Raw genomic sequence first — 72,089 nt, forward strand, 5'->3', positions numbered from 1 at the left:
GGAAGGGGCCCAATTAATTCCCAATATGGCTGCTGTGCATAGAGGCTATTCCCCTGGCCCACGGCTCTTCTCCACACTGTACTTAGGTGGGCTTTTCTCTTTAGCTCAGTGAAACGGAGTTACTTTGCAGATTTAGATTATTATCACAGAACATACACTAACCACTTCATCCCTATATACTTTGGCTTTTTGAAATGTACTATATACTTAGGCTATTTGAAAATAACGTGTCGCAAAGCAATACGTTGTGAGCTTGTAGATCTGCTATTTTCAAAATATGTTTATACATTTTGAACACTTGTGAAATGGGACATACTGCATGATGGAGTACTTTAAGTATATCTTGATGCCAATACTTTAGTACTTTTACTCAAGTACATTTTTTTATACCGGACTTTTATTTATTATTTCTACATTGTGGAATTGATACTTTTACTTAAAGGGCAAGACCACTTTGGTAGAGGTTTGGGTTGTGTAGTTACCTTGCCATGATGTAACTCCAAAGGTGGGCAAGAAATAAAAAATAATTGCTCTATTGATTAGAAATTGATAATTCAAAATATGCTCCTCATTGACTTACATTGTACGGTAAAACTGCTCTCAAAGTCACTCTTTTACCACATAAACGAACACAAACAAAGTTGATTCAGACAATATAGAACATCACCAAACCCAGTACTGTTTTTTTTTTTTATAAAAATGTCAACTTCCTGTTGATTTTGCCATTTTTAATAAGTAGAAAACCTGGACTGGATCTGCGGATCCGGATCCAGATCTTCAAATAGTAAAATCAACAGGAAGTTGACATTTTTATTAAAAAAACAAACAGTACTGGGTTTGGTGATGTTCTATATTGTCTGAATCAGCTATGTTTGGGTTCATTTATGTGCTAAAAGAGTGACTTTGAGAGACGTTTCAGTGTACAATGTAAGTCAATGAGGAGCATATTTTGAATAATCAATGGAGCAATTATTTTTGATTTCTTGCCCACCTTTGGGGTTACATCATGGCAAGGTAACTACACAACCCAAACCTCTACCAAAGTGGTCTTACCCTTTAAGTAAAACATTTGAGTAGTTTTTCCACCACTGGTAAGTATACAGTATCGTAAGTCGGCATACAGTGATCTTCCCAAAATAAATGGTAGACAACACTGTCTGTGTTTATTCATTCGTGTACCTTGTTTTCTTTTATTACTATTTTCGTCCAGTTTTTAGTTTTTGTGTCTAACCTTGAATCAATGATCCAGAGGTGTTTATTTGTCACTCATACAGCTAACTGTTGGCAAAGACCGTGTTAACACGATATAACAACATAATACTGTAAGCATAATAGAAAATTAATAATTAATTAATAATTAATTACAGATTAAATAAAAAATAACGTTAAAGGTACAGGCAAAACGGCAGGTATAAAAAAAAACTCTTAACCACTTAAACCCTATATGGTTGACCGGAGTCCCTCTGGGCTCTATACTTGTGTATTTTCTGTTTAGTTTTTTGTTTCTGTTTTGAAATTGGTTACTGATCTGTATGTGTGCTTCTCGAGTCATCTAACTTGACCTTGGTCTTTGACACCTGTAAATGAGAGCTTTACTCTCATTCCTTTGAAGGATAGCATATACACAGTGGACAATTAGCCAGCAGATGGTGCTGCGGATTCTATCCTTTATGGCCAACATTAAGAAAACAGGATTCATGGCCTGGTCATAGATCAAAGAGATGGATGTCAAATGAAACCATTCATGTGTCCTGAAATGAGCAGTTTGATTATTGTATTATTGTGAGTAATCTCTTGTTTTTGCAGAAAAGTAAAACAGTAGAGATTCCAAGAAAGAGAAAGACCGAGGTCAAATTAGACTACTTTAGAAGCACACATCCAGATCAGTAACCACTTTCAACCCTTGCATCCGTATTTGGGGCATTTTAATGTTATGTGGTCATTTTCAAGCCTTTTGATAAAGACAGTGGAGACAGGAAATGGTAGAAGAGAGAGATGGTGAAGGATTTGCAGCACAGGGCCTCGGGTCGGAATCGAACCCCGGCCGGCTGCGCAAGGACTGAGCCTTTATGGTATGTGCTTTACCTGGTGTTCCACCGGGGCGTCCCAATTCATATACCAACATTTTTAGATAAATTCCAAAATAGTACATCTACAGGCTCTACACATTGTGGGCAATTTTGGGCATGGTTTTCTGTAGGCCTATTGACAGGGAAGAAAATCTTGATACTATGTAGTGGTGTAAAGTACATTTACTCAAGTACTGTACAATTTTGAGTTTTTTTTTTTACTTTACTGGAGTATTTACAATTTTCAGTACTCTTACTTCTACTCCACTACATCTCAGAGGCAAATACTGTACCTTTTACTCGACTACGATTATTTGAAAACTCATGTTACTAGTTACTTTGTAGATTTTGATTATTATCATAAAACATACATTAACCACTTCAGCCCTATACATTTCGGCCATTTGAAAATAGCCGATCTACAAGCTCACAATGTGTCGCATTGTGAGCTTGTAGACACTGCTATGTACTGCTATTTTCAAAAGATTTTTCAATATTTTATAAATTTAAAAACTTTTTTTTAACTGGACATTCTGCAAACTGGACATTGAGTGCTTTCTACTTTTGGTACCTTAAAGGACGACTTCACCACTTTTCAACATATCTTCATATAATAGGTCCTCACTAATGCTAATGATAAAATTATACCATTTTTTTCTACTTGGTCTGTGTCTCATAGGAGGGCTGTGGACAGTCCAGAAACCCGTCTACCAGTGACATCATCGTTAGGCAGGATTTTTTTTCCAAAAAGATTACAATTTCTTTATTCAGATTTTTATTAAGGCGAGAACAATGGGATATATTATTGCATTGCAACTTTCCGGGAATACAAAGCCTGCAGTTTCTATTAGCTTGGATTCCCCATCGATGATGTCACTGGTAGACGGGTTTCTGAACTGTCTACAGCCCTCCTCTGAGACACAGAAAAAAATTGTACCATTTTATCATGAGCATTAGTGAAGACCTATTATATGAAGATATGTTGAAAAGTGGTGAAGTCGTCCTTTAAGCACATTTTGATACCAATACTTTTGTACTTTTACTCAAGTACATTTTGAATTCTGGACTTTTACTTGTAACAGTTATTAAAGGACGACTTCACCACTTTTCAACATATCTTCATATAATAGGCCCTCACTAATGCTCATGATAAAATTATACATTTTTTTCCTACTTGGTCTGTGTCTCATAGGAGGGCTGTGGACAGTCCAGAAACCCGTCTACCAGTGACATCATCGTTAGGCAGGATTTTTTTTCCCAAAAAGATTACATTTTTTTTATTCCGATTTTTATTAAGGCGAGAACAATGGGATCTATTATTGCATTGCAACTTTCCACGAATACAAAGCCTGCAGTTTCTATTAGCTTGGATTCCCCATCAATGATGTCACTGGTAGACGGGTTTCTGAACTGTCTACAGCCCTCCTGTGAGACACAGACTGATTAGAAAAAAATTGTAAAATGTTATCATGAGCATTAGTGAGGACCTATTATATGAAGATATGTTGAAAAGTGGTGAAGTCGTCCTTTAAGCATTGAGTATTGCTTAAGTAAAAAAAGTACTTTTTCCATCGCTGGGAACAAGTCATGTGAATGAGCTCAGAGATCAGTGAATAGTTGTGGGATTCTGACACACATACAGTAGACTGCACTGGGTTAGTGGGGAGTTGTGTGTTGGTGCATGTGAGTGAGGGGCTAGTCGGGGTGCTGACAGTCATATGACTGAAGATGTGAAGAAATCAATGTATATGCACTACAGATACTGTAGAACTGAAATGCCTTGCACTCTATGAATAAACGCAGTGGTGTAAAGTAAATAAGTACAGTAGGCTACTGTACTTATATTTTTTACTGGAGTACTTCCAAATTTCAAGACTTTTACTTCTACTCCACTACATCTAAGAGACAAATATTGTACTTTTACTTTACTTTGACTTTATTACAAAACATACATTAACTACTTCAGCACTGTATTATACTTTGGCTATTTGAAAATAGCCGTAGAGGCTCACAACGCGTCACAATGCAACACGTTGTGAGCTTGTAGATCTGCTATTTTCAAAAGATTTTCAAGATGACGTCCACGATGGCTGCTGGGAGCTTACTATGTCATTCATTACTCAACCTAGAAAGGTGTTTTTTATGTCTAAACCCTTTAGGGCTCAAGGAATGTGACTGAATCAGTAAAATTACCATCAGTTAATTATGAATTGCCAAATCCACAATCTTTGTGATTTCTTTCTTCTGCTATTTTCGGCAAATGTTCCCCTAATAGGGATGCTTGGGTTCAAGTGGTTAATGGGGTAAAAAAAAAACGTTCCTATCACACAAAGATTTGTTGGCCCCCCTGTAGGACCCCCTAGGGGTCCCGGGCCCCTTGTTGAACACCCCTGCTCTAGCTCTAGAGATGATATCAGGAGGTTAGGGATGACAAATGTTTAAGAGACCAACTAAGATCATTGTGTTTTAATTTCTCATCTTCTGCAGACATTTTGAACTTACTGTCTCTAGAGAGAGAAGTGATCTGAAATGACAAAATACAGTACGTGTTATTTTAATAATAATATGTTATTTGTAAGTAACGCACTTTATATTTGACACAAATCTCAAAATGCTACATTGCATTAAAGTCAAGAAAAAAATATTTCAAATCTTGTTTTTCTCACCTCAGTCCACACACATTGTAGTTGTTAACTACATGTTATTATTCAGTGTTATTTAGTATTAACACTGAAACATTGAGACTGCATGCAGGCAGTGAGTGGACTTGCAGCAGAACATACCACAAGCACAACACATAATGTACACAATTCTCCATTTGAAACCCCGCTCATTTGCGTGATAATACCCCAAAGTGTCACCTGGGATTTACTCGCTGACAAGACAAACTGATAAAAAAGATCATTCGAATACAATAGTTTAAAAATGGACAGCAAATAAACGAGCCCCTCCCCCCGTGACAACAGAATGGACCCTTCCAAGACGTTAGTCACGTGACTTTTTCCATTTCGCCATTTTCCTCTACTGCTGCACCGGCGTTCTTGTTGAAGAGGTTGTAATACACTGTCTGTCCTACTGTCCTCTGCTCTGTGTGGATCACCATTAAACCAACCATCTGCAGCTCGAACCAGACCAGACCAGACCAGACCAAAGCCCTTCCTCCTCCCACACACACAGCAGGGAAAGAAAGAAACACACCGTGCTAGAATGTCTTCATCCGAGAGCCCCGAATATGCCCCGTTCTTCGCCGTGATGGGAGCCTCTGCGGCCATGGTGTTCAGCGGTAATTATAACCAACCGTTAATTCATGGTGTTCAGCGGTAATTATTACCAACCGTTAATTCATGGTGTTCAGCGGTAATTATAACCAACCGTTCATTTCCCTTCTATTTCCGGCCTTCATCATCACGCTACATGGATGTGTTTTTGTAAAAAATAATAATATATATATATATATTTAGATATAGATATATATATAGAGATATAGATATAGATAGTATATACGTGTCAGGAAAGGTATGTTGTAAATAATATGTTGTTGAGAATGATTAGTGATTCGTGAGAGCAGGTTTGGGGGGGGGGGGGGGGGGGGGGTGATGATGATGATGAGGATGATGATGGTGTGAGGTAAGCAGCTCACACACCTGTCAGTGAGCTAGACTAGAGCGGTGGTTCCCAACCCGGGGCTGCGACACCCCGAGGGGTCGCCAAATAATTTGGGCGGGTCGCCAGGTGATTTTCTTAATATTATGCTAAAAGAAGAAAATCTTAAAAATGTAATTATGATTATACAAATTAAAACAATCTGTTTTCTCAGTTTAAGTTTAAGCAGTATACTTACTGCACAATGCATTAAATTTAATTAACAGGCAAAAATGTGTAGAGGAGACGAGAGAGAAAGTGTGATATGGGTGGGCATGACGACACTGCCATTGACGTCACGTCCATCAAACGAGGCTGTCGCTTGTCAAAAAGAGCTGATCTACAAGCTCATGTCTCTCAGCTCTGGTTGGCAAGCGACACCACCGTGCTAGCTAGGCACGTCTGCTAATACCTAATGGCTAAGCAAAGCCTGAAGTAACAGCAGGCTGGGAGGAGCTGTGTGTGTGTGTGTGTGTGTGTGTGTGTGTGTGTGTGTGTGTGTGTGTGTGTGTGTGTGTGTGTGTGTGTGTGTGTTTGTGTTTGTGTGTGTGTTCATCTGAACAAATGTCAGATCTTGATCGGCATGTTTCATTATGTTGTTTACACCAGTGGTTCTCGAACCGTTTAAGTTGAAGGACCCCCAGGTTGTTATGAATTAAACCATGGACCCCTATAAAGTGTACAAAGTATGTGTCTATAACTGAGTTACAGACTTGTAAGGGTCCATTTGGTTCATAACCATCAATCATTTAGCTGGGGACCCCCTGAAACCCTCTTGAGGACCCCTGGGGGTCCCCAGACCCCACTTTGAGAACCACTGGTTTACACCCAGGCTGGCTTATTAAACAGGCAGCATTTGATTTGTCTAAACGGGACACTCCCGCTGCCCAAATGCGTTCGATTTCTAACCTTGGCTGCATGGCAATTGGTAACGCTAGAGTTGGATACTTTTCCAGGTAACGTTAACCTTTGTGAAGCACAAGCCTAGGTCACCTCTTCAGTCAAGCACCTAGTCATTTTGGACTTAGAGGTACAAGAAACCTGCTTGTTCAAAGTGAACATTGTTTTCCATTGTGCTGCCGATGCCACTATCACCATAATGATAAACAGTTGTACATGGGTGGCTCTTTATTTGCTACTAATGTCAACATTTCACCAGTTATCTGCTCAGTGATATGGGACCTTATGTTTAGCCTGTTGCCTCATTATCGATATGAGGTTTGGGAAAGCAGGCGGACAAGCAAGTTGGTAGCACTCAAAGTCACAACTGTTTTGGTCCAGTTAACTGGTCATTAGGGATGCACAATTCATTGCTCATATTGGTATCGGCCGATATTTACTTTGAAATGCAATATCTGTAAAATTGGTATTAGCAAAATGATCACTATTTTTTGCCAATATTATATTTGATCATTTTTATGTTTGAACGTGAACCTGAGAGAAGCTTTTGTGATGATTGTGATCAGTAGTCTGGGGAAGCTTTCCAAAAAAGTCTTTACAAATAAAAGCAAAACTCAATAGCAACAGAACAAGATTGCCATAAGTGGCATTCACAAAAGGGTTTCTTTCAACCTATGTTACACCAAGGCCTTGTTTCAAATTATATTTTATTTCAGGTCTATCAGGTAGAGGTTTCTTTCGATTTTCAAACTGTTATCTACTGTTGGGGTAGAATCAGATCAGTTGGCCCTGAATACACTGCCTATAGCAGGGATAGACATTAAGGGAAATTTGTCACGGGCCCTCTGGGATTTTCAAGGTCACTGGCCCCACCATTATAACCACTGGCCCAGGACATTCGTCAGGTATTGATCATTGATAGAGATCCCTACTTTTCCCCTAAAATAAACAAGCAAAAACCTCACTTCTGCTCCCTATTCCATATCATGTTTAAATAATTTTATTTTATAACTACTACAACTAGCTACTACTACATTTCTATATAGCAAATGTTCATTATTAGATTATTATTAGAATAATTGTATGATAATCATTCTAAAAGTACCCCATTCAGATTAGGGAAATATCTAGATTCATAATATTACATCTATGAGCATCTTTCTCCAGATGAAAAACTATTAGGGCAAATACATTTTTGCACACTTTTTTAGCTCTATAAAAGACCTCCCATGTGGGGTGTCTACCTCCTTCTCAGAGGAGGTCCATGGTTGTATGGTTATACATTAACTAATCATACATCATTTCTAATGAAATATTTACATCAGGGGATGGTTAGATCTCTGTCTAATTATACAAATTGAATGGTGAAATTAGAAAAAATATATTAATTACACAAAATGTACAATTTTCTTAAATAAATAAGACATACTCCTGACTTGGGCTTGATGTTCTTTTCCTTGACATATTCTGTACTAACACGATAAAAGAAAGGTGTTAATTAATATGAAAGGAATTAAGCTGCTTCTTATGGGCTGTATCAATATGTTATGTTTATTGAGGCCATCATTATAATTTGCACACATGATAAGTTGTGTGCCTATTTATCCATTATTCTGTTGTAATAATTATGATCAGTATCACCTGAACACAGCACTCTGTATGTCCCTGAATGTTCTGTCACGAGAGACGGTGCAGAACAAGCCCGGTTTATACCAGAGCCGCGCGGTTAACTTAGGTGATCGACAGGACCACAACGCGGATGCAACGCGTTGAGGGCTTGTGGATCGGCTCCGTTGCCGCACGACTGTGGTACGACGAAGCAAACATCTGGCAATAGCTTTTAGTAAACGAGACTGCGTCCAAACCATACTGTGTTGGGATGCCACACAAAATAACAAGACGATGTCTTGAAATATACAGGTAGTATTGCAGAGCAAGCATGACAAAAGTTAAAACATGTTTTGGATAATTTTGTGGTAAGTAAAACCAGTCTGGCCACACTGGGGTCTGTGTTTCAAGGGATGTCACGGCAGACAGTCAAATATCTACCATGGCGTAGTTAGATTAAATTAACTCACTGCCCATAGCGTATGGAGGCGCAGGGCGACCAGAAAGAGACGGTTTGGGGGCACGGTGGCGCAGTCGGTAGCACTGTCGCCTCACAGCTAGAAGGTCCTGGGTTCGATTCCTCGCCGGGGACGGTGTGGGCGCTGGGGGGCGTGTCTTCTCCGCGTCATCAGCGCCCATACCCTAGGTGGGGTTGGCGAAAGGGCCTACTCTGTGTGGAGTTTGCATGTTCTCCCTGTGTCTCCTAGGGTAGTTAATACCCTCACAAAAACATGTTGTAATCCTGGTCGCTATACCGCCTCCCCCATGACAGCCGGGGAGCCTGATGGAGGGGAAGGGAACTGGTTAGAATAACGTGTTCCTTCCACGCGCTACGTCCAACCGGGGAAACTTCCCCCCTGTCAGGTGACAAGAAGGTCAGTTGGCTCTCATGCATTGAAGGAGGCATGAGCTCGGCCCTGGGCTCCCTAGACTGGTGGGTGGAGTGTAGCGCCCAGGATCACTTAGAAAATTGGCGTCATCGGGTGAAAAAAAGGTTTACAAGGGTTCGTGGGATAAAAAAAAAAGAAGAAAGAGACGGTTTACCAGAAAGGAGAAACACTTAACAACATAACCAAATTGTATTGTTTTAAAAACATTTTGAAGATTAATGAAAAGGATGACAGGAAAATGTCTTCTGAGAGCCTGCTGGAGTAGCCTACATGAACGTGCGCGTTCATGTACGAGGGATCGAGCGAGTGAACGAGCACTGAACTGCTTGCAGCCATGTGGGGCAGAGCGCTACACAATGCACACTGACAGCACACAGCTCTGTATTTGATATCGGGCTCACGTAACACTATGTTTTATCGGTAATTACCGAGACGATTTAACTGAAATCATTACAAAACACAGTATTACAGGGAAATTATGTAAAATCATTAGATGTTTTTATTTTATTTTCAAGCCATTCTTTTCACTGGCCCCATCGGGCAAATGTCTGGTACGTTCTGCTGGCCCTGACGGTTTAAAAAGTACATCCGGGCAACCGGGCCATTTATAATGTTGTATTGCCTAATTGGATTCATTGAACTTGCTCACTGCTCTGAATTCGTATCTTGACCTCTTTCCCATATAAATCTGGAATGAAATGTGGAATTTGTGATATACATGTACATGCAAACACAAACCACAAATGGCCCCTCTCTCTTCTCTGCATTACCTTTACTATTTTCTATTGTGAAAATTGACATTAAAAAAAACTTTTGGCTGATGAAAGTAATTGACACGGCAAGTGATTTAGAGTAAAGGGCACATTCAGAGTTATAATGGAATCAATCGAGTTCATGGCCCTTGCAGACAGTCTCATGTGTTTTTCGTATTGGTCAATTAGACTGGTTTCGATTGCAAAAAAATACACAGCCAACGCAATTTCAGAGTAGCATGTGTTCGTTTAAAACTTCCTCACATGACCTCACATGATATCAAAGCCATGCTTTGGAGCCTTGGCATTGTGAACTTGGTAACGAGACTTGGAAATATTATAAAATGTAAGTAGAGCATAAACCCCTTGTTTTCAAGGGGGCACTCAAACACAAAACTTGCAATAGAAACATTTAAAATGAGGAAAAAAAAGAAAGCACAGTGGTAGATAGAAGATCAGTGGTTCTCAAAGTGGGGTCTGGGGATCCTTCAAAGGATTCCAGGGGGTCTCAGCAAAAAAAGCATTACAATCAGTTTAACCACCATAACCCTGTTTTATACTTTGGCTATTAAAAAATAGCCCGATCTACAAGCTCACAACGTGTCGCGAGCTTGTAGATCTCTTATATTTTTGAAAAATCTCAACGCTTTTGAATGATAAAAAAAGAAATAACACCACAAATCTCTTATGGGGGGAGGGGGGTCCCTGGCACAAAATATTTTCAAATGGGGGTCTGTGACCAAAATAGATATAAATTTGGGGTCCTTGAAAACCACTGCGATAGATGAGTGGATACTGCATTGAGCACATGGTCGCAACATACCTGGTTTGATTCTGGCTGGAGACGTGGTGGATGATGTCTTCCCTCCTCTCTACTATCTCTCTCTGCTATAAATATACCAATAACGTCCCATAGATAGGCCTGTCACAATTATTACATAACCGCCTAATTGCAATTACTTAGCTATTTCCCCCCCAAAAAATAAGTATAAAATTATTAAATATATCAGTAATTTCTTTATATATTTAAGTGCAATTTTTGATTACGAAGCCTAAAAGGCAAACGGAAATTACATTCTTATTCATATGTTCAATGCCCTAAAACAACAATTACATCGTTAATCGCAATTATCTGTATGACAATTAATTTGTCAACTTAAATGTTGTAATCGTGACAGCCTTACCCATAGATGATACAAATCAACACGGGTGTTGGCCCACATGTTTAAAGTGTTGAAACTCTTTGACTTGATTCTTTTCAAATGACATTCTCTACACATTCTTGTGTTCACAGCATTAGGGGCAGCATACGGGACGGCCAAGAGTGGCACGGGTATTGCTGCCATGTCTGTGATGCGGCCAGAACTCATCATGAAGTCCATCATCCCTGTGGTCATGGCTGGTATCATAGCCATTTACGGGCTGGTGGTGGCCGTGCTCATAGCAAACAGCATCTCAGAAAGACTCACCCTCTACAAGTAAGACCTCCGATATACTGCTTTGTTGTGTACACAGTCTTGTGGAAGCAGCCGTTAAACGGGAAAGGAAATAGATGTATTTTTTGTTTTTAGTAGTATTTCCCATCTGTTGTGACAATATCTTACTCACCGGCTTCAATATAGCAGTTTTGGACAGGGCGACGACTAGACGTCTATTTTGACCAGCAAACACAAGCCTCAAATTTTGGTTCTATTTCAAAAGACTCGTCAACATCTTTGTTATACTGTAGCCGCTTGAATAATCAGACATTGCAAATGGCTGATTATCTCTTATCTCTAATTGTCGTATCTATTATCTCTTGGGCAATAATGGCCAATCTAAAAAGTTAACGTGGCAACAAGTGGTATTTTCCTTTCATTCAGGTTATGTTATTGATCTGAAATCACTTGCATGATGACTGAGTGCATGTGTCTTGATTGTCAATTAGAAAATAAATGAAGTAAAAAATGTATCTAAACTGAAAGTGTCTGACCAACCATTGTTTACAAACAACAGACACGTGACAGACACGCTTGTCTGTCGTGAGAGACACGATAGTGTAAGAGTAACTATACATAAGGAAAATGGTAAATAACATGTTGCAATGTTGTACGCGATGATGCTGTATAACTTGTAGGGATAAAAGATATATTTAATTTACACATAGAGCTCCCCCTCTAGCCCTCAGCTAGAGCGCTTTTGAGTCATATTAGAAGATACTTGTAATGTAATTGTAGGGATGGGAATTTGGGCTTTTAAAAATGTTTTATGTTATTTTGGTTAAACGTTGCATGAGGTCATATTTGTACAAATTAACATTCCTGCAGAGCTTATCACAAGCCTTGGACACATATTTGTATATAGGACAGCTGACGTCAGTAGCCTACTTGAACGCAGCAAAACCAGCCGTCTCAGTACAGACAGCCCACAAGATGAACAGCGTCCAATGAAAGTGAAATAGTCTGTCTGGAAATGTTTTCTAGATGTCTCTTTATCAGCTATGGTTTCAGATCAAAGCCTTTAAACAAAAATGGAACTTAACTGGAGTTCATATGCAGAATACAAAGCCTTAACGTGCTACTTGTTTTGATGTTACTATAGACCTAGTTGGATAAATCAAACAGGATTGACGTTCATATACCGTTGCTGCTGAAAAGGCAGTTCAGCTGCCACTACTAACAGCGCACATCAGCACCTCAAAGAAGTGCGTGTCCCACATTAGAATGAATTAACTATTGTTAATGTGTTAAATCCAGTCTAAGAACTGCCAATGATCACTTTCAAAGAGAGAACGAGCATGTAACACTCCAAGAGTCTTGTATGAGTTACTGTTATATACGATATTAAACGCCCCTCCCTAGTTCATTGATCTAGAGAGGTCAGCATTATAATCCGGTGCAATACAAAAATGTAAAGTACAGTAGAGCCTCATTTATACAAACCTGTGGGATGACGGTCGTTCGGGAAATCAGAATGTGCATGGGAAAGAAATGATGCATGAAAATATCTAAGTCGTTAGAATCGTTTTTCTTTTTGGTGACAGAACAATCCTGTCACAATTATTATATAATCGCCTAATCGCAATTATTTTAGATAACCATTCAAACATTTTCCAAAAATAGCAAAATTAGCAAATTATTAAATGTCAGTAATTTATTATTTGTCATATCAATTTGTGATTATGAAGCCTAAAAACCAAACATAAATTAAAATTATATTCATATGTTACAATGTTCAATGCCACAAAACACGATGAAATCGTTAATCGTAATAATGTGTGTGACAATTAATGGTCAACTTAAATTTGTAATGGTGACAGCCCTAGACAGAACTTGCTTGGATGGATGGGCCACTTGCTCACCGTGGGACAGCATTTTTGCTGTGTGTTGACGAATAAGCTACTTTGTTTTCCCAACAGGAGTTTCCTCCACCTCGGAGCTGGTTTGAGCGTGGGCCTCAGCGGTCTGGCAGCTGGATTCGCCATCGGCATCGTGGGCGACGCTGGTGTGAGGGGCACGGCCCAGCAGCCCCGGTTGTTCGTGGGTATGATCCTGATCCTCATCTTCGCCGAAGTCCTGGGGCTGTACGGCCTCATCGTGGCCCTCATCCTGTCCACCAAATAAGCGCCCCGCGATTCAGCCATCTCATCCATTCCACCTCAAAAAGCGGCAAGAACAAAATAGGAGACTTTTCACCTAATTCCGTGACACCTGCACTTCTGACAGGAGAGGATGGCCATAATGGTATGGTTGTTAAGTCAGCTCCTGATTTTTCAACAGATATGGTCTTCCATATTGTTTAAAGCCATCCCTTTTTGTCAGGTGTTGTGTATGCAGAGGAGCGGGTGTGTGTGGAGATGTGTTACATGGGTTGTTTTGGGATGAAGTGTGGAACCGTCTTCATGATTGTTGTGTGATCTTAACCTGTACAGTGGTCCAGAGTTCCTTCCCCTTGTATATGTAGTAACCCGTCTGTGCTGTAGGTGTGAATATCAGCATTTACCCCTCCTGTCCACCTTTTTCCCCTCCCTATGTTTTTGTTGGTCATTTCAGGTTAATACTGTCAATGTCAGTAAGAAACTGACAAAATGCACATTTTTATTTATTTCTTTTATTAGGTGGGGAGGGGGGCATTTTCAAAACATAATGGTGAGGAACTGTTAAGGCATAACTTGTTTTCTTTTTTTTTTTTTTTTTCACTATTTATGAAACCTGAAGTTTTTGAATTGTTATTGAAACTGTTTAAATGGAATATGGTTTACTGAATTCCCTATATACATACATAATATAAATATATATAAATATATATAAATGATCTGTGTATAGTTAGATGAATTGCACTGTGGGTTATTGTTCAAAGTGCTTGGAGTTCCTCTGGATGTCACGTGTGGTATTTACAGGAGGGTGTCGCTGACATCCAGATGTTGACATAGGGTTTAATTGCATTTGTGTGTGTGTGTGTGTGTGTGTGTGTGTGTTTGACCTGAGAGTGTACAATGCGTGCAAGTGAATACGTGTTTAATATGACATTCTCCAAAACACTAAGTAGCGTTTACCTGTAGTGCTGCCGTCTTGATTTCGTTTTAAGTTGAGAGCTCACTGTTCAGCCATGCCTGTCAGATTTCCAAATAAATCTCAACCTCCTCCAGAAGCTCAACGTTCTTAAGTATTTATTTTAATTTAATGTGTAAACAAATCCATTCCTGACAGTGAGTTGGTGTGATGTACGCAACAGATGCTTGTGTATGTTGTGTTGCACCTAGACTGATGCAACACATAAAGACTTTTAGCTTCAATGTGTGTGGACTTAAATCACAAATGTGATATCAATGTTTTCTGTAGTAAAAATAATAATTAGGTCAATGTAGGACTGTCACAATTATTACATAATTGCCTAATCGCAATTATTTGAGATAATCGCAATTCATTTTGCTTAATCGTTTCCATGTTGAAAAACATTTTCAGAAATGGTGGAAATGGCAGATCTACATCACAACATATTGTATTGTAAAATATTAAATATGGTGTATTTTGACCATAATACGAGGCATTATAGATTTTTCATACATCATTGATTTGGAATATTGATCATTGTCATTTCTTTGTGTATTTAAGTTTTTGTCATATCTGCCCTAAAAACCGCACAATTAAATCATTAAAGGGCAAGACCACATTGGTAGAGGTTTGGATTGTGTAGTTACCTTGTCATGACGTAACTCTAAAGGTGGACAAGAAATAAAAAATAATTGCTCCATTGATTAGAAATTGATAATTCAAAATATGCTCCTCATTGACTTGCATTGTACGGTGAAAAGGCTAGTTAACATTTAAAAAAGAACTACTGGGTTTGGTGATGTTCTATATTGTCTGAATCAACTTATTGTTAGTTTACATGCTAAAAGAGTGACTTTGACCGTACAATGCAAGTCAATGAGGAGCATAGTTTGAATTATCAATTTCTAATCACTGGAGCAATTATTTTTGATTTCCTGTCCACCTTTGGAGTTACATCATGGCAAGGTAACGACACAACCCAAACCTCTACCAAAGTGGTCTAGCCCTTTAATCGGAATTATTTGTATGACAATTAATCGTCAAGTAAAATGTCATAATCGTGACAGCCCTAGGTCAATGTGCTGTATTGTCACGTGCTGTACACAGCTCCAGATTGTTCCTGCTGATTAATTGATTTGAAATAGAACTTACGGTTACAAATCTGTTGCTGTTTTACTGACATCAATACTGCCTAAAAGTATACTTAAAGTAAATGTGAAGAAAGAATAAATTGACTTGTTACCACAACAAAACTTGTTTCCTCATGACGACTTGCAAGTGGCCTATACTGTGCCTACTAGGCTGCTATCCATGGTGCTGAAACAGTGGTCTCCATTGTTGACTCGGTCTCTCACTGCACTTCGGTCAACCGATTAAATACGGTAAGTTGACGTGGCCAAGCTATTGGCAGCACCAAATTAAATGATATTACACCAGAGTTTCATTTTCACCTGACAAAATAAATACTATTAGTTCTTGCTTGGAGGCCTATTTACATAATATCTGTAGCATATTCCAAAACTGAACTGGTGTAGCCCAACTGAAATTCACAAATTGGCTTTGAAATATAGTCAACATTTAAAAAAAAAGATGGATGTGGGTGGATGTATTGAAGGTAAGTAATTGTTTAGAATCAAATCAAGTTGATGACTTAATGAATTTTCAACATTTCATACTTTCATAAGATTGAATTGTTTTATTTTATTTGTGGCATACTCATACAGGTATGTGCAGTGAAAAATTGGTGTGACATGCTCCACAGACTGCCAACAGTAAATTTAAAAAACGCTATTGACATGGTATAAATTAAAAAGAAAGTAAACAAGTAGGATTTTAGCAGCAATAGAATATACAGAAATGAAATAATGGGAGAAGAATTTACAACCAGGATATATAATATACATAAATGCAGCAGTGCATATACACGTGCAAAGTACAATATAGATTATGCAGGAGATTTGACCAAAGCAAAAAGTAACCCACTCATCATCACTGGGTTGATGTGAATGCCTTGATTCCTGATATCTCTTGATAATTTTGAGTAGCTATTCTATTCTAAGAGGTAACCGGTAAGTATTAACAAGGATGATTTTGCTGGGCCTGTCACACATTATACTCTTAATATTTTCTTAATAAAAGAAAAATGCAAACAAGGCATTTACTTCTTTTTATAATAATTCGTTTTTCTGTCTTTTTCTTCTTCTGTGCAGTTTTTGTGTTTTTATTGCACTGCTGGTTCGCTTGTAAGCTTGTATTATTTTATATTGTCCTTATTGAACTTTTATTGTATGCTATTTAATGACCCAGGATTCCAAATAAGCCTATGTATTGTTTCTATTGTATATAATATTACAATGTGCTAATCAAATCAAATAGGGTGTTGGATTTCAAGTGGTAAAATTACTCACTCACATAAGAGATCCATATATGAAATCACTCACAACACAAGTGTAGGAATGTAATAATTTATTTGACGAAAGAGGGCAGTGTAAAAAAGAACAGGTCACAACACACTTATTATAACATAACTGCATAGAGTGCTTTGGATGTGGGGGGTTGAATTTGCTGTGCTCATTGAATAGTCATTAGTCTCTCTCCCTGGCTGTTTAAAAAGAAAGTCAAACACTTAATTAATAACTGATTTGTTCAATTCTATTTGTTTTATTTGTTGTTGTGTTGCCTTATAATACCTGTGGGTGTCCTTAATTTATTTTTTCCTAAAATTTTAGTTTGACGATAATTCTATTTTCACAGAATGAAAAAAGGTATTTTTAAATGGCGAATCTATTTCAGACATGCAATCTAATAATATTTTTTTTAAATGATGATTCAAACAGGATCAACATTGTTTTTATGTGTCATATACCTTATGGCAGGGGTCTTCAACAGGGGGTTATCAGAGTCACTATACTACAGGAGGCCCGCCAAATCTTTGTGTGATAGGATATATTTGTTTTACATTAACCACCTTAGCATCCCTATTCTGAGGAGAACCAAGTATGGAGCCAAAGGTCAAGTTTACTAAGTATTGAGGGTTTAAGTGGTTAATTGTCTGAAATAAACAAAAAACATTTACACAACATTGATTATCAATGAAGCTATCTATGAAAAGTTTAATCTGCAACACAATTTTATACAATATGTAGTGGGGGTCCCTGCTTCATCTCTTTCTCAGCTAAGGGGTCCTTGGGCTGAAGAACGTTGAAGACCCCTGCCTCATGGTCAATGAATGTTCCTGTCTTTAGGTGCTTTCCATTGCATATAGTCCCGGCTCGCCATGCCACGCCACGGCTCTACCCTCCTTTTTTGCTTTTCCATTAGGTCTCTTTTTACAGTGTGTGCTGCCAAAGGGGCCATCCATCCAGATAACAGGGTTCTTCTGTATCTCTATGTCTATGTATCGCTGTATGTATCTCTGTCCCCACAAACGTAATGGCAGGATGTGCAGGCGTAATACAACAATTAATTGGTTAGCTGTCACTCTGTCTTGTTTTTCTTCTGTTTTTGTTTTCCTTCAGTACTTTTTTGTATTTTCTCCTCTTATAATAATTTCTAACGAATAATAATAATTACTATTATTCCCTTATTGTTGTTGCAGGTGTATTCCTCCTCTGCATTTGCCCATCATCATATTAGGATCAGTGGTCGACTATGTTTTACTGCGCCTGGGGAGCAATTTATAGCGGTTAAGCAAGTCTTGCTCAGGGCATATATATTTTGTTATGTTGCATGTGATGTCAACTGCTATTACAACAGCAAGGAAATATTTATGATAGAACATAGGAGTGTCACGTAGCCTACAGTGACTGTGACAAAAAAAAACACCCCAAGGAGGAGTGGGAGTGCAATCATAGCACAAAAATAATAAGATGCTACTACTGTAACTATAAGGTGTTACTTATGCTGTTATTTTTGTTTTGTTTTTTAACAAGTATTAAAATAACACGGATATTAATGTAACTTCTGTCATCGTTGAGTTTACACCCGTCTGTTATTGTTTACAAAGATTTGACTGAAATGTGGGTCAGCCAGGAAGAAACAAAAATAATCTCGCGGGATCTGGCAATGCGAGATTTGTGAAAAGTGAAGCTTTTTTTTTTCTTCTTCTAAATAATATTATGGATTCATTTCTGCTTCGTCGTAAGACGGTGCCACGTGCCGACAAAAATAGCCGACCTACAAGCTCACAGCGCGTCGCGCGCGCTACGCGCTGTGAGCTGGTAGGTCGGCTATTTTTTTTTCAGGCACGCAGCACCGTCGTACGACGAATTATCTGGCGTGTAGCTATAGCTTTTTTTGCTAGCAGCAAGTCGACTTGTCGTGCGGTGGAGTTTATTGGCAGCACTTGTGACACCAAGTCCGGGGTTCAAAAGGAGCACACCTTCCTAACGCCACATTATCGATTGGTTGAACAACAGGCACGTAAACCTAAAGCTAATGCTAACGGCGACACCGTCCGAGGTAGCGAGCTACTAGTTAGCTTAGCTAGCTGGCTAGGCTAGCTTGTGCAGCTAACTAGACTTGAAGAAGACGGTAGCGATAGCGAAGTGACTCCACTTCCGGTTAGCTATCGTCAGTGTTGCCATGTCGGCTTATTATAAGCGATTTTGGGCTTCTTTTTCTGTAAAGTTGCTGGTAAATATTGGCAGTTGTGGGTTGCGGTTTTTTGGGGCTTGTTTCTAAAGTGTAGTTGCTTATTTGGGCCCAGTGGTTCTCAACTATGTTCATGAATGTTTTGTGCCCAGGGGAGCATTTGTGTTGTTAGAACGTATCAAAAAATATTCCAAATATTCCACATTTTATTTCAAGAGGTTTTGATAATAGCAGATCTACAAGCTCGTAGATTGGCTATTTTCAACTAGCTTACGCATATAGGTTTCAAGTACTCTTGTGGCCTAAAAGTTGCTTCTTTTGGTCTTGTTTTCCTATACCTGTTTGCTTATGTATCTCACAAAACATGGCAACCCTGGCTGTCGTTCGTTGATCTTTATAGCTATCCTACGGCTAACGTATAGTAACGTTACTGGGGTTGATAGAATAACCCGTTTGTCACTGAGGAGTGTGATGCTGCTCATTTTATCCAGGGCTAAAATAGCGTTTGAGGCTGTAAAACTGACGTGAAAGGTTGGGTTTCTGACCTTGCTTTAATGCTTTGGGAGTAGTTTGCTATAGCTAGCTCTGCACCAAGCTAAAATCCTGCTAGTTTAGCTCAAATCTAGCTAAACCCAGTTAACCCACCCTAAAGCGTGCTAAGAACAGAAAAACAGATGGTGAATAATGCATGCATCATACATTAGACCACAAGTGTACCGTGTTAATAACATAATAAAAAACAAAACATAAGTGATGCTATTTTTCCTTTCTTTCTTTTCTATTCTTTTTTTATGATCTAGGCATATCTTGAGGAGCCACAGTATCCAAACAGTCATTTGAACATTATTGTCTTATTGCGAGGATAAATGTGTATATTGTTTGCAAGGCTACCTGGATTGTCTCAGCAAATTCCCAGTACCATCCTTGCTACTTGCTTTTCTTAAACTTAAAACCTAAAAAAATCATCAGAGCAGAATGTGGTATAATGGGTCTTTTTCTTAAACTAAAACCACTGCAAATCGTTTGGGCAGACCCTGTAGTTCAGTGGTTCTCAATCTGGAACCCCCTTGATTGAGGGGGTTCCAGGGTGTCCCCAGCAAAATGAGTTAATAGGATCAAAATATTATTACTACGTTAAACCCTATATATAAGCTAAGCTTGAATGCATTGCAATGTGTTGTAAGCTTGTAAATGTTGTAAAACATTTTGAATGAAACGTGAAATGTTTTTAAACATTTCAACAAGTCAAATCTTTAATGGGGTGTGTCAGCCACAAAATATTTTCAGATGAGGATCCGCGGCCAAATGCATACAAATTTGGGAGCCCTTGACATGAAAAGATTTGATTTGCTGTAGTTGACCCTCTTTCTTTGCCTCAACATATTCACCAATGTTAGGGCTGTCACGATTATGACATTTTACTTGACCATTAATTGTCATACAAATAATTGCGATTAACGATTTAATTGTGTGGCTTTTAGGCCAGATATGACAAAACACTGAAATACGTAAAGAAATGACTGACAGTGACCGATAATCAATATCAATAATCTGCGATAATCAATAATATCTTGTATAATAGCCAAAATACACATATTTTACAAGCTCACAGCAAATCTGTTACAAAAGAGTGGAAATAGCAGATCTACAAGCTCACAACGAGTCACAGTGCGAGGCGTTGTGAACTTGTAAATCTGCTATTTCCACTATTTCTGAAAATGTTTCCGAACATTTTTCCACATGGAAACAATTATGACGATTATGCTAAATGAATTGTGATTATCTCAAATAATTGTATTAGGCGATTATGTAATAATTGTGACCGGCCTATTCACCATATGTGGCAGTTGAGACTGAGTATTCTCAGACTGACAATAAGAGTTCCTTCACAGGTGAAGTTCTGCTGATGCCATGTCCAGGCGGAGCAGGAATAGCCGAGCGTGGCGATATGTGTGGAGTGGAATAAGACGGGATGCTGATGCCCGGGCACTGGTCTTGGCCTCCCAAAGTGAAGAATGGGGTTATGAGCGCTTACAGGTAAGGACCAGTGTTGCCAAATTTATAAGAGAAATAAGCAACCAGGTCTATGAAAATAAGCCCAAAAGAAGCGACTATTTAGGCCACATGAGCACTTTAAACCTATATACATTGGCTATTTAAAAAAAAGCTTGAAGAAAATGTGGAATATTTTTGAAACATTTTAACAACACAAGTTTGGTAAGGGGATCCCTGACTCCCTGGCATAAAATATTGTCAGATGGGGGTTAGGAACAAATCGACAGTATCAATACACTAAATTATTTGCATTGCGATATGATATAAATTAAAACGATACGGTTACGTATATATATAGTTGGATCGTTGAAATTAAAATCGCTTCATCGATAGTTACTGTATCGTTACACCCCTAGTTCGTATAGGCCACTGTTTCCCAAACAGTGGGTTGGGACTCATGTTTGGGTTGCGGACCAATTTTTATGGGTCACAAGTAAATATCCCCTTTTTTCGTTTCCTACATTTAAAAAATATATAATTTATATATTTCAAAAGATTTAAAAAAGTTTAAACAACAAAATCTCAACTTTTCATCAATTAAGAACCATTAAAAAAATGTCAAAAGTATTTCATGACTAAAATAAAAACAAATAATTTCCTTAAATAAATAAAAACAATGTTAAAGAACTATTGAAAATAGAAGATCTACAAGCTCACAACGCGGCGCAAAGCAACGCTTTATGAGCTTGTAGATCCCAAACTATTTTCACTAGTTTGGGTCCTGGGCCAGCGTCTTATTTCTCTCTTGGGTCTTGAGCTAAAAAGTTTGGGAACCACTCATTATGTGCGCGGCCGTGGGGGCTCAACTCGAACCGCACTAGCCCTGCGCCCCCAGCCGCGACTGGAAAAAAAAGTCAATTTCTCTGTCTGGGCTATTGTTCTAGGTGTTAACGGCGCGTTAACACCTAGCTGCGCCTTGCAAGTTTGACTTTAACCCATTGAGACCTGAAGCCGATTCTACAAATGTCTTCTTAATCCCAACAGTTTTCTGATATGTTTCTGTAGCAGTGGTTCTCAAACTTTTTCATGTCAAGGACACCCAAAATTATATGTATTTGGCCGTGGACCCCCATCTCAAATAATGTTGTTCTAGGGAGGACCCCCCAGAAGCAAAGATTTTAGTTACGAATGTTCGCTTTAAAAAATATATATTCAAAGGTTTGCACAAGTTTTCACGATTTTTCAAAAATAGCAGATCTACAAGCTCGTAGCGCGGCACCGACGCTATGAGCTTGTATATCTGCTATTTTTGAATAGCCAAAGTGTAAAATAATGCTTTTTTTAGCTCAAATCAAAAAATGCGACACAGATGCGTTCCAGGTCTTAAATGTAAAACTTGTTTTGCTTATCTCTTTTGTTATTCAAGTATAGTGACTCGGATTCGGAGGCAGAGTACCCAGCAGTAGTGGTCCCTCCAGTCCCCAGTGCGGTGCCTGTTACAGGGGAGTCCTACTGTAGCTGTGACTCCCAGGCAGAGAGCACCTACAACCCCCGGCTGCGGGGCTTTCACCGGGTGAAAGACTGCCACTGTGGAGAGGATGATCAAGGTACTGGACAACCACTGCGTTTCAGTGACATCTCACCTTTATTGTTTATTAACCACTTAAAGCCTCTAGACTTGGTAAACTGGACTTGAGTTGTCTCTGTACGTGGACCGTTTTTTTCTGTCTACACCAAATCTCACACGTTCTGAGCTTGTAGATCTGTTACTTTTCGCTAATGTTCCCCCCAGAATATGGATGCTGGGGTTCAAGTGTTTAAGTAAGTGATAATAATACGTGATGTGAGAAGTACATTATTATTATTATTATTTTTATTATCTGATGTAGTGATTTGTGTTTTTGATTTATGAATTAGTTTGAATGATTCACCTATGTGTTCAAGTAAAGTGGCAATCAATTCTAGTTTTAAACAGAATTATTATTATCAGTGTTTCGCCTAACATTGTCTTATTTTATATTGTGTCAAATCACCACAGAAGTTATCTAAAGGCACTTTTCATATTGAGAAGGTCTATGGAGTTTTCTTGAGTCTCACGCTGTTCCCTCCTCATTTCATGAAGAGCAGGGCTCAGCTTTCAACACACACAAAACACAAATAACCTAAGTATAAAGAACTAAAACTAATAAAAACTGAATTAGAAAAAAAAAGTCAAAACGAACTTAAACTAAAATGAAAAATCCAAAACTATTATAACCTTGACACACACACACACACACACACACACACACACACACACACACACACACACACACACACACACACACACACACACACACACACACACACACACACACACACACACACACACACAAACAATGGGTATTCAGGGCCTTAGCTATGAATGTTTTTTGACTAGCAGATTTCTTTTGACAGAGGAAATGATCTATAATCATTCTTTCACAACCACCCTCAGTGCTTGCTGAGTGCTGCATGCCGCCGTGCATGGAGACGGCTCCATTTCCTATGGAGGGAGTGTGCCCGACACTTGTATGCAAAGCGCATGCATGAGTGCAGTGCACTGCTCAACATTTTTGAGATTTAATGGTTTAGCCTAATTTATGGTGACCAATTTTGTTAAGCGTCCCCTCCACATTTTCCTGTGCTGTGCAACACGAAATCTTAAAACATAAAGCTTTGGGGAAGAAGAGTGTTGCTTGGAGGCAGATACATAGGGCATAGTTTGTCATTTTCACATGTATCCTGCTTTCAGACTGCTGAACTACCAGCCATTGTTTTATTCAACGTATCTATTTTCTGTGAACTTGATACGACTAATCATGTGACGCATTAATTTGAGAACCCATTTTAATTACCATACTTACCATATTGTCTAAAACAAAGATGCACATTCCGTAACTATTGTCCTGAAATAACTATACACAGTACCATTTATAACTTTGCTTATAGTGTTATAGGAGCAATAGGATTTGTTAAATGAGTAGTGACACATAGCCAGACCATTTTCTGAACATTCCCTTGCTTTCTCTCCACATTTCCTATCTGTCTCTATGCTGTCAACTACAGGCTTAAAACATGCCCCAATATAAAGATGTCCCAATATAACTTAAAAGGTTATTACTATTTGTAACGAAGGCTTTCACTCACCTTCATGTCATATGGGTATTTCACCTACTGAACATTGGTACTCCATATATGGAGCTATCTGACATCTTCAACTAACCTAGTCTGACATCACAAACTCCATATTTGATCTAGAGCTCCATATATGGAGCCGGCAGAGACATTTAGTGCTGACATCATTTAGTGCTCGCACAACCAGTAGTATTTTATACTATTATTAGATTTTCCTTTGTCTGGAAAAATTTAACTGTTTGTGCTCACAAATTCCCTCGATGTTTTAGACTTTGACTGGGTCTGGGACGTCAACAGCCGATCCGCTGCAACACTTTTAACCTGCGAGAATCGCAAAGTCAACTTTCACACCGACTACAGCTGTGGTACAGCAGCCATCCGTGGCTCCAAGGAGCTGGCCGAGGGACAGCACTTCTGGGAAATCAAGATGACATCCCCGGTGTACGGGACAGACATGGTAAGGAATGGATATATATATATATATATATAAATATATCCTTCTAGTCTTTTGCCATGCTATGTAAGATTCTCCAGAAAGCCGTGCATCGAACAGATGTTTAGTCCAGGTTTTGAAATGGCTGGTATTCTATTTTTATGTAGATGGTTGGTATTGGCACTTCTGACGTCAACCTAGACAAGTACAGACATACTTTCTGCAGCCTGCTGGGAAAGGATGAGGACAGTTGGGGTCTTTCTTACACTGGTAAGAACTATGACTGTTTGTTTTCGCAAAGCATTGATGGTTTAGTTCAGAGAATTTCACCAATGCTAATGATTTGACCGTCTACGCTGCATATCCTCAGTAGTTGTTCCCTTCTCCCCAGGGTTGTTGCATCACAAAGGAGACAAGACAAACTTTTCTTCGCGATTTGGCCAGGGCTCTATCATTGGAGTACATCTAGACACCTGGCATGGCACACTTACTTTCTTCAAGAATCGCAAGTCTATAGGTTAGTACTGTAACGGGTGGAGGGCTGGTTTGATCACCATGGTCAATAAAGGCAATACATAATGTCTGATTGTTGTATAGGATTGTTTGCACTGTTTGAGCTTCAAAGCTTTTAACCATTTAAACCCTATATCGTCGCTGTCAGGTGGAACCAAAACCGTTGTATTATTTTAAAAAAAGTTAAATAGTGAAAATAGATGATCTACAAGCTCACAAAGCTTTTCGAGTTTAATTATACAATTAAAACATTTTAAACATGGCGAAATGAGCTTTCTGCCCGACAGCAATGATATAATTCATTGTATGTCAAATAGTGAAAATAGGCAATCTACAAACATGCTCACAACCTGTCATTTTGTAAGCTTGTATTTTGGCCGGATGTTTAGCTGTTTTCATGGAATGTTCGCGTAAATGTTTGCCTGTTATGAAATGCCCAGAATAGGAACGCTAGGGTTCATGTGGTTAACAGGCGAGAGACTAGTGTTCATGCCACCAGTCCGATCTTGCCCTTTTTGATGTCACACAGGATAAAAGTGTTGGCTAAAAGTTTGAATTGTAATGTCTGTGGACGAATTACGCCTTTTTAATTTAGGCAAACTTGAACAACTGCGTCTCAAGATTTTCAAATAAAAGCAGTGAGTTTTTAATTAGAGATGTGCCGATACCATTTTTTCCTTCCCGATACCGATTCCGATTAATAACTGTTGAAGTGCAGCTACAAGTTATTAATATAATTATGTAAATACTACAGTAAGAGTATAAAACAGTAGTGAACTGAAGCATTCAAAATATTGCTGTAAAAGAAATATCATGTGATAAATTATTACATGGTATCAGAGTGGCATAGACTGGCATACTCGCCGATACCAATGCCAGCATTTTATGCAGTATCTGCAGCTTTTCCGATACTGGTATCGGTATGGGAACAATTCTATGTTTTTATACAAGTTTGCGGTCACACCAGTGCGAGAAAAGAAAATTCATCTGGCTGAACTTTGACCTGTGAAACTATGCCACTCACCGATGCGCAACCAGTTTGAGAGAAAATGTGGGATCGACCTCTCGTTCTTACCAAACTGAGAATAATCATCTCCTCTGAGCAAAACTTCCAGTCAAGAGTCAATTTAGCCCCATCAGTCATGATGTGCTGTGTGTGCGATTGGAAGAAGGAATTAAAGGTGTTTTCTCATGTCAGGTGTCGCCACCACTGAGCTGCAAAATAAGAAGTTCTACCCGATGGCATGCTCCACGGCAGCTAAAAGCAGCATGAAGGTGATCCGGTCCTGCTTTGCACCCACCTCCTTGCAGTACTTGTGCTGTGCCCGCCTGCGTCAACTTCTGCCTGACTGTACAGATACTCTTGGTGTGTTGCCCCTGCCACCGGGTCTTCGTCAATTGCTGCAAAACAAGCTGGGCTGGGTGCTCAGTCTCAATAACGGCACCACAGGGGAGGGGCCTGAGCGACCCTCACACTCCCTTATTCCTGCACTGGCTGGACCCTCCTCCTCTGAGAGCGACTCCGAGGGCTGCACCTCGGACCCCGAGGCCTGCCAGAGAAAGAGATGTCGTTGGACATGACTCTCTTGACACTCTGACAGACACCTCGTCTCACAGACTGCCACGTTTCACTCTGCCCAAAACGCACTCATTCTAGTGTTGACTCCCTGCTACTGTTGAAGGTGCAATATGTCATTTCTGTCGGCTAGAGAAGGTGCTTGTGCTGTTCAGTTAAAAACAACTATAGTACATAACAGCAAGTGAATACAAGCGCCCTCTAGTGGCTAGAAGTTACACATCACCAGCCGTTTAAATGCACCGCAAAATCCTGAGTGTTAAGGTCATTACACACCAGGGGGTCTTTATCGTTTGAATTAGCCTGAAAATGTATTTTTTTTTAATTGTTGTCATGATTACACCCAACCAAAATGCTAATATTATATGGTGATAAAGCTACATAATTGTTCATTTGGAACAAGGTCAAATTTTCACAGCAAACAAAGGCATCATCAACTTAACGCTGAGTATCGTATTGTTTATTCGTCATGCCCCCCGGTGTGTAAAGACTTTTTGTTTAACCACTTAAGCCCTATTCAAAAAATATCAAACACATTGTTTGAAAATGTTTGAAAAACTTCGCTTAGAATGACATGCCCAAAATAGGGATGCTAGGGTGAAAGTGGTTAAGTGTTCTCAGAGGGTAAACATGGATTGTATAATCACAAGTATTCTACCTGCATATTTCAGATGTGTTGGGGCTCTTACCGGCTCTTACCCCTTGAAATCAGTTCACTTACCTTGCAGTTTGTCTCACCCAGTGACTGAGGCCGTATCATGAGTTTCTCAAGGGTACAAAGAAAACAAAAATGTGGTTCTCAAACTTTTTTTAATTTCAAAGTCTCTCATAACTTTGAGAGTGTTCAAATGGAACCAAATGGAACGCTTACGTGTCCATTTTGTTCCATTTGTACACTCAGAGTTATAGACCTGTTAGGGTCTATTTCGAACCCCCTCAAAGGTACCCTGACAGTCCCCGGGCCCCACTTTGAGAACCAATGCTCCAGACCACTTGCCGATGATGATGTGGTCAATTGGATTTTGCAGTGTGTCACCAATTAGATACATGTCCAAATTTCAGCATACATAAAATATTTAAGCAAGAAAGGGTATAGAGCCGATGTTTCTCACATAACTATTGAGTGTGCTTGTCTTGTCTGGAAATTGTTTGTTTTGATGTCAACCACAATGCTAGCAGCTTAGTCAAACCATGATCCACACAGCTTACGTACGGTATGTATGTGTACTTCTTATGGGTTGCTAAAGCATGGATATCAGTTGGGTTGCAACCGTTTAATCGAACTAATCGATTTAATCCATTCTAAAAAATGATTGTTAATCGATAGGTTAATAAAAGAATCGATTGATAATGGATCCCTATTTTGACCTTGTCATTATAGGAGAAACGTTTCAAAAAATATTATTTTTTGTTAATTATAATAACGCATTGTAAGCTTGCAGATCTGCTATTGTCACTACTTTTGCGCTACTTTTGCTTAAGTGGTTAATAGATCAGTTAATGTGTAAAACAAATTTGAAAGATATATTTTTAAACACACTTCTTGATTATTCCATTAATCTAAAGAATTATTGGATAGAATTATTGTTTAGAAAATAATGGATAGTTGCAGCCCTAGATCTCATGAGAGGACATCCTCTCTGTTCCATGCAACTGAAACAAAATGCAAACAAACAAGATGCATCCTGTCAAATCACATTCTGTTGATTTGTCCCCAGTATCTTCTCTTGACACTTGTCTGCCACTCGGAATGGGTGAGTAGCTCTAGAAATATTATTAGGACATTGATTTTCATTTCAGTACAATGCGTACAGTCTTGCTTCCCTCTTCAACTGACAGAGTGTTGTGTTGTGACTGGTCTTAAAATGCTATTATGTCATCTGCAGGCAGTGTTTACACCTATTTATCAGAGGTTTTTCTTTTTCCCACTTGACAGGTTAGAGCAGTGGTTCTCAAAGTGGGGTCCGGGGACCCCACTGGGGCCCTTGTGGAGTTGGGGTCTGTAACTCAGAGAGCGCACATGTGGAACATTTGTGCACTCTGAGTTAGGATTGTATAGTGTACACTGGGGTTCCAGAGGTGGAAAATGATATCAAACCTTGAAATTAAAAAAAGTTTGAGATCTATTGAGTTAGACTAAACATATAACTCATTCCACAAATCTGCTTCGTTACTATGCTGTAACCAGAGTCCCAGTGGTTGTGTGAATACACATTAAATCCACTGCTAACCGGCCTGATACTAGCTATCTTTAAAACAAACAAAAGATGTCAGTACTGTCTTTATTCAGTGTTCTCCCATAACTCTTGTGTACAAATGGACTCAGGTCCATTTGGTTCCACTTTGCACACACTCAGTTACAGACCTGTCGGGGCCCAATTAGAACCCTCTCAAGGAACCCCGAGGGGCCCTGGACCCCACTTTGAGAACCACTGTTCTTATTCAATTAAGCTTTGATACGTCATATACAGGAAACAATCAAGTATTTATCTGTGAACTAAGATTGTAATCTACTTTTAAGAAAGCCATTCTGTTACGCCTTATCTGTTGTTTTTGTTTGTTGTTTTAGTCATTTCTTTGTTGTAACCAAGATGAGATTACACAGTTCTTTAAAAAAAAAACATTCTAGTCCATGTTAAGAACCATTTAGCTGTATTTCTATTCCCTTGAGGCCGTATTGTATTCCTTCCATCGCCTGTCTTACACAGTAAGACACAGAATGTTAATTTAACCCTGAGAGTGTAAATTGGACACTTAGAGGTCAATTTCTACACTGAGTTAAGCTAACAGTCCTGATTTTACTGTGGTAATCTTGGCTCGTGGGCTGTTGTTATTCGGCTATCAGAAACCACTGGGTTCGGTTGAAGCCACTGTATCTGGGTCAGATGGTATTTGCGAACCATTCGTTCTGTTTTTAGAAAGCGCTTGTGTGCCAGATACTGTAGGTTTACTACTACGTCTGGCAGTGGGAACTACAGATAACATCAAGTAACTTTGTCACTCACAATTGTGTGTATGAGATGTAAACAAAATTACGTGATTAAGTATTGTCCTCTTTGAGGAGCTGAAGTGGCACTGATCCAAGGCAAAGGAGAAACAGTCAAGGGTTTAGCAAATCCAGTTTGATCCGAGATTGCATTTTCTATGCAATGTTATGCATCATGCAAGCATTGTCTGTGAAACAGATTTCAGATGGGTGTGACAACTGAAGAAGCAGTATGATAGGTCACTATAAAGGCAGGACTCAATGAAGGGGGGCAGGTATCAACCATAACATTGCTCTCGGGGAGAAACCTTGTATTTCATATTTTTTACTTTTTTCCCATAAATGAATGCCCTATTTTATACTTTGTCTCGCAAACGCAGCGCAAATAGCTGATAAACAAGTGCTTGTAGGTTGGCTATTTTTGCAATATTTTTTAAGATTGTGAAAATGTCCAAAATAGGGATGCCAGGTTGAAAGTGGTTAAGTCTGTCTCTTGGTTTTATAAATATTTAACAAATAAAGTATTACCAAGAGCTTGTGACAATTGGAACACAGGTTCTTATTTCCATTTCCTGAAAATAACTGTTTTGTACATGCAAGGTTTCCACCCGACAGTGATGATAAGCAATTTGTTATTTTTTATTCTGAGCGAGACGGTTACAATACATGCTATTAGTTCTGCCAACGTATGGTTATAATATTTGTTTGCACTGTGATTTGCTAAGTGGGAGCCCCTCCCCTACAAATCCAGTCATTTAACAGCCAAGTAACAGTGAGAGGTGGCTGTTAGTTTTAACAGATGTTTTATATTTAATTATTTTACTGTATATTTTTGTGGTCACTTATGTTATGCATTCAAGCACTTTTTGCTTACTGATATACTGTAAATAGGAAAATCTACATGGTTCTTCTGTACTCTGTCATGTTAATACTGTATGTGTAGGCCTTTATTCTCTTTTTCTGTATACTTAAAGCATGGCCTTCTGAAAATAAAACGGTCAAATATGCACAACCATACGGCTATCTGCAAACATTCTTAGATAGATAGATAGACTGATAGGGCACTGCGTCAGGCACCCGGAACTAGAGGCAAGCAAACTGACGCTATGGGAGCCAACCCAGGACAAAGCCAGGAAAGGAAAGAAGCACACCACCTACGTAGATGCACTGCGGCGCGATGCTAGATAGTCCTGAGTTGGTGTTGGCTAGACCACACTCTCACAAATTGCATTGCAGACTGATAGATAGCAATATAGCATCTGAGCAATTCAACATTTACAGCAGTTAATATACTAAGTAGGCAACTGTCATGGTAGCCTACTAATGTGAAGATGTATTATATTACTTGGTAAATGGTGCATTTATATAGCACTTTTATCGAAAGCTCTTAACATAGATTGTGCATTACATTCACCCACACATTTATACACCGATGGCAGAGGAAACGATGCAAGGCACGAATCTGCTCATCGGGAGCTCAGGGGGGCTCAGCGTCTTTCTCAAGGGGCACTTCGACACTAACTCTGGGGGGCCCAGGATCGAACTGGGAACCTTATGGTGCCCATCCGGCCACTCTACCCCTGAGCCACTGCCTCATGCTTAAAATGACATTGGCAAAAAAAACGTTTTTTTTTTAAATGTTTTATTCTCCTTTAGGACTTTTTTTAATGTCCATCTCTCTACCAATAGTGAATGGCATGTCCTAGCCATCAATTGTCCTAGCTGGTGATGAGACTAGGCACATCCTCTCCTCTTGCTGAAACTCTTTTAGAAAGGCCACACAACTGTGATGTGGAATTATTCTAAACAAGCCTTATTTTTTTCAAATAATTGTAGTGGAGTAAAAGTACAATATTTGCCTCTGAGATGTAGTGGAGTAGAAGTAAAAGTACTGACAATTGGAAATACTCCAGTAAAGTAAAAGTACCTCAAAATTGTACTTAAGTACAGTACTTGAGTAAATGTATTTAGTTACTTTATACCACTGATTTTGAGTAAAAGTCTCCCTCCTTGGAGGAACTATAACAGATTCTTTAAACGTTATTTCGAGGGAGATGTACAGTATGCCTCTCACACCTATAAGCGGAACAAAAAACAAATCATGTCATCAGTTGCACTCGGAACACTTTGCCCGACGCACCAGCGAGCGGAAGTTGTGATACTTGTGTAATCCGGAGGTCAAGTGGAATAAGATTCTTGCACAGCAGCAGTAGTCCAGGTATTGATTTAACCAATATTTTACTTTGTGTGTTATTGTGTACATGTCAGTCATACACCACCTAATGTAATTATGCCAGGGAAGCGTCGTTGTTATATAAAAGGCTCCGACTGTTTCACCGTGCCTGTGGAGGGAGCATAGACTGGAGGGAAGAGCAAACCGTAGCAGCATATTGGGAGAATACTCACTTATCTTCATTCATTCAGTGTGATGGAAAAAGTACATGTTTTACTTAAGGAAAAGTATCAATACTGCAATGTTGCAAGTAAAAGTCCGGAATTCAAAATGTACTTGAGTAAAAGTACACAAGTAACAAAATGTACATAAAGTACCAAAAGTGCTCATTATGCAGAATGTCACATTTCACAAGTTTTCAAAATGATAACAATCTTCTGAAAATAGCAGATGCGACGCATTGTGAGCTGATTGGCTATTTTTAAATGGCCGAAATGTATATAGGGCTGAAGTGGTCAATGTATATTTTGTAATAATAATCCAAATCTACAAAGTAACTAGTATCTAAAGTTTTCAAATAAATGTAGTGGAGTAAAAGTACCGTATTTGCCTCTGAGATGTAGTGGAGAAGAAGTAAAAGTACTGAAAATTGGAAATACTCCAGTAAAGTAAAAATACCTCAAAATTGTACTTAAGTACAGTACTTGAGTAAATGTGCTTAGTTGCTTTACACCACTGCTTATCTTCATTCATTATTAATTCAAAATGTTGAAGTAAATCAATCGCACTTGTTCCATATGATCAACTGGGCAACCTTTTCCAGGCACATGATCAGACGTTTTCCATGGCTGTAGCGTGATCACCTAGTGCCAGACAGTCAAAACCAGTAACCACAATTGTTTTTATCGCTTATTAATTATTATTATTATTATTATTATGAGCTGCCAATTACAATATTCCAAGCATAGAATAAGTAAATAATATAATAATAAAACCTTACAAAGTGACTCAATACGTCAACATGAATAAGTAAAGGTAGGATAAATTCAGAATATCTGGGGACATTAGGGAGAAACTTATCAAACAATAATGGTTAATAATGGTTGTTTTTGATCAACTCAATTGATCACCTCCAGCCCAGTTTGATCACCTGGTAGATCAAGAAGAGGTGGTGCTCAGCTCATGTCTGAGATATACCTATTGGGATCAGGGATCAGGGCAAAAAGGAATAATGAACTATTAAAACTAATAGTATATTTTAGCCCCATTACAAACCTCTCACTCCGCTATACAGCTCCGAGATGAGGTCCTTCTGCGAGGTCTCCCAGAATTGGTTGAACGGCCGCAAAGGGTCCGCTGTTTAACCTTTTCGATCGTTGCTGTCCGGCAGAAACCAGCTAACTCCATTTGGACGCTTTTGCTTTTTTTTTTAGCCAAGTACAGTACTGGCACCGGACGGGGGTTTTTCCGGGTTGAATGGGAAACATAGCCACAGGCTGACTAAATAAGCGACATACCATTCTACCACCATCTACCATTTAGTTTTTGGATACGATGTGGTGAAAAGGGTAAACAGCGGACCCTTTGCGGCCGTTCCACCGATTCTGGGAGATCTCGCAGTAGGACCTCATCTCGGAGCTGTATAGTGGAGTGAGAGGTTCGTAATGGGGCTAGGCATACTTGCCACCATTAGCCATAGATGGATACCACCGCAGGGTGGACCATGGCAGGAGGCTCGGAAACCAATATAAGGGGATGAATGGCCTATGCAGTCCCGACCTTTAGTGACCTATTCGACCCCAACTTTCCCATAGATGGAGACAATCAACATCCCCAATACATGAAAATACCTAACATACCTCGCTCTGAGATCAGAGAACCCCTCCTGGAACTCCATATCTGGAGATAACCGAAACGTCCAGGACTGACATCATAGTCCAAGATTTGGGCATAACTGACATAGCCACTCCATATATGGATATGCCTGACACTACCTGACTTCACCGTAGTGACATCAGGGCAGCAGCCAACATTATAAAAGGCCTTGGTTACGTTGAGTTCCATCCGCGACCCCGAGAGACATTAACTCCTTCTGCCGTAAGTTATTATATACCAACATGACGAATGTCTTGCTCACCCCCCCTCCCCTTTCTTTTTATATCATCGACCTTGACACACAAATGTATTCAGGCTTTTTTTTTTTTTTTTTTTAAACCAACCCAGTCACTAGACATAGCTCTATATTCAGATTCTCATTGCTAAAGAGTTTTTGTTCAGTAGAAGCAGTCTCCTTGTCTCTCCAGCTTTTTGGTTAACAGAAAACTAATTTTCAGGTCGGGATACCAGTTTTATCCAATTAGGAGAGAGAACTGACACAGGATACAGGATAAACAAGTGGATTTGGAAGTGATGACACAAAGAAATGAGCAGGAACTGTAACACTATAAAATTTAGTGGGAACCCTCTCCTGATTGGCTGAAAATTTGCAACCCACCTGAAAATGTATTTTCTGTTTATTAAAGAGCTGGAGAGACATGGAGACTCCTGTCTCAAACACTATATAGCAATGATTATTATCAGAATGTAGTGCTTTAACCTTTTTAACAAAATAAATAAAGAATCGGCCTCAGGCCTCACTTAATGAGTTAAGTGGTTAACGCATTTTCCCCATCACAACATGACTTGCAGGATACAGCAACGATGGTGAAAAAGAAGCGCATCCGTGCGATAGCGGAGATGGCCGCCAAGATTCGGGCGTATCGTGAGCTGAAGAACAAGACTCGGGACTCCCAGAAGTTCGCCCTGGACTATGACACCATGAGACGTCCTCTCACAGGGAAGATGCTTCCTGTGATGGCCTGGGAGGACGTGCGCAGGGAGAACCGCCTCTTCTCACTTCTTGCAGGTAGGGCTGCGACCAGCGCTTATTTTCTTAGTGGTTATTCTTTCCAATTAAAGGACGACTTCACCCATCTTCATATAATTGGTCCTCACTATAGTAGACAGATGTATTTATTTATTTCAAACATTTTATTTTGATTTTCATTAATGCGAGAACTATGGCTTCCATTATAGCATACTAACTTTCCAGGAATAGAAAGCCTGACGTTTCTATTAGCTTGGATTCCCCAGCGATGATGTCACTGGTTGGTGTGTTTCTGAACTGTCCACAGCCCTCCTCTGAGACACAGTAAACAAAAATGGTACCATATTATAAAGCGCATTAGTGAGGACCAATTATATGAAGATAGGTTGAAAATGGGTGAAGTCGTCCTTAAATTATGTTTTCGATTAATTGAATTATAATCGAGAAGTACATTTTTTAATATATATACTTTTTTTTTAATGTATATCAACTATTCGATTAGCCACACTCCATGCTAGAATATGGAAAATCGTGTGTTGTGAGCTTGTAGATCTGACATTTTCAATATTTTTTGTTGTTGAAACTTTTTGTCTATAATGACATGCCCAAAAAACAGCGATCGACCATTAACCGGTTATTAACTATTTATTATTAACTATTGCACCCCTACTTGCAGGTCTTAGGCTCTTTGGAGTGGGTCGCCTCTTCACACGCAAATCCTGGCTGGCAGACCACACGGAGCCCAGCTACTGGAACATCACCAGAGTCAAAGTGGACTACACTGCAGAGGTACAACCGGTTCCTTAACCCATTACGACCTGAGGCCCATTCTACAAATGCCTTCTAACAGTTTTCTAAAAAACGTATGTTGCTATATCAATGTCATAGTAGGGGCCGCGAGCCTAGAGACCATGGCATGACCTTTGCTGCGTGTCACTCCCCATCTCTCTCTCCCCATCTCCTGTCAGGCTACTGTCTCTATCAATAATGGCAGAAAAAGACCAACAAAATATCTTTACATTTTTTTTACAGTACAGTAAATATGCCTTTATATATTTTTTCCCACATTTTGTTTTTAATTATTATTTCAAAACATAAAAAAAAACTTCCCCCAAAAATTGTCAATGCTTCATAAATGAAATGCAAATTCAAAAAAAGAATTCATAAATGAATGGAAGAAAATCTCAGAAATACTATAAATAAATAAAAGAAGTATTGATAATAGCCGTTCTACAAGCTCACAAAGCATCGCTACACGTTGTGAGCTTGTAGATCTGCTATTTTCACTAGTTTGGGTCCCGGCGAGAAATTTCTCTTAGGATTTGAGCTAAAAAGTTTGGGAACCTACATGCTCAGAATGAATCCATCCGAAGAAAGAGGACGCTCTAAATTTCGGCGTTTTCCGCCACTTTTTTTTTCTTCACGCCGTTTGTTGCCCCCCCCAAAAGGTTGGTGCCCTGTGCTTCAGCACCTCAAGCCCGTTGGATAAGCCACCACTGCCTGATCCAGTGTATGGACACTTTGAAGGACACTCAGTTTGATTTACAAACTGGCCACGGACCCCCATTTGATACCATTTTTTTGTTTTTAATCTCTAGGGCCGCAATCTACACTGTAATAACCCTGAGTGTTAATTCAACTCCTAGATAAGGATTTACTGTATGATAAGTAAATGTATGCATGTGACTCTTTTGCTTTGTTGTTTAGAACATGGACCATGGCAGAGCATGGGGAATCCTTACCTATAAAGGTAAACGTTTGAGTTTCTATTTAACTTTATTAATTTAAGGCATTTCAACTTCATTGAACTTCATTGGCTAAGGTTTTTCCAGATACATTTATTTTTCTTGTAAGAGTGGATTTCTAGATCTTATAGAAAATGTTACACATTGTAGATTCATTCTCAAATCATGTTGTTGCATTAAGGAGTAAACATGTTCCCTGGCAACAAGTGCACATGCTAACTCTCTCCCATAACTGGACACTTAAACAGGAAAACAGGAGACCGAGGCCAAAGAGGTGGACAAGGTCATGTACCACGACTGGCGACTGGTGCCTAAACACGAAGAGCAGCAACTCACAGACTTTGAGCCACTCCCTGAGCCCCCTGTGCGCTACGTCCCCTACCCTCCCCTGCTCCGCGCCATGATGCTAGCCATGACGCGGCCCAAAGATGCCAGCGTGCCACCCGAGGAGCCCACCCTGCCGCTACGGAGGGAGGTCCTGCTCAGTAAAGACTATTTCCACAGTCAGGAACAAGAGAGGCAGAGGCAGCAGGAGGGAACTGCTGTGTGACGGTGAACACAACAACCGAGGAGCAAACATCCGTGTTCGGTCATTACTAGCCAGGCTGCCATTCTTTGTTGATAGCAGAAATCATTGGTGTTTTATTATACTTACACAGTAAAATCGTCAGTGTTAAAAGGAAAACGTCGGAGATTTTCAACCTAAGATCCCATCCTTCTGATTTGAGGAGTTGGCGATGCATGCTCCTTTCTGCTTGAATGCTGGTGCTCAACGTCCACTCCGGGGACGACCAGGGGGTCCAAGTAGACCCTTACGGGTCTGTAACTCTGAGAGTGTACAAATAGAACCAAACAGACCCGTAAATTAACACACATTGCAGTGTACATTGGGGTCCCAAAGAAAGGGGAAAAAATGGTCTCATTAGTATACTCTTAACCCATTAAGACCTGAGGCCCACTCTAAAAAACGTATGTTGCTATATCAGTGGTGCTCAAACGTTTTCATGTCAAGGACCCCCAAAATGTGTTAGGCCGCGGACCCCCGTCTCAAAATATTTAATTCCAGGGACCCCCAGAAGAAAAGATTTGAGTAAAAAATGTTTGCTTCATTTAAAAAATCTAGATTTTTCAAAAATAGAAGATCTACAAGCTCTACGAGCTGTAACTCTTGAGTGCATATAAAATGGATAAATTAACATGTGAGGATTTTACTGTGTACTTTTGTTCTCCGGAAAACCTCCTTCTGTCCGACTAAATATTGGCTGAACGTAAAGCTATGCCATCTTGTCATGACAAGTGGATCTCTTTTTGTCATGTTTTTTGTGTGTGTGATGATGTAAATGTTATATGTAGTACATTATATCACCAGTATGAGCAGCTTTGAGGGTGTTGCTCTCTTTTGAAGATTTGTTCTTTATGGCGTGGAACTCAAACCATTACTTGTTGAAATAGTTTACAATAGCCCTGTCCTGGTTTATACATTAATCAAATTGTATAAAGGCAGACAAAGCTACTTGATGACTAAATTATAAGGTCTCAATTTAAGCCTCTGTTAGTATTGATTGATTGATTGATTGAAATTTTGATTAGGCAAAAAGAATGTAAATCATCACAGTTACATTTATAATACTTTTGTCTAAAAGGTCCGTCCAAAAAAGTCCTTGGGGACTTGTTTCCCTTGGGGTCCTTGGTATTCATTTCATGAATACCAAGGACCCCAACAGAACACAGATGTAATTAAATGACTGTTGGTCAGTTTGTCACTTAATCGTAATCTCTATCTCTTAACAGGCATGCTCCAAATTCCCTTAAAATTCTAGTCTTGGTAGTGTCAATTCATTTTATTCGATTTTAATACTTTGTGTGGCCCAAAAGCAAGTAAAAATCTCAGACTTAAGGCACACGCACACCTGTATTTATATCTGCAAAATAGCTTTTAGAACTCTGTAAAAGTTGTTTTTATTGTATTTACTAATGCCAAATAATAATTTTAACCTATTTCATACCTTCACACATTTTATAAAATAGATTATCAACAATCCCATCGCATCGCTATGAGCTTGTCCACTATTTCTGAAAATGTATGAAACAATCTTTATACATGTGTATAAAGATTGTTTCACACATTTTCAGATATTATAAATGAAAATAATATTTAAATGAAAATGTTTCACCTCTAACGTGCCCAAAGTAGGGAGGCAATGTTGAGGGTAGGTGATATAGGCCTATCTTTGTTAAAATAAGTGTTAAATAACTATACATTCGAATCATTGCTATAGAGTGTTTGTTCAACATGGGTCTCCCTGTCTCTCCAGCTCTTTCATCATCACCGGGACAGGTTTCAGACGCGCCTCCTCAGGAGACTTGGCTAGTTGGCTCGGATCTGAACCCATTTGATTTGGCGTTAGGAACCCGTTGCGACCGCATGCCTTTGCTCTTTAATAAACTGAAAATACATGTTCAGGTCAGGATACCAATTTTATCCAATCAGGAGAGAGTACTCATATGGACACAGGATAAACAAGTGAAGTGTATGTGAATTTTGGGAGTTTAATACTTTTAGCATGCTAAAAGTAGGCCTACAAACATTGCTTTGATGACTGAAGAAATTAAAGGCCCATCTTTAATAACCATTCATTACATAATATCTGAATGACTGCATGCACTGCAATGTCCTCCCCATAGAGTTAAAAATAAGGGTCCTCTCCCAGACACTTTAATAGAGTAGATGTAATGTCCTTGATACCAAATCAAGGAGAAATGACAATCATCGAGTCCCCAAGGAGATGTAGTTGAAATCAAGGGGACTCCTGCCTAATCAAGGAGGGTTGGTACCAGCCCTCCTAAAAGAGGAGAAAACTTTTTTTTAAATTGAAAATTGGAAATATTCCAGTAACGTAAAAATTGTACTTAAGTACAGCACCTTGAGTAAATGTACTTTACACCACTGTCTGTAAATGAATGGCAGGTTGACAAAACTAATGATACAGTTGTTTTGTTTGTTTATTTGCATATAGTAGACATGCAAATATTCACACGTTCTGACTGGGACTACGTCTACTACGTGTGAAGCGTTGTGAGCTTGTACATCGGCTATTTTCAAAAAGCCAATGCATATAGGTTTAAAGTGCCCATGATGTGGCTTAATTAAGTTGCTTCTTTTGGGCTCGTTTTCCTGGTTACTTATTTCTCTCACAAAATCTGGCAACACTGCCACAACACTGTGTGTGTCTGTCTGACTGTGCGTGTGTGTGTGTGTGTGTGGGGGGAGAGAGCGAGACTGCAGACACCGGTAACTGCTCCTGCAACCATGATCTGTTTTGTTTTGACCATATTTGCGAACATTTTTCAGACAGGTTGGTGCCGGCGATCTATCTACTTTATACTGCTCATCACGTTCCATGATTATGATCTATCTACTTTATCACGTTCCATGATTATGATCTATCTACTTTATACTGCTCATCATATTCCATGATTATGATCTATCTACTTTATCACGCTCCATGATTATGATCTATCTACTACTACTCTACTTTATACTGCTCATCACATTCCATGATTATGATCTATCTACTTTATCACGTTCCATGATTATGATCTATCTACTACTACTCTACTTTATACTGCTCATCACATTCCATGATTATGATCTATCTACTTTATCACGTTCCATGATTATGATCTATCTACTACTACTCTACTTTATACTGCTCATCACATTCCATGATTATGATCTACCTACTTTATACTGCTCATCACATTCCATGATTATGATCTATCTACTTTATACTGCTCATCACATTCCATGATTATGATCTATCTACTTTATACTGCTCATCACTCCATGATCGTGCATATTGGAGACAAGAGAGGCTCCTAGGCTATATATCAAATGTGACTCAGTCTCATGCTACGTCATTTAAGGAGGGGGCAGACAGACAGACAGAGGGATAAGCAGCCTTTTCAACTACGACTGCAAAACACTGCAATGAGCGTTTATTTGTATTTTTAGATATAGCGCATGGGTGTGAGTGACTCGTCTAAATGTGCAAATGAGAGGAGTGCAGCTAATAGCGAACCTCTCTGTGTTGACAAAACTATAGAAACGGAGCTCCGCGCGTCATGTGAGCGTCGCCCGCTTCATAGTTGAAGAACCAACACACAACTTGATCAACTCGAGCTGAACTCCTATTGCTTGTTTAACACATAAGAACTGGACATTTAAAATGGTGATCGGCATTGGCTTAGCCACATGTTCGGGCAGATAGATTGTTTTTACGACCAACTGCAAGAGCTGTAGCTAATCCAACTTCGTATGGTTTAATGACACATCATCATCATCCTATTAGCTTATTACAGCTGTCGTATATTATCAGTGATAAGGTCGCAGGCCTGCCTCAATTACACGTCACAGCGTTGCCAGATTTTGTGAGAGAAGTAATCAAAGAGGTCTATGAAAACAATCCCAAAAGAAGCGACTAGTCTAAAGGCCACACGACATGAGCACTTTAAACCTATGTATAATGCATTGGATATTTGAAATTTGATATTTTCTTTTTTTTTCTGGCACATTTTGAATATGTTTTGAAACACTCTGGTATGGGGGTCCCTGGCAAATTTTTTTTTTAGATGGGACAAATAAATACATATTAATATACAATATACATATTATTATTTGTGACTTGACATGAACATGTTTGAGAACCACATGGTTTAAACAACATTCAGGAATGAAGGCCAAATAAGCAACTACACTACACTTTAGAAACAAGCCCAAAAAAACCCGCAACTACCAATATTTAGAAGCGACTTCACAGAATGGTTGCGGACATGGCAACACTGCTTACTGAGTCTCTAGTAGCAGCACGGCAGCAGTAGCTGCATAAAGTCATGCTGCTAGGAGAGGATAGTACAGGAGATTGATTGAGAGGAGAGGAGGACAGGACCATGATGTCACACACACATGTAGTAGTAGATGAACTGGAGGATTTGGCTGTAAAACGCGCACGGACAGAGGAGACTGATGGTGAGACACTAGAACCAGAACCTTCTAGATAGAACAGGACGTCTAGTGCACTATCTCAAACTTTTTCGTGCCAAAGAAGGAGTACCAAATTATATGTGTATTTGACTGCGGACCCCCCCCCCCCCCATTAAATAATATATAACTTTCAAGATTTTTCAAAAATGTTCAAAAATAGCAGATGTACAAGCTCTCATATATATGTGAGCTTGTATCTGCTATTTTTGAATAGCCAACGTATAAAATATGGATAAAGGGGTTAAAATGATTGTGATGCTATATTACCAAATTGGTACCCCCTCAAGGACCCCTCGGGGTCCCTGGACCCCACTTTGAGAGCCACTGGTCTAATGGAACTGCTGCCAGCTCAGACCCTAGCTGTTGCAAGATATAGCTTTCAAAGTATTCTAAGGCCTAATGTCTGCTATATTTGGCACGTACAAATAATTGTGCAAGGAACAAACCTAATCCGGCGTGGTTCTCAAAGTGGGGTCCTTGAAACGGTTCCAGGGGGTCCCCATTTAAATGATTTATAGTAGTGATGGACCCTAAAGGTCTGTAACTAAGAGAGTGTACCTATGGAACCAAATGGACCCTTTTGCAGGGTCCTTTTGGTTCCATTTGTACACTCTGAGTAATGCGGGTCCGTGATCTAATAATGCGTACTTTGAAATTACAGCATTTGAGAAACACGGACCTCACCTACACCTAACCCACCACTCTGTAGCCAAAGTCCCAACGTTTCCACTGGTTTGAAAGTATGACCATGCACACTAGCAGCTTAATATATGGGGGCTTTGCACAGTGCCACGATCGATGCTTCCCTTATTGTAGCACATTGTAACACAAAGCTCATATGAGCCATAATCAGCCATTGTTACTAATTCCTTTATAATATACCATCTGCTTGTGTTTGGATTAGTCAGTCCCTGTCTCTGATTACACCATTAGTGCGTGGGGGGTTTACAGATCTACTGGAGGTGCAATTAATAAGTATTTAATAATAAGCATTATTCTCAACAGTAGCAGACTTAATGGTAGGGTAAAATAATATTTTTGGTTAAAATAAAAGTTTTTTTTTGTGAAAAGGTTAAAGCTCTCTAAGTAATCATTGATGTAGAGTGTTTGAGTGTTTTGTTGTTCAATAGCAGGAGTCTCCCCATCTCTCCAGCTCTTTAATAAACAGAAAATACATGTTCAGGTGGGCTGCCAATTTCAACCAATCAGGAAAGAGTGCACATTTATCTGCGTTTGTCTGCTGATTTCTTTGTCATCACTTCCAATTTCACTTGTTTATCCTGAGTCCTGTATGAGTTCTCTCTCCTGATTGGATACAAATGGTATCCTGAGATTCCCGACCTGAAAATGCATTTCCTGTTCACTAAAGAGGAGACCCCTGTTACTGATTGAACTCTATAGCAATTATAACTATCAGAATTGAGAACCGAAGTCTTACATCATTGCCGCTAGAGGGCGCTATCCCCCTGGGTCACAATGTATTTTTTTTCTATTGAAAATCCCATAGGGAAATCTTATATCAAGTCATATAAGAACTGTGTTCCAGAAATAAACAAATCAGCCTGAGGATTTTACTCATAATATGAAGCATCAACTGACAGTGAAAAAGTGCAGATTTATCCAAAGATTTAGAACATTCTTTTTCTTCAAACACAGACATTATTACCCCCTGGCGAAGACGACCAGGGGGTCCCCACCAAAATGTGTTAATATTGCGTCACAATGACTTTAACCATATTTTATACTTTGGCTATTAAAAAATAGCAGATACATAAGCTCATAGTGTGTCAGTTCATGCCGCACTATGAGCTTGTAGATGTGCCATGTATGAAAACACTTGAAACTTTGTACAAATCTTTGAATATATATGCTGTATATATATATACCCATTCTTGAGAATTGGGACAAAACCTTTAATTATTTGTATTCTTTTTAATATTCTTCAATTAGGCCGCGAAAATATATTTTAAAAGATCAAAGTGTTGACTATTAAACTTTTTTTTTTAGATGTCAGCTTCATAAAATGGCATATCTGACGGAGTTGACACAATGTTATGTTTTTTTTCGTTCCACTGCACAGTCATAGTGAGTAGACAATTTAGCTTTCCCGCCTTTTTTAAACCAGGAAGTGAGACACGGGATCTTAGGATTTAGCTATGCCTGATTAAATTATGTTTTTTTATAGAAATCTGACGATCTTGGACACACCTTTAAAGGGCAAAAACTTTACAAAATAACACCTTTTTAAACAAAGATAATATAAATAGTACCTTCTTACACCTATGTTATCAATACACAAAAAAAACATTTTTTTTTAAATTAGTGTGTTAATAAGTAATACATTGAAATGTTTTGGTAGACATGATTTGTCCCAATTCTCAAGAATGTGATGTATTATTATTTGAAGTGAACATTTTTAACTCAAATCTTCTGGAGGTCCCTGGCACAAGTTTGAGAACTACTATCCCAATGTACATGGTTATTGTTTTGCTTGTAGGCTGGACCGGGCCCAATGAGCGCACCTTTATCGCTGTGAAACCAGATGGCGTGCAGCGGAAACTAGTGGGCGAAATCGTGAGACGCTTCGAGAAGAAGGGCTTCAAACTGGTGGGACTCAAACTGCTGCAGGTACAGTGGATCAGTATGTTGCAGTGAAGGAAGAAGTACTCACATGTTTTATTTAAGTAAAAGTATCAATACTGCAATGCAGATATACTCTGTTAACAAGTGGAAGTCCCGTATTCAAAATGAACTTGAGTAAAGGTACAAAGGTATCGGCATGTGTTTTGGACAGATTTTGTCCAAAACACATTATCTCTGGGGTCATGTGATCAAGATAAGTTAGATTTTTCAGATCCCATCTCAAGTGGCTATGACCAAAGTTTTCGGGCCCTGGGTAGGCAACCCGACCTGGTGGAGACCTGTGCTCCGAGGAGCACACTTTTGTTGTTGTGTAAATGTGTAGAATAAAATGACATAAAAACAAATGTATTTCATGTATTTAAAATACAGAAGACACTAGATCTGAAAGTATCGAGTATTGATACAAATTACATCTATTTTTTTCCATCTCAGCCAAATAAAAAATACAAAAAAGTATTTCAAATACATTCATTTATCATAATTTAAATTGTAATTACATAATTATTGTGTGTGTGTGTGTGTGTGTGTGTGTGTGTGTGTGTGTGTGTGTGTGTGTGTGTGTGTGTGTGTGTGTGTGTGTGTGTGTGTGTGTGTGTGTGTGTGTGTGTGTGTGTGTGTGTGTGTGTTTTCAGGCTTCTGAGGATCTACTGTGTGAACACTACTGGGAGCTGAGAGGAAAACCCTTCTTTAGTGGACTGATTCGCTACATGAGCTCTGGACCTGTTGTTGCCATGGTGAGATTGAATACACACACGCACACGCACACACACACACACACACACACACACACACACGTGTATTGTTACCAAGTGTACAAAGTTTAACCCATGTAAGACCTGAGGCTGATTGTACATTTCTTCTAATCCTAACAGTTTTCTGAAAAACCCATGTTTCTATGTCAGTGGTTCTCAAACATTTTCATGTCAAGGACCCCCAAAATTATATGTATTTGGCTGCGGACCCCCCCCCCCCCCCCCATCTAAAAAAAAATGTTCCAGGGTCCCCAAGAAGCAAAGATTTTAGTTTAGAAAAAAAATGTGATTGATTGAATGCTTTATTAACAGTTTGCAAAAAGTAACTAGGTACAGTTCCATACAAAAGGATGCTAAAAGGATAAACCCAAGAAAGCACTATGACTTGTTTCCATTTGGGTCCTGCGTATTCAATTCATCGAAACATTTAAAGACAAACAATAAAATGCAAAAACATCATATATACGAGTAGTAATCAAAAAGAAAAATGTGTACAGTAAACAGTTGGGGGTGTGGTGGGGGGGCATTTCTGGTGATAACAGTGGCGTCAGTTCAGCAAAAGCTAGGGTATGGCAACATGCACGCGACCTCATGCACGCGCGCGCAGCGCGCGTGCATGAGGTCATCCCCGCGCGCGCGCGAAATTTTTGTGCGGTTCTGGGCGGGTTGGGTTCGTTTTTTTCCAGTTTTTGGTTACTTTATTTCGGTTTTAGGGTTAGGATTCGGGTTAGGTTAGAGTTATGTTATTTAATTCTTATTTTTGCCTGATTTTCCCGATTTATTATCAAAAAAGTACTTCTTTTTTTTTTTCTCCCCTGGAGCCAGGGTATGGCAGCTGCAATAGCCTGCCATACCCAATTGACGCCCCTGGGTGATAAGCTTAGACTTTTTACAGGGGCCAGTTCCAAATTGCAGCCACCTGTAAGTGCTCTCTTAGAGCGGTTTTGAAATGGGAGTATTAAGGAGTTACTTTTTTATGACTGTTGGTAGGGCATTCCACATTTTGGTGGCATAGCAATAGAACGAATTTAACCTCTAGTTTGAGCCGAATCTGGTTTGAACCGGATTTGTGGAGCTCCCCCTGGTGTTGTGCTTGTGAACGTCTTTGACGTTTTTGAAGTAGTTTGACAGGTACATGGGTGTCTTTGTGGTGTAGTGTATCATGCAGACCAGGCCCATTGCAAGTTGCTGTACTCTGTCCTCTATACCCTGAGCCATCCCACCCAAGGCCAAGCAGTAGCCTCTGACCAGTTTGTTTTTGGGAAGTCTGAAGCCTTGTTTTTAAGGCATTTGTGGTGCTATGGTACCAAGAGGAGCATGCATAGTCATTAGTCAAAGTGACATTGGATGAGTGCTCCTGCTCGAGTCCTCAGCAGGAGGATATATATATTTCAAAAATAGCAGATCTACAAGCTCATAGCGCGGCACGAAGTGACGCGCTATGAGCTTGTATATCTGCTATTTTTGAACAGTCAAAGTATAAAATAATGCTTTTTAGCTAAAATCTAAAATGACACAGATGCTTTCCTGGTCCTAATGGGTTAAGAGGACACCGTGTTCAATTTCACAGTTTAAGCTCATTGAACCAACGGTGGGCCTTGTTTGATGGGCCTTTTCTATGTCCAAGTTCTTACATGATTTAAAAACCCACCAGTCACTGTATAATTTAATAACCAACATGAGAGGCTGTCATCACATCATAGAAAACGTAACTGTGTTGTATGTCCAGCACTTGCAATTATTTGACATAATGGAGATTATTATGCATAAATAGTTACCATTCATATATCGTTGGTGTCGGGCAGAAACCTCTTTCTATTCAAACCTTTTTTTCGTAAATTGACGCCCTACTTGATCACACTACAGCGTACACAAAAGTAGCAGATCTACAAGCTCGAAACGCGGCATGAAGCGACGTGCTTTGAGCTTGGCGATCTGCTACTTCTGCCATTTTCGCATTTGAATCCTGAAAAAGAAGAGTTTTGGACATAATGTGGTTTCCACCCGACAGAGACCATATAAATGAATCTGTTGAAATAGCAAAAATACCCACTCAACATTGTGAAAATAGCAGATCAGATGACACTCTACAGCAATTATTTCTATAATTTTTTTGAAAGAAAAACATTTAAGAGATACATTTCAAGGTCAGCATATTGTGAAAAAACAGTCCTTTTGTGATGTGCTTGCGTTGTGCAGGTGTGGCAGGGTTTGGATGTGGTCAAGACATCCCGCAAGATGTTAGGAGAGACCAACCCCAGAGACTCACCGCCTGGAACCATAAGAGGAGACTACGGTGTGGAAGTAGGCAGGTATGACACCCACCACCAGTAACCACTTAAAGCCTCTGTTTTGTGCCAGGGACCTCCACAAGCAAAGATTTAAGTTAAAAATGTTCGCTTAAAAATATATATTTTTTCAAAGATTTGCACAAAGTTTCACGTTTGTTAAAAAATAGCAGATCTTTGAGCTTGTATATCTTCTATTTTTGAATAGCCAAAGTATAAAATATGGTTACAAATATTTTTGGATAATGTAATATCAGAATATGGATGCTGGGGTTATATATATATATATATATATATATATATATATATATATATATATATATATATATATATATATATATATATATATATATATATATATATATATTATACACATACATACATACATACATACATACATACATACATACATACATACATACATACATACATATATGCCATCACAGCCCTCATGCATAGCCATCCTAACGACGCATTGCGATGCATGCAACTCATTGGGTGCGTTTACATGCACAATATTTATTCATTCAGAATGAAATCATTCCGAATAGAAATGTATACCCAACTGTTTACATGGCACCTGAATAAAAGTATTCCTGTTCCTCAATCGTTTACATGAGCAAAGCATTCATTCGGAATAGAACTCTGGTCATGCGCAGAGTGCTTCGGGCCAGGTTGGGGACGGGGGGAGGGGGCGGGGGTGTTTGACAGGTAAACATATGTATTACCTCTGGCAGCCTTGGTAATGAATAATAACAATTTTGGCTACACGTACATGGATCTTTTTCTAAACGCACATTTTTGTGTGCGTTTGGGCCTTTCAGCCACACGCAAACGATGTTTTTGGCCGCTAAAACGGATATTTTTGTAAACGGTTAAATAAGTGAAGGTTTTCCAAAACATGCGTTTCAGTGGATCTGTGTGGACATGTAATCCGGAGATTTTGAGAAACGATGACGTCATCGCGCATTCGCACATGGTCATTATAATAATAAATAATACAATAATACATAAACACCGGACCGCTCATGGTCATTATAATAATAAATGAAGAGAGAGAGAGAGCAACACTTACAGTCTATGAAACAAGGCACGCTCATTTATGGCTAAATAATGTCATACTTAATAATAAGACAGTGGTGGGAAAAGTAGCTCATTCACTGTGTGACGAAAACCCTCTTTCTCTGCGCCAAGTAGAACACACGGCGCGCACACAGATTGAATGTGGGGTCTGTCGTCCTAAAACACAATCGCCCCGGTGCCGAGAGTCCCTGCTTTATAGTGGTGTTCGATGTTTTTACATTGCCAACTCTCACATGTACATAAACGTTCAGATTTCAAATATAAAGTGCTTACCCCTGAGCCACGGACGTTACAAGGCGATCCGGACCGCGATAAGTACCCGTATCTCCCGTATTGTTCAATAAAAAGCATTTTAATCCGATCGTCGGCCATTTTCTCCAAATTTTCTCCGATGCTTTCAACCATGCGACACCAATGGTTGGAAGGTGTATTGCACTCTGATACATTACCAAAATAAAAGAACAGAAAAAGAAAATGGCCGGCGATGGGATTAAAATGCTTTTTATTGAACAATACGGGAGATACGGGTACTTATCACGGTCCGGATTGCCTTGTAACATCCATGGCTCAGGGGTAAGCACTTTATATTTGAAATCTGAACGTTTATGTACATGTGAGAGTTGGCAATGTAAAAAAAAAACGAACACCACTATAAACCAGAGACTCGACAGCGTCATGTGAACCATGGCTACTGTTTGCGCTGCAGCTGAGCCCTAATAATGTTGTTTTCGTTTATGTTCACGTATGCTGTTGTTTAGCCAAGGCCTAACTAGTCACGGCTGCCAGAGAGAAATAATAACAAGCCACAGCTCACAATCAATCAAAGCTGCCAGCTATATAGGTAAATGAGGAAGAAGAGAAGAGAGACAATAAAACAAGTTGAGAGAGAAGGTAGAGAGAAGGTTTGATAATGGAAGCACACCGCATCCTGGCTACGGCCATTGGTCTGATATTGATGAGTTTAATGCAGCAAAATCAGCTCCTGTTATATTTGCTGCTGACCCGGAGGAGGAGCCGGTCGGCGGAGAACTACGCGCGTCTGCGACTTGGGCTTGGAGCGCCAGACTCCACATGGCTTGCGCCTCTCCCCCCCACCCAGAAGCACCGCGCTAGACAATGACACATGCGCAAAAGAACAAATGTATACCAGTCTGATACCAGTGCGTTTACATGGGCAATGTAGCCCGATTCTATCGGTATATACCAGCCCTTCAAACCCGAATGAAATTTCATTCGGATCAGACCGGTATGGCCATACCGATGCGTTTACATGAGCCAGCAATGTTTGGAATTCGCCAATCAGGATTGAATATGAAAAAAAAAAAAGACGGATGTCTTGATCTCATGACTATAGAGATAATGTGTGCCAATTTGCGTGATGTTTGGACAAAATCTGTAGGAGTAATATGAAAAAAATGTCTTGCAAAAAATGGCCTTCTGGTGGCACTATAACAGGACAATGTGAAAAGGGTAGCATTTCTTCCTCAGCTTAGTGGGAATGTGCTTGCAAAATTTCACGGCAATCGCAATGCATGATTTGAGGTATTTTGTTCAAAACGAGCCACTCCTGCAAACTTAGAAGAAAAAATTAGAAAAAATTAGCCAATCAGGGTGGAATAGCTGAATGGTTAGTGAGCCCGCCTAGGGAGCCACAGGCCCTGGTTCCCCCAGGTTCGATTCCAGGCCAGGTCAGCATATGTGTCGATGAAATGAAATTTGTCCCTGAGCAAGACTCTTAACCCCTAATTGCTCACAGGTTTTCATTGGAAACAAGACCGCAAGGACTTTCATGAACGACCTGTTAAAAGGAATTATATGAAAAATCGGACAGATTGATGTGTTGATCACATAACGATAGAGATAATGTGTACCGATTTGCGTGATGTTTGGACAAAATCTGTAGGAGTGATATACAGGTTTTTCAAAACATAAATACAATATCAATTAGGGGGGTCCTTGACAGGAAAGGGTTTGAGAAGCAGTGGACTGAGCACTCTGTCCCCTGTTGCAGGAACGTGGTCCATGGCAGTGACTCGGTGGAGAACGCTCAGAGGGAGATCTCACTGTGGTTCCTCCACAACCAACTGCACTGCTGGGAGGACAGCAGCAGCCACTGGCTGTACGAGTGACACACACACACACACACACACACACACACACACACACACACACACACACACACACACTAGGGCTGTCACAATTACAACATTTAAGTTGATGCAAATAATTGCGATTACAACGATTTAGTTGTGTTTTTTCCGGCCTTGAACATATCGGAGCATATGAATAATACTTACTATTTCCATTTGGCCTTTTAGGCTTCGTAATAAAGATTTGCACAGGGCAGATATGACAAATAACTTACATATACAAATGACTGACATATTTAATACTTTTTTCTACATACTAAAAATGTAGAAAATAGTGGAAATAGCTGATCTACAAGCTTACATTTTTCAACATGGAAACGATTATGACGATTATGCGAAATAATTGCCATTATCTCAAATAATTGCGATTAGGTGATTATGTAATAATTTGATAGTAATGTGATAGTCTAACACATGATACCCGGTCTTAACCTAATGCCTAATTTATACACTAATTCATTACTGATCTTCAAGCTACCGTACAAAACGTTATCTTGAAGGTATCGTCTCTGTCGGGGGGAACCCTCATGTATCCAAAACTGTTACTTTTCAGGATTCAAATTCAAAAGTAGCAAAAGCAGCAGATTGACAAACTCGAAACGCGGCGAGAACGCTGTAGTATGATCAAGTTCAAATATGGAGATAAGAGGTACAACACGTTTCGTTGTAATCTTGCAGAATGCAAATGCAAATGAAGCGACGCGAAGAATGTCTTCACCTCCTGTGAGAATTAGGGCTTGAGAATGTAAACATTATTTTAACTCTCACACAAAGGATTATGCTATGTGGCTGTAGATAAATGCATTTTTTTTATTTTTGCCTTCTGTTGCAAACAGCTGTACTGGCCAGCAGGCGACATTGCTGCTTTGCTGAACGTCTATAGTCTTAGTTTTGGGAAGGTTACATTTTTAAAGCATCTGTTACAGATTACTGCATAATCGGAACAATATGATAATTTCGATGACTTCATCCAAGTAATACAACATGATTACATTTGATTACTTTCCAACTAAAGGTTTTGAACCAGGACCATGCAAATGCACATACTGTTATCTTAAGTTACTTTGGTGCCCGCCTTAAATTATGAACTGCGCCCTTCCCTGACCTTTGCCCATAAGATGCAAACATGTGATAAGCTCACAACATGGAAATATCAATTACAATTATGGTGCTTTTTAGTTTTACTGTTGAAATACTTTCAAGTGTAACACTTTTGTAATCTCAAACATTTTGATTAATAGCCTAACTATAATTTAGTTACATTTCCAGGGGGTCCCCAGCCAAAGTATGTAACATAGCATCACAATAATTGTGACCACTTTATCCATATGTTGGCTATTCAAAAATAGCAGATCTACAAGCTCAACACATCAAATGTATCATTTTGGGGGTCCTCGACAAGAAAAGGTTGGAGAGCTACTGCTTTACAGAATAAACATGTTCTCATTAGTAAAGCCTGATTTATACCTAGTTGCTGACCAAGGTCGAGCAACGAAAATCACAACGCGTTGCAGCATGATGTGTTGTGAGCTTAAAGATTAGCTATTTTCGGTGGGTATATAATAAATGTAAGTATAAATCAGGTATAGGCTACTACTGCAGTGATTCTCAACCTTTCCAGGCTGTGACCTCCCAAAATAATCATAATTTGAACTGACAACCCCCCAAAATAATCATATTTGAACTGACAACCCCCCAAAATAATCAGATTTTAAAATAATCACATTTGAACTGGGGACCCCCCACCCTGACAAGCACTTGGAATTGTAGGAGTTGAGGGATTACATTTTTGTTTGGCTCGGCCCCACAGATAAATATTGTGAAAATAGCTGATCTACAATATTGAGCTTATAGATCAGCCATTCTAAAAAAAAAAAGTTTGATCAGTTTTTATAGTATACTATTAGTTTGTTGACTTTTGATGCAGTGATGTTCTTTTTTTTAATTCATTTTTTTTAGGTATTAAAAAGGTCTTAAAACTTAAAAGTGTGATGCAATACGATACAATATTACTTTATTATCAGCTTACACTGAAATTTGTCTTGCGACAGCAGCCATGTATGCAACACATAATACACACATTTGACATAACACAGAAACAACTACTGTATAAATTGACTTTAGCCATTGCTGTCCCCATTCCTGGCACAATCTTCTGAATAACATAAGATTCTGTAAATGTTTAAATGATAATTTGTTTATGTTTGATGTACCAATGAACCAACTAAAGATGTTCAAGCTTGGCTATAAGGCTATACAACACCAAAGACCAATGTTTTTATTTATTTAGTATCATGAGATAACGCATCAGCTACTGTAAATAGTGGCACTTACATTTCAGCTAAGAATCAGTTTGTTTTCTACCAGTGTTGAATTCCCATACTTGATCAGAACAGAGAAGAATGTCTTTAAGTGTCATACTTAGCACAAAATCCTAACCGGTGTAGGTTTGAAACGTCTTTGTCTTAATAATTTAGGCCTGGGCAATATATCAATATTTATTGTTTATCATTTATAATTGTTTTCCGTCACATTTATTTTAATGTTGTAAATTGTGATACAATGTTGTTGTCAAAATTAACACTACAAAGCAATGACCAAATTCCATATCTGGAATAGACAAAGCAGCATATTTTTGGTGTTGAAGGAGCTCTTTGAAAATGCTTAATGTAATGTTGCCTACTGCTGAAAAAAGAAAGGCACTCTAAAATCTTTATTAGAAAATAATAATACATAAAAAGTATTTGATTTCTGAAATACCATGCCAGTGCCAGCTGAAAATGGCACTTATGGTTTGACTTCATTTGACATCAACTATACAATTTGACATGTGATTTCCCGTACATAAATATATATTGTGATTTTCGATATTGGAAGATGGGGGGGGGGGGGGGGGGGTGGTAGTGGTTAGAGAGCCAGCCTAGGAACTGGAATTTCTCAAGTTCTCAGGTTCCCGGCCACGGCAAGGTGTCGAGGTGTACCTGTAGCTTGGAGGGAATGGGTACCTGTAGCTTGGAGGGAATATGTCAAAAATCAGAAGAATGTGCACTTGGCATGATTGGTGATTTTTGGCATGGTGTTAGCCTTAGGTATGGGCATAAGGTTTTTTACAACCATGCAAACAAGTTGGGCTGGCCCCCTAGTGGTCGATATGCAATGAATCCAATATTAGACGGGGCTTGTAGATCTGCTATTTTCACAATATTTATCTGCGTAACCGAGTCAAACAAAATGTAATGCCTCAACTCCTACAATTCCAAGTGCTTGTCGGGGTGGGGGGTCCCCAGTTCAAATATGATTCTTTTGGGGGGTCACAGACTGAAAAGGTTGAGAACCACTGCACTAGGGGGCTAGCACAACTTGTTCGCGATGGTTTTTGAAAACCTTATGACCATACCTAACACCATGCCAACAATTAAAAACTTGTTACTAAGTGCAGTCTTTATGAATTCCCTCCCAACTACTGAGCAACACACCCCTAACTTCTCCCCCCTGTACTCCTCTGTGAGCAGCAATTAGCTGGGTGAAGCTGAAAACTAAAATTCCCCTGCGGGAACAAATAGGTACCAATTACTTATTGTTTTCCATATTGTCCAGCTGTAATGAACTGAAACTGGTCAATATGCCTGGTGCATACAACAAAGTTCCTCATGTTGATATGTCGGATTGAAGGTTTTTGTCAATTCACACCTTTATGGAATACCATAGGCTACCTAATTGTACTGGAATTGTTAAAAATAAAACATTTCCTGAAGCTTGCTTTGCCATTTGGATTGACTGTTTTCTGTGCTTTTGAGAAAACATACAATAGAAAGCTTCAGATGACACCATTTGTTGTTTTCAGCGCACAAATATGTTTGAAATGTAATCCACATGTTCATTGTTCACAAAGAGAACAACGTAAACGTTTCCAGTTTTTTAATTACAATCTGCAGACTGTCAACACACTACCAGTGTTGTGTGAGGATCCACAGATTGGCCACCTGCTACCTACCTGTTCAGAAAGGCCTTAAATACCTGTGTCACGCATGACATCACTCAATCTCTGCCTCCCTTCAGGGGCTACATGTGTTACAAATAAAAGTCTATCTATTCTCATTTTGCTTGAGTAAAATAATAATAATAATAAACGGGTGTGGACACAGCAATGATAGGCTATTTGATTCTTCTTATAGCAATCTGATAATCAAATGTACCAAACCTTTCTCAGTTCATACTCTAGTCACAGTGCAGGGGTCTTCAACAAGGGGTCTGGGACTCCTAGGGGTCCTCAGAGCTACTACAGGGGGGCCACCAAATCTTTGTGTGATAGGATATTTTTATTTACAATAAGCACATGAACCCTAGCATCCCTATACTGGGGGGAGGGGGTGGGGGCATTCACCTGCTCACAACGCAGCGTCACAGGTAGATCTGCTATTTTCGGCAAAGAGGTTCGGTGTGAAGTGAAAAAAGAGCGCAGCAAGTACAAATAAAGTTTACTAAGTATTGAGGGTGGTTAAATGTCTGAATATGTCTGAATATGCACATGAAAAAATACATTAACATGAATCCAACATATTAAAGGTAGAGTAAGTGATTTTCTCTGGTTAAAATAAGTGTTGAATAGCTCTATATTCTGATGGTACTCATTGCTATGGAGTGTTTGTTCAGTAACAGGAGTCTCCATGTCTCTCCAGCTCTTTATTAAACAGAACATGCACTTTTTCAGGTTGGGATACCAATTTTATCCAATCAGGATAGAGAACTCAGTCAGGATACAGATTAAACAAGTGAAACTGGAAGTGATAACACAAAGAAATGATCATACGAAATTGTAACTGAAACACTATACTGATACTCTCTCCTGATTGGCTGAAAATGTGTTCTTCTGTTTATTAAAGAGCTAGAGAGATAGGGAGACCCCTGCCCCCGACCAGTAGCCTGCCAAAGTTTGTACTTGTTTCCCTTTAAATGTCCATTGCCGCATTGACAATGCATTGGGCGCTTAAAGTTAAATATTTAAAAAACTACAAATTATTGAAACCCCATTCAAACTTTAAAATGTTCATCTTACTGTGGACATGTTTGCCTGAACATGAATATTTGAAATGTTTTATAGTTTTAGAAATGTACTCAAAGTTCAGAAATTTATAATGGAGGTCAATGGAAGATTTTGGCACCTCAAAAAACACTTTCACCTAGAAACTCCATTCACACTTTTTATAATTCATTTTACTGTGAACACAAATACTTGAACTTTTTACTTTGTAATGTTTTGTCGTTTTTGAGATATTTTCGTACATCTGAAAATTTTGGCACCTCGCTGTTCCTTCATACTTTAACCTATAAACTGGATTCACAATTTAAAAATTCCACCTTACTGTGGACATGGGTCGGGGATCTTAGTATAATCTAACATTCAATTCCAATTCACTTCTGAAACAATGATTTGACTGATTTTACTTTCAGAACGCAAATAAAACATTGCTTCATTTTTAAAATAGTCACTTCCAAATTGAAGCTCAGATTATACTAAGATCCCATAGGCACTTTGAGGTGTGGGGGTATCTTAGTATAATCTGAGATTCAATTCGAATTCACTTCTGAAAAGTCTATTTTACTGATTTTCGTTTCAGAACCTAAATAAAACATTGCTTAATTTTTCCAATTTTCTAGCCCACAAAAAAATCAGGAAAATACTACATTTTTCTGATATTCTGCTTAGTATTTTGGCGTCTTTTGATTTGGGACGACACTGAGAAAAGCTCAAAATAGTTTTTTTCCCCCCATTTTTTCATCCCAGAATAAAAATCAAAGAATGTCTTCATTTTTCCAATTTTCTAGCCCACCAAAACATCAGGAAAATGTTCCATTTTTCTGATATTCTGATTAGTATTTTGGCATCTTTTGATTTGGGACTGACACTGAAAAAAGCTCTTAAAAACGACTTTTGCCATTTTTTCATCCGAGAACAAAAATCAAAGAATGGCTTCAATTTTCCAAATTTTTTGCCTACCCAAAAATCAGGAAAATGCTCAATTTTTCTGATATTCTTATTAGTATTTTGGCATCTTTTTTGGGACTGACAAAGGAAAATATATTTATTTGTCTTTGTTTTTCAAAATGTCAGTCATCTTTTAATTTACCTTTTTCATCAAAACAAATAAGTCACGTGACCATGTGTTAAATCACATGGTCTTTGTCCTTCAAAGTAAAAGTTGTAGTCTAACATGTAAGCAATAGGATCTACAGACAGTCATTACACCACATGTAATGACTGTATGATGTTGTTTTTAATGCCTTTTCTATATATATTTTTTTAGACCAAAGCAAAAGCAAGCTCACAAAAGTATGTTGCAAGACTACCAAACCTTTCTGGGACATAAAACCGTAAACCCCTTACAACTATATACGTGTGGTGTGGAAGCTCCACCAGCAGGGGTCATTCACTTTCCCCTTCTGCCTCCCAACTTCACAGCACCTTAGTAGTTTTACTGAGGTGCTGTCAACCTAACAACCTTTTTCTTCTATACAAATATTTTCTTTCACATTCATTTATATGATTGTACTGTAAGTTATATGAAAAATAAAAATCTTGCTACAACCACTTACAAGGGTTGAAAGGCTGGACTTTTTACTGTCTCTCTCTGTGTGTATGTATGCGTGTGTGTGCGTGTGTGTGTACGCGTGTGCAAGTGCGTGAGTGTGTATGTTGATGCTAAATTGTCTAAATCATGGTTCTCAAAGTGGTGTCCGGGGACCCCCAGGGGTCCTTGAGGGGGTTCCAGGGGGTCCCCATCTAAATGAGTTATTTCAGCATCAAGATCAACTTGACTACTTTTATCCTACATATGTTGTGGCTGGGATTTGAACCTCGGTCTCCCACGTGGGAAGCCAACATCTTAACCGCTAGACTAAAGAGTATTTTCTATACTCTGGGGGGAATAGGCTGTATGGACAGCAGCCATATTGTGAATACATTCACAGGTGTTACCAAAGATACTAAGGCTCTGTTCCATTTAGTGTAGCACAGTGGTTCTCAGATTTTTCAATTTCCACGACCCCCATAACTCTGAGAGTATACAAATGGAACCAAATGGACCCGTTCCATTTGTACAAGTTACACACTCGTAAGGGGCCATTTGGAAACCCCTTAAGGAACCATGAGGGTCCCTGGACCCACATCTTAGAGCCACTTGGTGCAGCAGGCCATATAAAGGATAATTCCTTTTAACAGGTCATTCATGAAAGTCCTTGCGGTCTTGTTTCCAATGAGAATCTGTGAGCAATTAGGGGTTAAGAGTCTTGTGCACGGTGGATTTGTAATGTAGCAGAGTGTTTCCAGTGAGCCAACATGCACAATATCAACACCCTGACCTCTGTTTGAGCAGAATGGAACAGAGCCTTCATTAGTATCATTGGCAACACCTGTGAATGTCTTCACAATATGGCTGCTGTGCATAGAGCCTATATCAGAGTTTTATAGAAACAATAAAACTGGCACATCCACTGGACGGCAGGTGCAGGACCAACAGTGGATATATATAAGAAATAATAAAGTCTGCACACTGAAAAATGTAAAAGAAGCTCCCAGTCAAGGCTTTAAAAAGCCTTGACTGGGAGCTTCTTGTTTTTTTTAGTGTGCAGACTTTATTATTAGTGTGGTTGCCCTAACAGGGCAACCAGACTATTGTTATCCTCCAAGGCCATAACAGTTTATTTTGAACCGCATCTCCTCCCACAATTTATTTTTCCCAATTTAGTGCCATATGTCAAAATGACCGGCTTCACCGGGAATCGTGTGCTTGTATTTTGCTAAGAGATTGGTTTCATAGTTTAATTGATATTGATTTATTAGTGCATTAAATGTCCCCATCCACTTTAATGGGAAAATGAAAAAACTCCCATTCAAGTATTTATTTCTCAGAAACCGTAAGGGCTAGAGTTTCAAGACTTGGAGGGGTGGTTTGATTGATGTACTTTATTTAGTAAGACATGAGAACAGTACATGACAGTACATAACAGTACATGGAAGTACAAATTCGCAATACAAGGTCTACTAAACTGGATAGCTCATTAAGCACTTAGCTTGTTTAAGATGAGATCCCCATATACACAAATCATGATGACATATAAGAGACAGACAGATATACACACTACTATACAGAATGTAAGAAAGAGAGGGGGGGGGGGGTAGGTTAGGTTAGGACATGGGGTAGGTTAGGACTTGGACAGGGGCCATTTTTGAAATGCAGCCTCCTGAAGGTGTATCTTTAGGGCATTTTTGAAAGTGAGTAGGGTTTTACACTCCTTTACTCCTTTTGGTAGGGCATTCCACATTTTTGACGAATAGCATGAGAAAGAGTTCATTCCCTTTGTTGTGCCAAATCTGGGTTGAACATGGTTTGTGGAGCTGCCTCTGGTGTTATGATCATGGACTTGATTAACATTTTGGAAGTATTTTGACAAATACAGGGGGATCCCAATGTTGTGGTGTATCTTGAAGACCAGGCCCATAGCAAGTTGCTGTACTCTGTCCTCAACCCTAAGCCATCCAATCCTAGCAAAATGGGCATGGGTTAGATGGGTTTTGTAATTGAGGCCAAGAAGTAGCCTTACGAGTTTGTTTTGGGATGTTTGGAGCCTTGTTTTTAAGGCCTTGGAGGTGTTGTGATACCATGAAGTGCATGCATAATCATAATGACCTTGTATGAGGGCCCCTACAAGAATCTTCAGAGTATTCTTACTGACTTTGCGATCAATCCTCCACATCCTCCGTGTTATTTTGTGGACCTTTTTGATCGTTTTTTCAGCGTTTTTGTCACCGGAGAGGTTTGCCTCCAAGATGGAACCCAGGTAGGTAATTTCCTCCTTTCTTGTGATAACATTTTCACCCACTTTGATCGTGAAACTCTCAGCCTTGCTAAGGTTAGGGTTGGACCCAAAGAGGATGGATTCAGTTTTACCCAGGTGTAATGAGAGTTTGTTGTCGGAGAGCCAGATGCAGATCTTGTTGAGTTCAGTGCTGAGAGTTTTCTCAACCTGCAGCCTGTCCCTGTCCGAGACCAGCAGAGCCGAGTCATCTGCGAACAGGAACAGTTTGCAGTCGCAAGCTGAAGACATATCATTCACATATATCAGGAACAGTAGAGGTCCTAGTATACTTCCTTGAGGAACACCACAAGTCACTGGGAGGGGAGGGGACTGGGTGCCGTTTACTTCCACCACTTGCTCCCTCCCTTCCAGGTAGGATCTCATCCAGTTCACCGACGTGTCATCAAAACCTATTGCTTTGAGCTTATTGATCATAATTGGGTGATTAACGGTGTCAAAGGCCTTCTGGAGGTCCAGCATGACCATGCCGCAATATTTGCCCTTGTCGACATCTTGTTTGATAGAGTCGTTCAATGATTCAGTGGTTCATGATTTAGTCCAAAATTATTGGAAAAGAAATTACACCAGTCGGCCTCATGGTGGCGCTATAACAGCCCACTTTACGTTTTGGCCTATAACTCTTGAACCGTAGGTCGTAAATTAAAAATATCTTTTCCCTAGATTCCTTGGGTCATGACGCATTTGTGTCAGGATAGATTTTCCGCCATTTTTAATTTTCATCAAAACACACTCTTAGCTCCTCCTCCACATATTTTGTCCAAATTGTCTACGTCAAAAATCGGTACACATGATCTCTGGGCCCATGCGATAAACTTATCCAAACGGCATTTTGATAGTCCTTACCGTTCGTCCGTAAATGGCTTCCAAAGTTAGTGGGAGGGGCCTGTTTTACCAAAAATGCCAGAAATCACGAACGAAACGTCCGGTGAATCCCAAATTTGAATCACATGTTGATGGTTTACTCAACAAATCCCCAAAAGCATTTCCATTTTGACCCATAGGGGGCGCCACAAATGCACAAAATGTAACCGAGGCAAACACATGATTTTTGGGGGGATCAGTCCTCTCAAAATGAAATAAAAGCGATATCAGGAGTGACGTGACAATACGATTGGTCTGTTACATTTGTGGGAGGGGCCTATTTATTTAGTGGGAGGGGCCTATTTCCTAAAATCAAAACGGCACGTATCACGAAGGCAGGATCCGATCGGCACCCGATTCGAATGGCACGTCGCACGGCCTCCGACGGTATTCCTCCCGGCGTATCCCTCGAGTCGTGATACGGTCGGCGCAACCACACTTTGCAATTTCCCAGAATTGCGACGCGTCTAGTTATGGATGCTATAAATCAGTAGAGACCCCCACATTAACGTATATGCTTTATGGCCACGGACCCCTAGGGACCCCCTGGCCCAGGGGCCCCCATCTGAAAAATATTTAGTGCCAAGGACCCCCAGAAGAGAAAAGTTATGTTAAGAAATTCAACATCATTCAAAATGTTCCAAACCTTTTCAAGATGTTTCAAACATTTTTTAAAATATCAGATGTACAAGCTCGCTGCGCCGCCTCGAAGTGACGCGCTGTGAGCTTGTAGATCTGATATTTTTGAATGGCCAAAGTATAAAATATGGATAAAGTGGTTAAAATGATTGTGATGCTGTATTTTAAATTGAATCGATTTTTTTTTGTTTTAAAACATACTGGTTTTAAATAGACAATTTATTCAAATATGTAAATATACACGATTCACATATGCAAAGTACAAAAGTATTCACATTAAAATATACTTAAGTGCTGAAAGTAAAAGTACTCATTTTGCAGAATATCCCATTTCACAAGTTTCCAAATGTGTAAAAATGCTTTGAAAACAGCAGATCTACAAGCTCACAACGCATTGTGAACTTGTAGATTTCAATTAGCCTAAGTATGCATAGGACTGTAGTGGTTAATGCATGTTTTGTAATCATATTAAACATCTATAAAGTAACTAGTAACTAAAGCTTTCAAGTAATTGTGGTGAAGTAAAAGTACAATATTTGCCTCTGAGATGTAGTGGAGTAGAAGTAAAAGTATTGAAAATACTCAAATAAAGTACAAATACCTCAAAATTGTACGTAAGTACAGGAGTACATGTACTTAGTTACTTTACACCGCTGCTCTGCACAGGTGAAGATGATTTAGTGTTGATGAGTAAAAAGCAGTCTGTGGGGATCTATTCACTCTGCAGGATGAAGATCCGGTCAGAAAACGCAAATGGTTTGTCCATGTGACGTTCGTTTGAACGTGTTCAACGCACCGGATCCAGTAGGCGGGGCTACGCAGGCGCACTACGTCTGCTTTCAAACATTTTAGCTTGCACCCATAGAGGTATAGCTTGCACCACGTCGCGCCGCTCTGCTGAAGGTAATGTTTGATTTATATCTAAAGTTTTTAAACACTCACTGTGTGGGGGTTTGTAGATCTAACCCTGCCATATGTTCATGTGTGTTTATAAATCTACTATAGTCTTGGATCAAGACGGCCCGTCAGGGATTGTATTATTTATGGTGATCGAGTCTGATGTTTGTTGGTAGTTTTAAACTGATCATAAATCCTCATAAATGAACCCAATCCAACATATAAAGTGTTTAAACACAAAGACACGGATGTTACCCGTCCATACGGGTCTGTTGTGTTCCGTAATATTACGTAGAGTTTAATAAAGACGCGTCTTAGTCCCGTGTGCGTCTGAACGCCGTTCTAGTTCCACATTTACATGGACATTTACCTGCTGCAACAGCCACTTTACCAAATAGTTTGTGGTTCTGTGTTTAAGGCTCATGCGTCTATACTTATGTATGCATTGTAAATATAAAGTGATTATCTTAAAGCCACAGATGTTATCCGTACATACGGGGTGTTGGTGTTCAGTTAATGTTAATGTTCAGTATAGATTAATAAAGAAGTGTTTTAATCCCCTCTGTGGATGAACGTCATTGTATTTCCTGGATTACATGGGGTGTAATACCGGTGTTCACCTGCAACAGCGCCACTTACACCCATTGAATGATATATACAGTGATGTTCAGACAGACCAGATTGAAACATTTATTTATCGAATAATGCGGAATATTACCGAACATAAAGGGTCTGTATGGTGGGATAACATCTGTGGCTTTGGGATAAACACGTTATATTTAGACTAACATACATTTATCAAGATGTTTGAGGCTTTAACATGGAACCAACTAACAAACACTATTTTTGGAGAGTGTTAAGAATGTCAAAGATAGGATAATGATAATAATGTCATTTTATTTGTACAGCACTTTTCACATTTCATACTTTTCATGAAATATCTAGAACAAAACAAATGTAAAAGCCTAAGGATAGAGATTAAACTGAGCTAAATTGTAACATAAGATAAATAACACTCAGGCAGGATAATAAGTAATCTAAACTAAATATCGATATCAAAATCGATAAGAAATCTGAGTCTTGATCTAAGGCTAAGATGAAACTATAATATCGTCTCTATCGGGAGGAAACCATAGAATGTCCCAAACTGTTACTTTTCAGGATTTAAAAAATGGCAAAAGTAGCAGATCTACAAGCTCAAAACGTGTTGCTTTGTGCCACGTTTCAAGCTTGTAGATCTGCTACTGTTGATGGTACTACTTATGTGTCAATATGTTTTTTTAAAGCGAACATTTTTAACACTAATATTTGCTTCTGGGGGGATTCTACAAATGTCTTCTAAATCAGTGGTTCTCAAACTTTTTCGTGCCAACGACCTCCAAATAGACATTTATTAGCCCGCGGACCCCCATTTGAAAAGATAAGCCAGGGACCCCCATAATAGAAGATTTTTACGGCTCTCTAGCAGTGATTTTCAACCATTTTAAATTTCAAAGACCCCCAGTTTGACATGCATTAGGGCTACAGACCCCCATTTAATGGCATGTATGTCTCTGGGACCCCAATTCATATTGTAAAATCAATGTTAATTTAACTCTGAGAGTGTACAAATGGAACCAAATGGACCCTAACGGGTCCATTTGGTTCCATTTTCAAAGACCCCCAGTTTGACATGCATTAGGGCTACAGACCCCCATTTAATGGCATGTATGTCTCTGGGACCCCAATTCATATTGTAAAATCAATGTTAATTTAACTCTGAGAGTGTACAAATGGAACCAAATGGACCCGTTAGGGTCCATTTGGTTCCATTTGTACACTCTCAGAGTTACAGACCCATAAGGGTCCATTTGGTCCCTGTCCATCATTTAGCTGGGGACCCCCTGGAACCCACTCAAGTACCCCTGGGGGTCCCCGGACCCCACTTTGAGAACCAATGTTCTAAATCATACGTTTTTTGAAAAAAACTTATGTTGCTATAATCAAACTTTTTCATGTCAAGGACAAGGACCACCCAAAATGATATGTATATTTGTTCCAGGGACCCCCCAGAAGCAAAAATTTGAGTAAAAGAAATTCAGAAATTTTCACAATTTTTCAAAAAATAGCAGATATGCAGGCTCATAGCGCCGCACTCGGTGAGCTTGTAGATCTGCTATTTTTGAATAGCCAAAGTGTAAGATAATGGTTAAAGTGTTTACACTGACGCGTTCCCGGTCTTAAAGGGTTAACACTATAGCATACATGGGCAACTGGCGGCCCGGGGGCCACACGCGGCCCTCACCTTAACTTAATGCGGCCCGCAGGTTAATAGTGATATATGTTATTGATTTCAGCTGTTCCAATTCCAAACATGCAATCATGACCCGCTTTAATTACTCCAGTCTATATTATTAGTTCAATGACTTTATATCCAATGTATTTGTATTTAAGTTCATAAAGTTAACTTAATTATAAGCAAATCCGTTTGAAATTAAATTAAAAAAAAAACTGTCAGGATTCCAATTCCAAAATAGCTGATCTACAAGCTCAAAACGCGTCGCGCGCTTTGAGCTTGTAGATCAGCTATTTTTTGCTACTTTTGTGTGACATACTAGAATGACGAATTTAACCCATTAATACCTGGAACTGTGTCATTTTAGATTTGAGTTAAAAAGCATTATTTTACACTTTGGGCTATTCAAAAATAGCAGATATACAAGCTCATAGCGTGGCACTGAGTGCCGCGCTACGAGCTTGTAGATCTGCTATTTTTGAAAAATCGTGAAAATGTGTGCAAATCTTTGAATATATATTTTTTTAAAGCGAACATTTTTAACTCAAATCTTTGCTTCTGGGGGGTCCCTGGAACAAGATATTTTGATGGGGGTCCACGGCCAAATACATATAATTTTAGGGGTCCTTGACATGAAAAAGATTGAGCACCACTGATATAGAAACATACGTTTTTCAGAAAACTGTTGGGATTTAGGAGACATGTAGAATCGGCTTCAGGTCTCAATGGGTTAATTTACAAAAAAAGTAAAAATATGGAGATAAGAGGCGTCTGCCCGACAGTAACAATAATATGCAATGTGTCCCTCTGGAGTGAGTGTGGAAATATAGTGGCCCTATACACCATCAAAGTTGTATCACCCCTGCACTATAGCCTACTTAAAAACTGTATTTTCTATTATTATTGTTATTATTATACAATATATTAAATTTAATGTTGGTATATATCTGTGTCTTGCAGGTTAATCATGTGACCTTCTGCAGAGTTGACTAAATCTACTTCATACAGTGAGTTAAAAACGCTGAGTCATGGCTCCTAGCTATGACTCAGCGTTTGACTCACTGTATGAATGCTTCAGGGAAGGTTCAAAGGATGGATGGAGTCATCAGGAGATAGCTGGTAATAGAGTGTCTGTAACTCAGGACAAGGGGCTTGAAGATGGAACCTCGATGGCGTCGACGCAACAACGAGGCCCCGAGAGCTGAAACGTATAACGGTGCCAACGAACGTTCTCCGTTTGAGATACAAGGTGTACGGTGCTCGGGACGTGGTGCCATACAACCTACGCGGCTCTATTAATACCAGCTATCTTCAACCACGCGGCGGGAGGCCCCACACGGTACGTACCTGGATCACACCTGGCCAGCAGTGGTGGAAAGTAACTAGGTGCATTTACTTGAGTACTGTATTAAGTGCAATTTCAAAGGGGTTTGTACTTTCCTTGAGTATTTCCAAATTTCAATACTTCTACTTTTACTCCACAACATCTCGGATCCAAATATTGTACTTATTACTTCACTACATTTATTTGAAAACTTTATTTTAGTTACTTTGTAGATGTTTACTATAATTAAAAAAAACAATTATGAACCACTTCAGCCCTATATACATTTTGGCCTCTACAAGCTCACAATGCGATGCGACGCATTGTGAGCTTGTAGATCGGCTATTTTTAAAAGATTTTAATATATTTTGAAAACTTTTGAAACGGGATATTCTACATAATGAGTACTTTTTATTTTTGGTACTTCAAGTACATTTTGATACCTGTACCTTTGTACTTTTACTCAAGTGAATTTTGAATTCTGGACTTTAACTTGTAACAGAGTATTTCTACATTGCAGTAGTGATACTTTTACTTAAGTAAAAACAAATCAGTATTTTCTTCCACCACTGCTGGCCATTATAAACTAGGGCTGTGTCACCATTACAAAATGGAAGTTGACGATTCATTGTCACATGATTGATTGCGATCAAAGATTTAATTGTGTTTGACGTTGAGCATGGGAACATTATGAATACAAATGTAATTTATTTTTGGCTTTTAGGGCTTCGTAAACAAAGTTGCACAAGGTAGATATGACACATAATATACATCATTTAATTACAACAAATACATTCATAGTGGGATTAGCAGAGTGGAAATAGCCAATCTACAAGCTCAGAACGTGTCGCATCGCAACACGTTTTGAGCTGGTAGATCTGCTATTTCCACAAAATGTTTGAAAATATATGAACATTATTAACATGGTAATGATTATGACGATTATGCAAAACATAATTGCAAATTCAAATAATTGCAATTAGGCTATTGTGTAATAATTGTGACCGGTCTAGTATAAACCCTAGGGTTTATACTCATGGTAACTGATGACTGGTATCAGGCATCACTTTGAGAGCCACTGGTCTAGCGGCTGAGAGCTGAACCAAGACGTCTGTGGTTTTATTTTCAAGCCGAATCCCAACCCTCAACATTCTGCCTCCTCCAGTGTTATGGACAAATTGGTGACCTGGCAAAAGATGTGTCCATCGTGTCCATCACATGTCAAACATCCAAAGTAAATCACTGCTGTTAGTTCATGAACAGAGTTGCTCTGTTCATAAACAAACGGTTGTTATTTACATTTGGACGTGGTGATGTTTTTGTGAAGTCCACGAGATGGTCGCATGTTTTCTGAAGGTCACCAATTTCACTGTAACACACAACCATGCTGGAGGTAGGAGGCACAAACTGGAGTTTTGGAATCAGCGGCCATATTGGAAATAAATCGGGCCTCTTCCTCATTTCCCTTCACAGGTGTTACCAATGATGCTAATGAAGGCTCTGTTCCAAATGGACCCTTACGGGTGTGTAACTCTTGAGTGTACAGATGGAAACAAATTACAGTCCATTTGGTTCCATTTGTACACTCAGAGTTATGGGTGTCCTTTGAGAACCACTGTGCTGCACTAAATAGAACAGAGCCTTCATTTGTATCATTGGTAACGTGGTAATGTGAAGGAAGTAAGGAAGAGGCCCAATCCTTGGCCAAATGAATATTCATGTGGGGGTCCTTGATATGAAAACATTTGAGAGCCACTGTCTTTAGTTGTTTCTGAAACTTGATGAAATGATAAGCATTGTAGACTTTACTTGAACATGGTGTTTGATACAGGAATAGACGGCACCTCTTTGCTAAATTGGCAATGTTTCTCCCAAAATGTAAAGCAAATGAAGAATTTGCAAAATGTTCTTAAAGCAGGGGTCTTCAACAGGGGGTCCGGGACCCAGAGTTACTACAGGGGGTCTGCCAAATCTTTTTTTACATTAACCACTTGAACCCTAGCATCCCTTTGCTGAGGAGAACTTAAGCCAAAAATAGCAGATCTACAAGCTCACAACGCCTCGCGCTGCAAGGCGTAGTGAGCTTGTAGATCGGCTATTTTTTAGCAAAGAGTTATAGGTGTAGAGGGAAAAAAGAGCAGCAAAAGTTTATCCCAAACACAATTTTATACAATATAGAGGGGGTCCCTGCTTCATCTCTCTCTCAGCTAGGGGGACCTTGGCCTGAAAACGTTGAAGACCCCTGTCTTAAAGGGATAGTTTAAAACAGTGGTTCTCAAACTTTTTCATGTCAAGGACCCCCTAATTGACACTTATTACCCCGCGGACCCCCATTTGAAAAGATAAGCCAGGGACCCCAATAAGAGAAGGTTTTTACGGCTCTCTAGCAGTGATTCTCAACCATTTTCATTTCAAGGACCCCCCAGTTTGACATGCATTAGGCTACGGACCCCCATCTAGTGGCATTTATACCTCTGGGACCCCAATTCACATTGTAAAACCAATGTCAATTTAACTCTGAGAGTTACAGACCCATAAGGGTCCATTTGGTTCCTGTCCATCATTTAGCTGGGGACCCCCTGGAACCCCCTCAAGTACCCCTGGGGGTCCCCGGACCCCACTTTGAGAACCAACGGTTTAAAACACTTTTTCCTATGGATTAGTCACCCCATGGAGACATGAATTCATGAATATGTTTTTGTTTTTGTCTCATTCCTAAACCAATAATTTGATGACCGGCAGCGGTTCCGGTAGGAGACACAAAGAGTCTCCTTTGTGCCTACCGGTCCATAATTCAAGGCTCCGTGGGGTGACTAATCGAAAAAAAGTATGTTTTTGGGTGAACTATCCCTTTTTAAGTAATGTAAAGTATACATGATGTGAACATGTACGGGTGGGTACATCATTATCAGACCTAAAACGTATTGTTTTATGCCCACAGTGGCTGTAGGCCAGTCAAGCATCTTCAAAGCATGTACTTAAAGGAGTAGTTCACCCAAAAAATCACTTATTTTCTATAAATTGCACACCCCATGAAGCCTTGAATTCATGATTTAGTTTTTGTCTCATTACTAAGCCAATCATTTGATGACTGGGTGTATTTCCGGTAGGAGACACAAATAATTTACTTTGTGTCTCCTACCGGATACATTAGCCGGTAGGAGACGGGAATCTAATTATTGGCATAGGAATGCGACAAAAACAAATCCATGAATTAAGGCTTCATGGCGTGTGCAATTGATAGAAAATAAGTCATTTTGTGGGTGAACTACTCCTTTAAGTTACTTAATTACTTACTTTGAGGAATAGAAATGGCCAATTACACATTGAAGTGCCCACTTTTCCCGGGTGCCCACTCTTCTAGTTACAAAAATGTTGATTTATTTTCAAACATGTTCAATGTTCATGTACAATACAATTAAATCCTTAATCACAATTATTTGTGACAATTACTCAAGTAAAATGCCATAATGGTGACACGGCCCTGTCAGTGACCAGCTTATGGCTCTACAGACCATCTTGGCTTCCAAAATGTCACCCTGTAAGGCCTGCTCAACTCAACGTTTTTGTTTTCTTTTTTGTGTCTTTACAGAACACGAAGATGACAAGAAGTAGACGTCCGTAAGTGAAGATGGCAGGAAGGTAGGAACCTTTTGATTGCAGCTGCTGCTTGTTAAGGGGGCTACATGCTACATGCTACCATACCATGTATGTGGTAATTTGCGTCGTCTATCGTTTCACGTCATTTGCATCGCGTCATTTGTGGGTAAAGCTTCATCACGTCGGTCCACATCACATAGGACCATGTGCCTTTCTGTGATGTGGATTAATGTGATTTTATTTATTGTTTCACGTCATTTGCGCCCAAAACTTTGATCACATCGGTCCACATCACATATGACCATATGTGGTCGTAACTTCTCCTCTTTTTCTCTATTCTTTGCTTTAATAAAGCAATAACAAGATTATTTGTTTTTATTTACTTTTGTGTCCGAGTTATTTGATCGTTTTTTTATTTTTGTCTATCTTTCTTTTCACAAACACATTTCTTTCTTCTTGCCTGTCTATTGCACTAGTTCTTCACTAGTGGTTTGTGTGTACAAATGTATGTGATGTGGAGCTATGTGATTTATGTCTGGTATCAATATGGTAGCATGTAGCCCCATTAACACTGTGTTAACAGTCATCTATGCTGTAGGTCTGTGCAAACTAAAAGAGAAAGCAAATGATGTGCGTGGTGTCATTTGCTTCTTTCTTAGTGTTTTTTTAATTTCATCTGCTGTTTGAGTCGTGGCTGCTGTTCAAGGTAAGTGATAGTAGTGACACGGTCTATCATTGGTTGTCGGGCAGAAACCATATATATATATATATATATATATTTTTTTTTTTTTTTTTTTTTTTTTTGTCGTAAAGACATTTCTTTACTTGGTCATACCGTGTGACAGTGTCACATACTAAAGCAGTACAAACAGCCGATCTACAAGCTCACAACGCAAAGATCATGATAATTATATTGGATCCATTGGAACACAGGTTATTTTGTGTCCATTTTAAAAAGTAACAATTTTGGACATACAAGGTTTCTGCCTGACCTCCATACTTTAACTTCCCCTCTTTTCTCTTCATTATTTGCTTGAATAAAGTTATAACTTTTTTTCCTTCTAGTGTGTCTTTGAGTTTTTTACAAATGGAACCAAATGGACCCGTCACTGGTCCATTTGGTTCTATTCGTAGTACTGACAGTATACGTATCCAGGCTGTTTATGTAATGACAGGGTACAGTATATGTAGGCCTACGCTAAGCTGTATAATATAGTGACAGGGTACAGTAGATGTATACTAGGTTGTATAATATAGTGACAGGGTATAGTATATGTATACTAGGTTGTATAATATAGTGACAGGGTACAGTATATGTATACTAGGTTGTATAATATAGTGACAGGGTATAGTATATGTGGCTCTTGGTCACATAGCAAACTCACATAGTTAAACCTATTTGTGTTTTATCTATTTTTGATAAAGTTAAAAATATAGCTTTTTTTTTTGCCCTGTCATAGTATCAACTAAACATTTTTTTAGCTTTAACTGTAAAATTTGCACTATCAGCGCCGCTTGCGTTGCGTCATTTAACGGGTGGCGGGCCAGCGGTTTGCGTCGTTTGCGTTCAATGCCCGTCATTCGTGAAGAATATGTAAGGGACTGGACCATTTTTTAAAATTATTGGGTCACGGCCAGCGTTTGTGTGATTTGTGTCTCGTAGCATTTCGCGTCATTTGCGTTAAGTAATTTGATTTGCGTCGCGTCTCAGGATTTCACGTCATATCCGTGCAGGTAAGTCTTCATCACGTCAGCCCACATCACATAAGTCCATGGTGTAGTGTAGTGTAGTGTAGTGTAGTATGTGATGTGGATTGATGTGATGTATGTGTTGTCATTTCACAACACATGCGGGTAAAAATTACATTTGATTTCACGTCGCTTCCGTCATATGCAGGTAAGTCTTCATCACGTCAGCCCACATCACATATGACCGTACACGGGGGCCGTATGTGATGTGCATTGATGTGATGTATGTCTTGTGTTGTGTCATTTCACAACATATGCGGGTAAAACATCATCACGTTAGTCCACGTCACATATGAACATATGTGGAGGTATGTGATGCATGTCGTCCTTTACGTCGTGTGTCGTTTCGCGTAATTGTATTGCCGTTGTACCGTTTCAGGCTATTTGCGAGTAAAGCTTCATCACGTCAATCCACATCACATAATAATAATAATAATAGTAATAATAACATCACATTACTGGTCGTAGGGTTAGGGTTATATGTGATGTGGATTTATGTGATTTTGTGATTATTTCACGACATTTGCGGATAGCTCGTCATTCACATCGGTCGGCAATTTTTTCTTTTAGGCGAGTTACACGCCGTTGTTTACAGTAGGTCAGAACAGGGAGAGATGTAGGGCCATCATTCATATCATATGCATTTAACCCATTAAGACCTGGAACTGTGTCATTTTTAGATTTGAGCTAAAAAGCTTTATTTTACACTTTGGCTATTCAAAAATAGCAGATATGCAAGCTCATAGCGCAGCACCGAGTGCCGCGCTATGAGCTTGTAGATCTGTTGTTTTTGAAAATTCGTGAAAATGTGTGCAAATCTTTGAATATATATATTTAAAGCAAATATCTTTTAACTCAAATCTTTGCTTCTGCGGGGGGGAGGGGGGTCCCTGGAACAAAATATTTTGATGGGTGTCCGCGGCCAAATACATATCATTTTGGGGGTCCTTTACATGAATAAGTTTGAGAACCACTGATATAGAAACTTATGTTTTTCAGAAAACTGTTGGGATTTAGGAGACATGTAGAATCGGCTTCAGGTCTTAAAGGGTTAATGACTTTGGTTATTCCTGTTGCTTGTGTTGTATGTTGTGTATTAATGTCATTCATAGTGTTGTATATTGTGTACTAATGTCATTCATAGTGTTGTGTACTAATGTCATTCATGCTGTTGCTGTATTGCTGACAAATATTGGCACAATTGATTTTGCGTTGCGTCATTTGCGGTAAAGCTTAATCACGCCAATCCACATCGCATATGACCAGTATGTGATGTGAAGGTGTTTGACGGATGTCGGCATGTGCATCACGTATAGTTACTCGTTATTTGTGCCGTCATTTGCGAGTAAAGCTTCATCACGTCAATCCACATCACATAATAATAATAATAATAATATAATAATATAATATAAACGATACATACAACCATATGACCAGTATGTGATGTGGACTTCGTTTCACGTTGTTTGCGTACAATG

The 72,089-nt window shown here is 39.2% G+C and overlaps 4 protein-coding genes across 6 annotated transcripts; all 4 read left to right on the forward strand.

The window, feature by feature from the left end:
• The first annotated feature begins 5,098 nt into the window (after positions 1-5,098).
• Positions 5,099-14,490, forward strand: atp6v0ca (ATPase H+ transporting V0 subunit ca). Its single transcript, XM_084072131.1, has 3 exons — positions 5,099-5,352; positions 11,156-11,339; positions 13,259-14,490. Exons 1-3 carry the CDS (start codon positions 5,277-5,279, stop codon positions 13,461-13,463), a joined length of 465 nt encoding a protein of 154 aa, XP_083928257.1. The 5' UTR covers positions 5,099-5,276; the 3' UTR covers positions 13,464-14,490.
• Positions 14,491-18,664: 4,174 nt separating this feature from the next.
• Positions 18,665-30,660, forward strand: spsb3a (splA/ryanodine receptor domain and SOCS box containing 3a). 3 transcript variants are annotated; one of them, XM_084072590.1, is made up of 7 exons: positions 18,665-18,811; positions 20,879-21,023; positions 22,408-22,588; positions 24,407-24,594; positions 24,738-24,840; positions 24,944-25,087; positions 26,282-30,660. In XM_084072590.1, the coding sequence occupies exons 2-7, from the start codon at positions 20,898-20,900 to the stop codon at positions 26,662-26,664; spliced, it is 1,125 nt and encodes a 374-aa protein (XP_083928716.1). In that variant the 5' UTR covers positions 18,665-18,811; positions 20,879-20,897; the 3' UTR covers positions 26,665-30,660. The 3 variants fall into 3 exon arrangements, with proteins under 3 accessions (XP_083928716.1, XP_083928718.1, XP_083928717.1); XM_084072592.1 differs by having other exon boundaries at positions 24,962-25,087; XM_084072591.1 differs by having other exon boundaries at positions 18,665-18,804; positions 20,875-21,023.
• Positions 30,661-31,762: 1,102 nt separating this feature from the next.
• mrps34 (mitochondrial ribosomal protein S34) lies at positions 31,763-37,811 on the forward strand. Its single transcript, XM_084071088.1, has 5 exons — positions 31,763-31,863; positions 34,507-34,723; positions 35,361-35,473; positions 36,392-36,434; positions 36,678-37,811. Exons 2-5 carry the CDS (start codon positions 34,519-34,521, stop codon positions 36,977-36,979), a joined length of 663 nt encoding a protein of 220 aa, XP_083927214.1. The 5' UTR covers positions 31,763-31,863; positions 34,507-34,518; the 3' UTR covers positions 36,980-37,811.
• Positions 37,812-39,673: 1,862 nt separating this feature from the next.
• Positions 39,674-53,250, forward strand: nme3 (NME/NM23 nucleoside diphosphate kinase 3). The gene is made up of 5 exons (XM_084071341.1): positions 39,674-39,785; positions 43,971-44,101; positions 44,749-44,850; positions 47,068-47,180; positions 50,251-53,250. Exons 1-5 carry the CDS (start codon positions 39,740-39,742, stop codon positions 50,366-50,368), a joined length of 510 nt encoding a protein of 169 aa, XP_083927467.1. The 5' UTR covers positions 39,674-39,739; the 3' UTR covers positions 50,369-53,250.
• The last annotated feature ends 18,839 nt before the right edge of the window (positions 53,251-72,089 follow it).

This window comes from Gymnoscopelus microlampas (genome assembly GCF_963454915.1).
Source record: "Gymnoscopelus microlampas genome assembly, chromosome: 11".
In the NCBI taxonomy this organism is placed as follows: domain Eukaryota; kingdom Metazoa; phylum Chordata; class Actinopteri; order Myctophiformes; family Myctophidae; genus Gymnoscopelus; species Gymnoscopelus microlampas.

Excerpts from the sequence above, each read along its gene's own strand:
- atp6v0ca (XM_084072131.1), top strand. The coding sequence starts at position 5,277 with ATGTCTTCATCCGAGAGCCCCGAATATGCCCCGTTCTTCGCCGTGATG. Across the intron at positions 5,353-11,155 it reads TGCGGCCATGGTGTTCAGCG|CATTAGGGGCAGCATACGGG; the intron begins GTAATTATAACC and ends TTGTGTTCACAG. Across the intron at positions 11,340-13,258 it reads GAAAGACTCACCCTCTACAA|GAGTTTCCTCCACCTCGGAG; the intron begins GTAAGACCTCCG and ends TTTTCCCAACAG.
- spsb3a (XM_084072590.1), top strand. The coding sequence starts at position 20,898 with ATGTCCAGGCGGAGCAGGAATAGCCGAGCGTGGCGATATGTGTGGAGT. Across the intron at positions 22,589-24,406 it reads CTGTGGAGAGGATGATCAAG|ACTTTGACTGGGTCTGGGAC; the intron begins GTACTGGACAAC and ends TCGATGTTTTAG. Across the intron at positions 24,841-24,943 it reads TTGGGGTCTTTCTTACACTG|TTGTTCCCTTCTCCCCAGGG; the intron begins GTAAGAACTATG and ends TATCCTCAGTAG.
- mrps34 (XM_084071088.1), top strand. The coding sequence starts at position 34,519 with ATGGTGAAAAAGAAGCGCATCCGTGCGATAGCGGAGATGGCCGCCAAG. Across the intron at positions 35,474-36,391 it reads AAGTGGACTACACTGCAGAG|AACATGGACCATGGCAGAGC; the intron begins GTACAACCGGTT and ends TTTGTTGTTTAG. Across the intron at positions 36,435-36,677 it reads GGGAATCCTTACCTATAAAG|GAAAACAGGAGACCGAGGCC; the intron begins GTAAACGTTTGA and ends ACACTTAAACAG.
- nme3 (XM_084071341.1), top strand. The coding sequence starts at position 39,740 with ATGATCTGTTTTGTTTTGACCATATTTGCGAACATTTTTCAGACAG. Across the intron at positions 39,786-43,970 it reads TGCGAACATTTTTCAGACAG|GCTGGACCGGGCCCAATGAG; the intron begins GTTGGTGCCGGC and ends TTTTGCTTGTAG. Across the intron at positions 44,102-44,748 it reads TGGGACTCAAACTGCTGCAG|GCTTCTGAGGATCTACTGTG; the intron begins GTACAGTGGATC and ends GTGTGTTTTCAG.